This window comes from Perognathus longimembris, chromosome 5 (genome assembly GCF_023159225.1).
Source record: "Perognathus longimembris pacificus isolate PPM17 chromosome 5, ASM2315922v1, whole genome shotgun sequence".
Lineage (NCBI taxonomy): Eukaryota > Metazoa > Chordata > Mammalia > Rodentia > Heteromyidae > Perognathus > Perognathus longimembris.
Genome location: NC_063165.1, coordinates 46749552 through 46820935, shown reverse-complemented (window position 1 = coordinate 46820935; position 71384 = coordinate 46749552). Strand labels below are relative to the sequence as shown.

The 71384-nt window shown below is 43.8% G+C and overlaps 1 protein-coding gene across 1 annotated transcript; it reads left to right on the top strand.

Annotated features, from left to right (window-relative positions):
- The first annotated feature begins 16260 nt into the window (after positions 1-16260).
- On the top strand, positions 16261-65717 carry Fstl1 (follistatin like 1). Its single transcript, XM_048346713.1, has 11 exons — positions 16261-16387; positions 16540-16596; positions 45826-45930; positions 49354-49483; positions 50936-50968; positions 52759-52889; positions 55003-55121; positions 56442-56554; positions 56880-56990; positions 59429-59505; positions 62988-65717. Exons 1-11 carry the CDS (start codon positions 16385-16387, stop codon positions 63030-63032), a joined length of 924 nt encoding a protein of 307 aa, XP_048202670.1. The 5' UTR covers positions 16261-16384; the 3' UTR covers positions 63033-65717.
- The last annotated feature ends 5667 nt before the right edge of the window (positions 65718-71384 follow it).

Below are 71384 nucleotides of genomic sequence, written 5' to 3'. Positions count from 1 at the left end.
TAGAATCTACATTTAACAAGATCCCAAGTGAGTGCTATTCATGTTCAAGCATAAGGAATACTGCTGCTCAAAGTTCCCTTCCTGTGCAGAAAATCCCAGTTCTCTTCAAAATACAACACACAGCTTTTGCAAAGGCCACTCTTGGTACCCCTACATGGTGGAACCTATTCAAAATCCTGTTTAAACAGTGCCCTTCTGTTCCCAAATACTGCATATTGCATGACTATATTTAGTAGTCCTTCTCATAGGTAAGTCATTTTATTCTAAGCAACACACAGCCTGTCAGCTTCCAAGAACAAGGCTTTCTAAACAAAGTAGTATGTGGAAAAATCACTCCCGTCCACCCATGACCCCAGAGGCAGGGATGTGGTTAGCAGCAAAAACTTGGCTAAGACTTGCTTGGGAACATGGGGTCTCTAATGGGGGCACAGCCATTCACACCGAAGAGACAGAAGATGAGAGTTACAGAACAAAGGAAGTTGGGGAGAAAGCTAGTGAAACCACTTGAGATGGAGTGAAAGGTTGTAGTAGAGAGCTGGGAGCTGACTTGCTGGATTGCCAGTGGCCACTCAGTCTAGCCCTTGTCAATCAAGTTTCAGACTGAGTTGTGAGTCAACTTCATCTTTTCATCTCAACCGAATAAGAAAAATAAATTGATGAAGGAAATGGGGAAGAAACACCTGGTTCTATTTTGTCCTAAAAAAAAAAATCACATAAACCAGGTCTGGTGCCTCCTGCCTGTAGCCCCAGCTACTAAGGAGGCTGAGGTCTGCTAGAAAGGAAATAATATTTATTGAAATGAACTCCAAAAAATGGAAACAATATTTTTTTTCTTCATTGCTGTTTTTGCTTTCATTTCTTCTTGTCTTGTTTGTTCATTTATTTGTCTTTGGGAGATTAAGAGGGGGCATAGAGGGCTGGGGATATAGCCTAGTGGCAAGAGTGCCTGCCTCGGATACACGAGGCCCTAGGTTCGATTCCCCAGCACCACATATACAGAAAATGGCCAGAAGCGGCGCTGTGGCTCAAGTGGCAGAGTGCTAGCCTTGAGCGGGAAGAAGCCAGGGACAGTGCTCAGGCCCTGAGTCCAAGGCCCAGGACTGGCCAAAAAAAAAAAAAAAGAGGGGGCATAGAAATAGTGGGACAAGAGTAAACAAATGCAGCAGTGGTACTCACTGGACACTATGTTGAAATGAACTATACAACTTGTCGGTGGGGATGGGAGGGAAAAACTGGGAGGAATCCAGGGAAGGGGTGACATTGTACCAAAAGAAATGTACTCTAGTTGGGCACTGGTGGCTCACACCTGTAATCCTAGCTACTCAAGAGGCTGAGATCATGTTTGAAGCCTGGGCAGTAAAGTCTGTGAGACTCTTATCTCCAAGTAACCACCAGAAAACCAGAAGTGGAGCTATGGTTGGAAGTAGTAGAGCATTTCCCAGGAACAGTGCCCAAGCCTTGAATTCAAGCCCCATGGCCAACTAAAATGTTTTTTTAAAGTGTACTCTTTATCTGACAGTAACTCTTCTAAAATAATGCATGAAAAAGAAAAAGAACATCAGAAGAGGAGTTGTGAGATAGATAGATAGATAGATAGATAGATAGATAGATAGATAGTTTTGTGTGCCAGTACTGGGATTGAACTCAAGGCTAGGTCCTTATCCCTTAGCTTTCTTAATCAAGGCTGGTGCACAACCATTTGAGCCACACCTCCACTTCTAGCTTTTTTGCTGGTTAATTGGAGGTAAGAGTCTCATGGACTTTCCTGCCCCATCTGGCTTCAAACTGTGATCCTCAGATGTCAACCTCCTGCGTAGATGAGAGACACCCATGCCTGGCTCAAGAATTTCATTATAGAATCTCATGTAAAGAATTGCTATGTCCAGTTTAGAGAGACTAAAAGTTAAGGCTTTAGGAGATTAAGCCACTTGCGGAAGGACAGAGGCTTAGAAGCAGACTGACTAAAACTTAAACTCAATGTTCTCTTATTTCTATTAATCATATTGAAGATGACAGCTGAACTGTCTCCAGCCCCCAGTATTTCTATGCTAAAATCCTAAGCCCCTGTACTTTAGAATGTCACTTTATTTGTAGACAGGGTCTTTATGGAGGTAAACAAGTTCAAGTAAGATCTTTAGGGTGAGTGCTAATCAAATTTGGCTGGTGTCCTTAAGTAAAATGGAAATTTGCAGTTGAGACAGGTATAAAGGGAAGAGAGATGAAGACACACAGGAGAAAATGGCCATGTACAGGCCAAGGACAGAGCCCTGTGACATATCCTCCCTCTGAAGAAAGCAGTCATGTGGACACCTTCCATTCAGACTTCTAAACAATAAATTACTGTTGTTTAAGTTACCTAATTTATGATACTTGCTTATGGAAGTCTTAGGAAAGCTAGTGACTCAATGGTAAAGGTTTAATCAACAAGAAAAAAATTCCATACCACTTAAATTTTCAGGAAGATAAGGTAAGAACTTGGTTAAACTGGTGTTCGAGGACCATCCAGGGAAAGGCTAAGGACCGACATGAGTATTGCAGGAAGTAGATCCCATTCCCAGAGGTAGAGCAATAGACAGAAGAGGTGGGGACTAGGAGTTCAGAGGACAGTCCTTGCTGGGCAGGGTCCCAGCCTGGGACTGGCCTCTGATGGGGTACCATGAAGTTGACTCTGAAGTGTGAGAAACACAGAAATGAGAGCCTTCCATTCTCCCTGTCATGTATCCTATCATCAGTGTAGCAGGGTGCCAGCTAGCCAAAAAGAAATGTGGCTTGCTTATGTCTCTCTCTTTTTATGAAAGAGTCAATGATCTTCCTGTCAGGAGACCTCTTCAGTCTCATTGGCATCAGCTGATCCATGATCTTTAGGGAGTCCTCCCTTTTTGTTTCAGATAAAACTATTAAGAGAAAACAGAGCATCTCCAGAGGACTTCCTATATGCCCAATTGTGCCTGCCCACCCTTTTAACCTTTTGAACGTATGTTCCATAACCTTGAACTAAACTTAATAAAAACATGTCCACCAACTTTCCTCCTTGAACTCTGACTTTAAACTGAGCATGCCTAAGAATTCACTTCTTAACTGGGCATGCTCAGAAATATGCCTGCCTCTAATTCATACATGTTCTTGTGTGAATATGCATAGGCATCAAGAATAAAATCTTCATGTTCTTTGTGTTTGAGGAGGACATTGTTTTGGTAATAGCTCAGTGTTCTCCTTACCTGCTGCAGATAACAAATTTCCATTCTTATTTTTTGGCCATGCTTATTTTTGGCTTCATACTCACCAAGCTATGAACAGCCCCAGAATTGGGCAAAGCTTTCTTGCACCATCTGGTATACCACTACTTTAAAAAGTGTCCTAAAAGCCAGAAGTGGTGGCACATGCCTGTAATCCCATCTGTGAGAGGATTGAAGTTGGAAGCTAACCCCAGGTAAAATGAGACCTTATCCAAATAATAAATGAAAGCAAAAATGGCTCAAATGATAGAGTCGCTGTTTCTCAAGCACAAGGCCCTAAATTCAAACCCCAGTACCAATGACAATAAAGATGTCCTAAAATGCCACTTCCATCACATTCTTTTGCTCAGAAACTTTTAGTAACTCAGTTGTCTCTATATCCCATTTCTCTCAACTTCAGCCAGGCTCTTATTCTCTTCTTTTTCAAATTTCTTAATTGTTATTATAAAGGTGATATACGGGGGGTTACAGTTACATAAGTGAGTACCATTACTGAATTTGTTCACCTTTTGTCCCTTCATTTCTGTGCCTCCCCTTACGCTCCCAAAGCCATATAAATGAACAAACAGAACAGAAAGAAAACAAAAACGGCAAAAAATCCTTTTATTTCATTTCCTGGTGTTCATTTCAATAAATATTATTTTGTATGATCAGATGCACATAGGCATTGTGCCTTTCTGTACCTCTCCTAAGGGTATTGCCTTTGGTCTCACTGTGTGTGAATGCCTAGAGACTTGTATAATTTATTATGTCCTGGCGTATTTTAGATCTAGTTTCTATATATGAGAGAAACATGCACTGTTGTCTCTCTGAGCTTGGCTTACTTCACTTAACATGATTGTTCTAGATCTGTCCATTTCCCTGCAAATGACATAATACTATTATTTCTAATGGCTGTGTAGAATTAAATTGTATTTAGGCACCACAATTTTTTGATCCACTCATCTATTGCAAGGCATCTATCTATCTGGGCTGTTTCACAACTTGGCTATTGTGAATAGTGCAGCAATGAACATGGATGTGCAAGTGTCTTTCTGGTATCCTGGCTTGTGATGTCCTGGATAGATGCTCAGGAGTGGTATGGCTGGGTCTTAGGGAAGATCTATGCTTAGTATTTTAAGGAACCTCCAGACTGCTGACAGAGTGGTTATACTAGTTTGCATTCCCAACAACAGTGCAATAGAGTTCCTTTCCTCGCACCCCCCACCGCCATATCCTCACCAACATTTGTTGTGTTGAATTCACAATGTTGTAGGCCCTTATTCTTGATGAGCCATGATTTCACTGGTCTTTACTTAATACCTTTCTTATTGTCCAGATTCACTCACTCTCCTTAAGATCATCTCTTCAATCTCAGCAGCGGATATGATTCTTCCCCAAGAAAGTCTATCAGAGGGAACTTCTCAACCTCTCTCCCTCTTCCTCTAGATTTACCTATATGGTCTTAGCTTTCCTCCTTCCTGACCATCCCAAAGGAAGAGTTTTTAGTCTTCCTGTCCACGCTAACCCTTCCTCTGGGTATGCCTCAAACTTGATCCCATCTATCTCTTCCAATTCCCTGCTCTCTTCTCTCTATATTTTTAAAAATTGATTTATTTATTGTCAAAGTGATGTACAGAGGGGTTACAGTTTCATATGTAAGGCAGTGAGTACATTTCTTATCCAACTTGTTACATCCTCCCTCATTTTCCTCCCACCTTCCCCCCCACCTCTATATTTTTAATCTCACCTGCTGAGGGCCTTCTTTATTCCCACTTATGAATGTCTGCACATCTTACCCCAGACCACCTCCTTCTTCATCTTCTCATCCACATATTTCTTCACTTGGCCATTTCTTTTTCAGTCATTCTGCCACTTGATTTTCTATCCCAACCATCCAAATGCCTTCCTTGAGGCCAATAGTGATCAAGTGACTGAGTTGAGCGAGTGCTCTCCTAACTTTGATAGATCCCATGGTGGACTTTATGAAAGTGATTTTTTTATTTCCCACTTGGTTTTAATAGTTACACATTTATTATTCATTATGGGACACTTGGGAAAATACCCAAGGACAATAAAATAGTCTTTTTAAAAAGTCATAAACAGGGTCATGTATAAGAATCTTTGGAGCGGAAAACTAACACAGGAGAATGGAAGTTGAAAACAGCTAAGAAGTCACAAAAATGCTGACGCTGACATCTCAGCCACTGGCAATCTTTAGAGAAATGTCTAGAGAACACGATGTTCTGAATTCCTAATGCTTATCCCTGTAACCACCAAGACATTTGAATTTCATCACACAAACCTAAAGCTCTACTTTAAAAATACCATGCTCTCCCCACCCACCACCCACTAAACAAAGAAAACTCTGCACTGTATTCACCTTTTCTGGATAGTATCAGGCTATAATATTGTGTAGCGCAAATAACAACAGAACTGTATTTGCTACCTGCCTATCATATGCTAGGCCCATGGCAGACATTGAATATATGTAACCTGAATGTAAACCCACATAATCATACTGTTCATCTGTGTTTCAAAAATAAGCAAACTAATGCCCAGAGGAAAAAAGTTAAGGAATTTACAGCTTCAGCTCATCTTCAGTACAACTAGGCCTGGATTTGAACCTAAAGCCTATGTTTTCCTGCTGTAAGCTGCAAACTCAGGGAAAGAGCTCTGGCTTCCATCTGTAGCAACCCAGAGAGCTCACAAGTCACCAGTGAACTGCTCTGTGATGATATTGCACAACCTGGGATGACTCTTACCACAGAATGTAGATAGTGAGGAAGTTAGTTGGCTCTAGTGCATGGGTTTCAAAAGGATCTTAGCATTAGTTTACTAAAATTACTATAACAAGATAGCACAGAACAGATGACCTAAACAGCAGCAATTTGCTTTTTCACAATTCTGGAAGCTAGAAGTCCAATATGAGGGTGTGAGCAGATTTGCTTTCCGCTTAGGTCTGTCGCCAGGCTTGCAGATAGCCAGCCCTTCTCACTGTATCTGCACATATCCATGTTCTGTGGACAGACATAGATTGTTGGTGTCTGTGGATCTAAGCTTCCCCTTAGAAATGGTGCATCAGTTCAACTGGATTAAGATCCCTTACAGTTTTTTTTTTTTTTTTGGCCAGTCCTGGGCCTTGGACTCAGGGCCTGAGCACTGTCCCTGGCTTCTTCCCGCTCAAGGCTAGCACTCTGCCACTTGAGCCACAGCGCCGCTTCTGGCCGTTTTTCTGTATATGTGGTGCTGGGGAATCGAACCTAGGGCCTCGTGTATCCGAGGCAGGCACTCTTGCCACTAGGCTATATCCCCAGCCCCCCCCCCCCCCTTACAGTTTTACTTTGGCTCTGTCACCTCTTCAAAGGTATCATCTAGAAATACAGTCACATTGTGAGACACTGGGAATGCACTGGGAAGAGCACCATTCAGACCATTACAATCTTTGCAAGAAAGATGCAAACATCTTAGAAGTCCACAAGTTTTGGTTTTCAGTTATCAAGAGCTAATGTCCTGAAAGATTCAGGCTATACACTCTTGACTATTACCCTTATATCCTTTCATTAAATTATAAATTTCATATTTTCCAATTCAATTAGATTTGTGAATTCCCAATGAGCTCTAAGACACCATGATTGATTACAGACCTGGACCCAGAAACAAATGATGAATTTAAGCAATATTACATTTACATAAAAATCCCTAGGCAACACTGATACTTTAATTGTCTCTGATTTTCTGTTTCACTTCTGACCTCTCCATTGGTATCAGCTTAGCTGGAAGTTTTCTGTTTGTACCATACAGCCAGAATCATCTGGCCTTTACCAGTTCTATGCAGCCTAGAAATGGACAAATGAGGTGTTTGAATGTGTAAATAAAAATGAATAGGGTTTCAAAAGGTAGACAAATGCAGCACTGCTACTCAGTAGAAACTGTGTTGAAAATGAACTATACAACTTGTGGGTGGTTTGGGAGGGGGAAACTGGGAGAGAAACAGAGAGAGAGAGAGAGAGAGAGAGAGAGAGAGACAGACAGACAGACAGACAGAGACAGAGAGAGAGACAGAGAGGTTGACATTGTCCAAAAAGAAATGTACTCATAGCCGGATGCCAGTGGCCCACACCTATAATCTTAGCTACTCAGGAGGCTGAGATCTGAGGATTGAGGTTTAAAGCCAGACTGGGCAAGAGAGTCTATGAGACTCTTATCTGCAATAAACTACCAGAAAACCAGAGTGAAGCTATGGCTCAAGTGGTAAAGTGATAGCCTTGAGCTGAAGAGCTCAGGGACAGTGCCCAGGCCCAGAGTTCAAGCCCCACAACCGATTAAAAAAAGAGAGAGAGAGAGAGAGAGAAATGTAGTCATCTGACATAAAATGGTAACCCCTCTGTACATGATCTTTATAATAATAATAATAATAAATTCTTAATTTAAAAATGAAGAGGTTTTATTTAAAGTCTTAAGGGCTCAACTATGAGTGAACTTGTTGGTGTGTGGCATGTATGAAACCTGTCTTGGTGACTTGGAGATGTTAACCTTTCTTTTTTTTTTTTTTTTTTTTTTTGGCCAGTCCTGGGGCTTGGACTCAGGGCCTGAGCACTGTCCCTGGCTTCTTTTTTGCTCAAGGCTAGCACTCTACCACTTGAGCCACAGCACCACTTCTGGCCATTTTCTGTATATGTGGTGCTGGGGAATTGAACCCAGGGCCTCATGTACACGAGGCAAGTACTCTTGCCACTAGGCCATATCCCCAGCCCGACTTGGAGATGTTGTGGGCTACTTCCAAGCCCACAGCATCCAAGTTTGGGTGGTTAAGGATGCTCCATCCCAACCAAGTTTCAGGTAGGTGAAACGTTTCTATCCAGCAGAATCTCAGCAAGGGTAAATCTCCTACTTCTCCAGAGAGAAAACCTTGACATGAGCAAGGTAAATGCTGAGATGTGTGTAAATCTCCAAATTCAAGAAGAACTCATTGACATATGTTGGCGCTCCATATCGGTGGATGACAAATCTTTGGGTTCCACTGTTGTGGATCAAACTAAAAGTGGATCACAGATGTAGTTAGGCCTATCATTGATGCACCTATTCTGAACCAGTACAGACTTTCTCATCTTTACTCCTTCAACAGTTGACACGCCTTTTACCTTGTATCTGGTATTACAAGTAATCTAGAGATGATTCAAAGCATAAGAGAGGCAAATGTATAAGTTGCATGTAAATAGTATACCATTTGCTAGAAGGGACTTGAGTATCCACAGAGTTAGCATCCATGGATGTCTAGGGACACATCCCTCGTGGAGATTGAGGAACAACCACAGAGTGAGATAATGTAACTCATCGTGTTATATTAGCCTGCTGATCCCACCCTTGCTAATATTCTTACTAATATTCCACCATTGCCACATGGATCTAAACTTGAGCCTACTCTACCCTCAGAGCAGATTTGTAACACCAAAATGCAGTTAACAAACAAATAACCTCTATGAGGTTTCAAAATGACCTTTGCAAAAATAAATAAATAAATGAATCTTGAGATTCAAAAGCTTGGTCTTTTTAGATATTGAAAGCTAATACCGAAGAAGTTTATAAGGTTTAAACTTACCCTATACCAAATAATATGAAATTCTGAATCCTATGTTCCTAAAGGGGTTACATAAAAATATGTCTCCTCCCAATTTCTTTTTCTTTCTCCCTTTCTTTTTCTTTCTTTCTTTCTTTCTTTCTTTCTTTCTTTCTTTCTTTCTTTCTTTCTTTCTTTGTTTCTTTCTGTCTTTCTGTCTTCCTTTCTTTGTATCTTTATTGTAAAGGTGACAGGGTTTACAATTACATAAGTAAGATAATGAGTTCATTTCTTTTTAAACACTGTTACCCCACCATATTTTCTGCTGCTTAGCCCTCCCTTCTCCCCTCCCCAAAGTTGTATAGTTCATTTCCAACATAGTGTCGTCTTCTTCCTTTTTAAATGTATGTATTTGGGATTAAACTCAGTGCTTGGGTATTATCCCTTAGCCTTTTCATTCAAATTAACACTTTACCACCTGAGTCATAGCTCTACCTTTGGATGTTTGGTGGTTAATTGGAGATAAGATTCTCATGGACTTTGCTTTGCATTGAGTGTATATAATGCATTTTATTTGTTGATTCATCAGTGGATGGAGACCTAAGATGATTCTGTAGTTTCAACATTGTGAATAGTGTGGTATATACTATATATGTGTGCATGTATACTGGCATTTGAACTTAAAGCCTCATACTCGGTTTGCTTGCTCTGTTGACTCTCTACCACTTGAGACATGCTTCTAGCCCTGATTTTTAATGATGTTTTTGGAAATGTGAAGAAGTTGGATTTTGGAGAAATTATATTTTTTCGTTTTTTTCTCCCTCATGTCTTGTTTGTACCTGGTGATTTAACCTTTATATCCAGTGGAAGTTGGTTTTTTTTATAATGTTGAAAATGTTCAGATATACTCCAAGATTCAGTTTTATCTATAAATCTGAATTTACTGCAAGATAATGCTAATGTATGTTTTAAGAAATACAGTTTGCTTAAAGTTAGATGTGGTGGCACATGCCTGTAATCATAGCACTCAGGAGGCAGAGACAAGAGGATTTTGAATTCATAAACAGCTTGGACTACAGAGTAAGACTTTTTTTCATATGTGCAAGTAAACTTTATGCACAATATTCTTTGTTAGCTCCTCCCAATTTCTTGGTAATGCATGCTGTTTCTGTGTGGTCACTGTCAAGACAATAAGAAACTAAATTTTAAAAGCAAATGTGGCACACATTCATGTCTACACAGTAATGTGGTTGTACATATAGTAAGTGGGAAGAGTTCTGGGAAGGCTTGGAATTCTAGGACTACCAAAGAGGAAAGGAGAAATTTCCACTGACTCACTAGAGAAAACCCCACAAGCTGAGTCTAGGGAGGGAGGTAGATAGAAACACTCAGAAATATAATCTTTGAGATGGTTGAGAGTCCATTTCTGTGGAGGATTGAATGGTCTGGCCCCAGAGGGTGAGTGGACAGGGAGGCTAGAGGCTGCCTTAGTCCTGTGTACTCAGAAAGTCAACCCAGGAGCACCTCACATGGACAAAGAAGACCAGAGGCTGAGGGACACCAAGCAGCTAGCAAGATGTAGACCTCTGGTAGTCTGAAAGCTGTTGTCTTCACCAGGACTCTGTATTCTAAAATATAACCAGGCACTGAATGTTTCAAGAGCCTTCATTTCCACTTATTTCTGTGACAGGGAACTAAAATTTGAGCTCATTGTTTTTTGCCAGTCCTGGGGCTTGAACTCAGGGCCTAAGCACTGTCCCTGGGTTCTTTTTGCTCAAGGCTAGCACTCTACCATTTGAGCCACAGCGCCACTTCTGGCTTTTTTTTTTTTCTGTATATGTGGTGCTGAAAAATTGAACCCAGGGGGCTGGGGATATGGCCTAGTGGCAAGAGTGCTTGCCTTGTATACATGAGGCCCTGGGTTCAATTCCCCAGCACCACAAATACAGAAAACGGCCAGAAGTGGCACTGTGGCTCAAGTGGCAGAGTGCTAGCCTTGAGCAAGAAGAAGCCAGGGACAGTGCTCAGGCCCTGAGTCCAAGGCCCAGGACTGACCAAAAAAAAAAAAAAGAAAAAAAAAGAAATTGAACCCAGGGCTTCATACATGCAAGGCAAGCACTCTACCACTAGGCCAGATTCCCAGCCCTGAGCTCCTATCACCAGATGGTTTCAAATAACCCTTATCCTTTTCACTGCAGGAAGCTCCCAAGAGACAAGTTCTTACAGAATAGGTATTCCTGTGCCAGTTAGCACAATCTCGGAATGGTCCAAGGTGCTCAGCTGAAAGGTCACATGCCAGATAAAGGAAGGTTATCGTTTCCTACAAAGGCCATGGTGTTGGAACAAAACCTTTCCTTCTAATCACATCCTCTCCTCCTCCAACAGCATATCAAGGGCAGTCTCTGTGGGTGCTGAGTCAGCTGTCAGGAGTACAGAGTGCAGTATGTTTCCACTCACCCATGGAGGGTCCTCCCACAGCAAAGTCCTGGACTACAAAGTGTCCATCCAATACTCTTCTAATTAACCCTCATCCTGACAGAACCACAGAATGCAGCCTCTTGAGATGAACCTGACCTGTCCATTGATAAATATACTGTACGCAGGCCAGAGCTAAATATCACCTTCCAGAGAGCCCTGAAGCCTTTTTCACATCATTACTTGTGTCTGATCTGGGGTTTCCGAGGCTCAGGTCTGAAAGGGATCCTCCCAGTTTTCTCAACCCTTCTAGAGAGAAAGCCTTGCTTTAGATCCTCCTCTGTGCATCTGCCTGTGAGTCTGACAAGGAGGCCAGCACATTAGTCTGTTCTCTGACACTGACATTATCTCATAGGAGAGGAAATAGCCCCAACATATTAAGGGGTTCCAAGTGACATTCCTCATGATCCAATCACACAGATAATTTTAAAGCCTTTAAAAAAGATTATTTACGATTTTTCTATTTTATATAGGATAAGATGTGTTCCAGAACTCTCGTGGTGTAAAGTACTACTTCCTGTTACGTATCTCAACTATGCTCCTTTAAGTTTCCTTGCATGCTGCCCATTAGAACTATTCTCATTTCAGTTGCCAAGTCCCCTAGTAAAGACTTCCCTCTATATTAGTAGGCTACTTGGAAAAAGAAAATATATCCATGTGAGTGAAGGAAGTACGACCAGATAAACCAGAAAGCCTTTCATCAGTCCTCACCCTCGCCTTTCCAGAATGAAGTTCAGTGACTTCACAGGGACCTGTCTTCTCATTGTCTTCTCATTTGGCCTGCATGCTATCCTCCCACTTGCACATTATCTGTATGGTATTTATTCTTCCGAAACAGTGGACTGGTCCAATTTATCACCCTTCCCTCTAGGGGACTCTCACAACTGGCCAGACTCCTAGTCTTGTTCTCACTGTCCTTAGAAAGCTCTAATCAAAAAGTTGGTTGACAGTCGGTATCATCCAAACTTTCTCTGCAAACTCCATGTCTATCCTAAGACTTGCCTTCCCTCAAGGAGGAAGGAAGAAGGTGATTAAGTGACCAGCTCTTCCCTGCAAGGCCACTGCATCCCAAGTGAGATTGCCACTTAGACAACACTTCGCTGTGCCAATTCATTGCTGGAAGAACAAAACTTAAGGGCAGGGCATGGTGGTATATGCCTATAATCCCAGTTATTTGGGAATTATTGCAGGATGATTGTGGACCAGGTCAGGCTGGGTACAAATTCAAGACTCTATCTGAAGCACAAGTGGTTGGGCATGATTCAAGTTGTAGAGCTCTTGCCTGGCAAGTGCTAAGTTAAAAATCCTTCCCTTAAACTCACACACACACACACACACACACACACACACACACACACGACTTAAAAGCCTCTACATATTTGGCAAATAGAGTGAAATTTTCCAGAGTCCTAAATTGAGGTTTTTTGCTATGTGTTTAAACACCAACACCAGAGACAGAGAGAGAGAGAGAGAGAGAGAGAGAGAGAGAGAGAGAGAGAGAGAGAGAGAGCCAACATTTCTCTTTATGTTCTAGATATTTGATTCTAAAGGTCCACTAATTCTAAGTAGTGTGTGTGTGTGTGTGTGTGTGTATGCGTGTACACACATGTGCCAGTCCTGGAGCTTGAACTCAGAGCCTGGGCACTGTCCCTGAGCTTCTATTGCTCAAGGCTAGAACTCCATCACTTAAGCTCTACTGTTAGCTTTTTGGAATCCTATGACACTATAACCAATAATAATGAATGTGAATCGATGTTTTTATTATTGATTATTTTTATTCTAGGTGTGTGTGTGTGTGTGTGTGTGTGTGTGTTACTAAGAATTGCAGGAATTGAACCTAGAGCCCCAGAAAGCACATATTAGGTAGAAACTCTATCCCTGAATCTGTCATTTAAAATAGATTTAATGTGACTTTCAAATTTTTGATTGACTTGTTATCAGGTCTGGTTGTCCTTATTTTGGCTGTGTTAATGTGTTAGACAGCAAGCAAGCATTTTTTCAGAAGTGGGGGGAAAATGTCAGCTCTACCCATTCTTTACTAATAAGAAAAACTCTGCCCTCCATGTGTGGTTATTTCACTGCCATGCTTTTAATCAAGTTCAGCTAGAACTAGATAGTATCATACGCAAACCCAGTTAAGTGGGAACATTGCACACATCACAGTTTGCTAAAGGGAATTATCTGCTGTCAGTTCCTTGGTGTGGAAGGACACCACTCTCTCCTCCTGGTGTTGGGCAAGTGGTATTTAACTTCAGACTAACTTTGGACCAACCAAATATGGGCACCAGAGTCAGTCTCTGTGTTGACAAAGATGATTTCTATTTTTAGAAACTACATAAAAATAGAAGTTCTAATATACTTTCTCATGCCTTCTGGTGATTCCATAACCCTCTTTGGAAAGCACTGATTTCACACTGTAAGCTGTTGACTCTTTACAGTTAGGGGCCATCGTTTGGCTGTTCTGGGCTTCTGTTCCCTGATCTTTAGGATGGTCCCCAGGTGACTCCCCCCAGCCAATCCTTCCACCCTCCCTAGTGAGCAGTTTTGAGATGTCAATAGACTCAGTCTTGGCTGTAAAAAAGTATACCTTAGGACTATTATAGCAGCTCCAGAGAAAGAACACCTCCCTCACCCACATGAGACCATGTTATTGTCAGTTCTACACTCCAAAAGCATAGGCATAGGAGTTCCTAGGAGCCACCTCAAGGAACCTAGGAGTAGGAAGAGATGCTGGACAAAGAAGGGAAAGATGGCAAGAAACTGACCTTTGGTTACCTTGTTTGAATTTTCACATGAAGGCTTGCTAACACCTAGTGTTATTCCTGACTTCTCAGTGACACAGACCAAAAACTTCCTTTCACTTACACAACCATTTATTTAACATGGCTGCTCTGTCACTTGAAACGGAAACATCCCTCACTGAAATAGCCGTATACTTCCCTCATATTGTTTATATTTATTTTTGTTTCCTTTTATTTGTTGAATTGAGATCACTATGTGAACAATAGTTAAACATGTAAAAGTGTGTAATAAAGTGTCAAATTATAAGGCTATATAACCTTGGGAAAGTATCTAAATTTTTCTGAGCTTCAGTTTTCCTTTTTGAAAATGGAAGTCAAAAATGTATATTTCATGTTGTGACAATCTAATAAAATGAGATGTGGCACAAGGTACTTACCAGCTGCAATTAGGACTCAAAGCGGATCGATGAAATAATAATGGCTACCATTTATAGAGGCCGTGAATCTATCTCCCAGGACCTTCTTATAATGTATCTATTTAAATTTCACAATGCCTTGCAAAGGTGTTATCCCTCCCCTTTATTAGATGCAAAAACCTAGGTTCCAAGGTCTGAAATAAGTTGAGGAAGGCTAGCCACTAGCTAATAGCAGCAAGGGGACAGAAAACCAAGTTGGTTTGTCCTCAAACCTTCTACTTCTTACTATGCCAAGTTGCTGCCAAAAAAGGTACAATGGAATTCATCTTCAGTTCTGAAAACAAAACCATCAATAACACAAAGGAAGGAAGAAAGGTCAGCTTTGGAGGATGGGGTGTGTGTGCAGTGCCCTGCAAATGATACAAAGTGGTATGAGGCATTGGAGGACAAAAACAGGACTTTATACATCATGGCTCTCTTCTTCAATCCAGGCACAGTGGTTGGGACAAAGTAGACAGTAGAGCGACCTCTAGTAGGGGAACATCTATTTCCTACCTGTCCTGGCGCTCTAACAGGGCCACATGACTGAGCTGTGTAGCACTCCCCCACTGAAGTTTAGGGAACAGGCCTGTGCCCCAAGTATGTGTTTACACAAGCATGCTCTACATGGACTGGGCCATGTTCCTTTTTAGGGTGCAGTACTGGTAGGCCCATTACCCCTTGCAGCTCTAAATCTGTGGCCATCATTCCAATTTTCACCAGAGCCAAGCTGATGTGTGATGTGCTGCCCTCTCCATGGATTCTGATCATGCTTGGGGACCTTGCGTTATTTTGAGGCCCTCTAAAGCCTACTGTGAAGACTGTAGGCACTTGAACCTTAGTAAAGAGTGACTATGGCAAGTTGCAGGGACAATGACTAACCTGGTCTGATCAGGGGGAGTGTGGTGAAGTAGATGAAGGTAGTGGACAGAAAGGCCACAGGGGACAGACAGGGTGTGGACAGTGTAAGGCGATGGTCTGACTCATGTGAATGGGAGTGAAGAGGAGATCGCAAGAGCAGAACCTGGCTCTGAAAGGGAGATAGGTTTTACAGACAACCGTGCAAAGAGGTGGACGCTCACCCCCAGAGCTGGTGTAAAATGGACAGCCGTGGACATGTTAAATCCAAGGTGTCAAGTAGATTCATTTTCATATCAACAACAAGGCAGGTGAGGCCATATTAAGGAGTCCACACTGTCAAAGAGGTGATACACCTTCGGAGAAGTAGTTAATGATGGAAGCAGGAAATCCACCAGTGAACCCCAAGTGCCCCCTTGGCCAGCCCCTAGTCCCAGCCCCCACTCCCCTGCGCTTGAGCTGCAGGGGACCCTCCATATCCTGGATCCTCTGTCTTTCAGTAGTGGGGGCTGCTGAGGCTGTAGGCCACAGAGGTGCGGGAGGGGGGGGGCATGGCCAGTTTTCAAGGTTCCAATGCCAGCCTTGGTGGTGGACCCCGCGGTACGGCCCACCCGGCCACCGCCGCAGTCCGGGCCAGGCTGCCCGCAGGCCCGCTGCCCTGGGGGTGGAGTTTCCACTGCTTCTTGGGTTTGCCTTTGTTGCTGCGCCCCCGGGACGCTCCCCCTCCCTGCCCCCTTTAGCCTTCACTCCAGCGTCCCGCAGGCGTGAGGGGTGTTTGTCGGGCGGTGGTTTGGTCGGGAAGAGGGGCTTAGGCAGCTTCGGGGCGCACCGGGGCTCCCCGGAGCAAGGGGCCGGGAGGAACGGAGGGGGAGCCTGGAGCCGCGGGGGCCGCTGCTGCAGAAGGGGGAGGAGAATGGGGAGGAGCTGGGGGGCCGGCGGTCCGGGAAGGAGGGGTCTTAAGGGGCGGCGAGCCAGGGTCCGATTTCCTCCGAGGCTGGCGATCGGCGGGGCTCCCACCTTCGCCTACAGCTCTCGACGCGGCCCCCTCGTCCCGCGCCCTCCGGATTCCGGGACCCCACCATGGTGAGCGCGGGCTGCGCGGCGCGGCGCGGGGGCCGGAGCGCCCCGGGGTTAGGGGGTGTCGGGGCGGAGGGGACGAAGCCTGCGGGACCCGAAGAAGTTTCCCCGGGCCGGTGCGGGGCCGGCCTTCAGTCTCGCTCCCTTCTCTTCCGCAGATGTGGAAACGCTGGCTGGCGCTCGCGCTGGTGGCGGTCGCCTGGGTCCACGCGGAGGTAGGTGATGGTCTGGGGAGATCCGAGCGCGGGCCGAGGGGCACCGGGGGCCCTGGGTGTGTGTGTGGGGGGGGGGGGGAATCGGGGGCCGGGAAGTCGCGATCTGCACGCGGGGCTGCGGGGCGTGCGTCCTGGGGATGCGCTCTGGGGTGGGGCGGGGAGTTTGCACACGGCGTGAAGTGGGGCTTCGGGGCGCTCCAAGCAGCAAGGCAAGGCTACTTGGTAAACTTAAGTCACCAAACCTGGAGCGGTAGTTGAGGCCACCGTGGGGAGCCCCACTGGGCCTGCTATGGAGGGAGGGAAGGAGAGAGGGAGGGGAAAGAGGGGAAGGGGGCGACGAAAGCCGCACCCGAGTTCAAAAAGGCGCTTTGATTTGTTCGCCTCACTTCAGAGGAAATCCAGAATAGTTAGACTTTTCCTTTCCAAGTCTCTCCTGGGGAGAGGAGGCGCCGAGGGATTCTTTTGGGGCCAAATTAATTCTCCCTCTCTCCCTCTATCTTTTCCCCCTCCCCGTGTTTATTTGCATCTTTATAAAATGCCTTGGGATTTTCTGTCATTATCTGAGTCATATAACAGCCTTTTAAAGTCTGGTTTTTCTTTTAAATTTACGGTGTGCAAAGCGTGACAGATCTGCAGCGCTGCCCTTTTGGAGGCTCTGTGATTACAGTTAAGGCATTTCAGGGCTTTTTTTCTTTTTCGTTGTTTTTCTTTTCTGGTAATGTTTTCTTTTCAACTCCAGTGACCTTCCTGAGACACTACAAACAAACCCGCAAACCCATTGCTCACAAGCCCCTCCATTAACTCGAAGGTTTATGAACAGAAAATAAACAATTCTAAATTCCCTGGGCTCTAGTCTCCAGAAAAGTGAGGTCAGAAACGAAACATTTGATAATTATGGCAGGAAATGTGGAAGGAATTAAAAAAAGCATGAGGGAGAAGAAATGGAATGCACATTACAAAAGAAATCGCTCTCTGGTGGGTGGTTTATGGTCCCTCTCAGAGTTTTTCCTTACATTATAGTTCAGTCCCACCCTTAGCCTCCACAACTGGACTCTGCCCCAGAATTCATAAATGGTACCAAGTCTTTATGGTTAAACAACAACAATAAGACACACTGAACTGGAGTCTCTTTTTAACTCACTGCACTGTTGGTTGAGTGAAATAAAAATATAACTCATAATTACAACTCTGTTGTAATAAAGTTCCTTTCTGTGTGTGTGTGTGTACGCATGCATACATGCGCGTGTACCCGCACATGCCTATCCTGGGGCTTGAACTAGGGGCCTCATGCTTAGCTTTTTTGCTCAAGGCTGGTGGTGCTTTTCTGCTTGAGCCACACCTCCTCTTTTAAAACTTCCTTTTTAATGAAAAAGAACCTGAGTTTAAAAGGTTTGGATAACTTATAAAATGCCTTCCGCTGTTTATGATAGGAGCAGGATTTGAACCCAAGTCCCATAGTGGACCCTAGGCTTTTAATCACCCTTCCCCACACAGCCGAGAGCTAAGGCTTCACATTTACTAGGTTATTTTGTATTAGTAGACATTGGCCGTGTGTATTACCTGCGTCATTTCTTTGAATGTTCCCCAATCTCATAAGGTCAGTTTTGTTCTCCCCATTTTAAAGAGAAAAGAACAAATTTAAGGAAACTATATAACTTTGTCTAATGGCATACAACTGAGGAAGATAATAAACCAGCTTTCTATATCTTTGGAGTTCACCTTAAACCCCAGCCTGCTTCTCATCTGTTTTGTACATCAGAGTTTAAATTGAAGGACATAGCCCTCTTCATGGCAGACTGAGCCCTGGTTAAGGAGCCCTCCATCTCCTGCTGTGGCCCTCAAAAGGCAGCTGCAGTTCAGTGGTGGATGAGGCGAATCCCTGGTTAGTGTTATGGCATGCTTAAGAATTGCCAGCTAGTGTGTGAAATGACTTTCTGAACTGGAATGGAAATTTGAGGGGGAAGGGATGGGGCTGTTCACCACCAGGCTGTGTGGCCCAAAGCCTGGGATGTGTTCTAGACAAGCTGAATCACATACTTGCCTTCCATTGCCTGGGCCCTGCAGGGTAAAGCTTAGCCCAGGTAGGAAGTTCTCCCTGAGGCGATTTCATGCTGAGGGTGGGAGAGCATCCAGCACTTTCACAATTCCCAAGCAGGATGTACAGGGAAAGGGGCAAAGGGGAGAAGTGCTGAGACATGAAAACTGAGGAAGCTGCTGCAGAAAAAGAAGCTGCAGAGTCAGGGCATGCACACACTAAAGAGGAGAGACAGGAGCTAGTGTGTGTGTGTGTGTGTGTGTGTGTGTGTGTGTGTGTGTGTGCATTTAAATTAATTCATCCTTTATTGTCTGACCCTGTGGGTAACATTTGGCAACTTCTTAAGCCAGGTGTTAATGACACACCTTTCATTATAAATGAAAAGGCAAATTAACTGGCTTTGTAGGAGACTTGAGATTTGGATATATTTTAAGCGATGTATCTTGTAGTTAATGGTGGTGGTAGTAGACTTTTTTTTCTGGTTAACTCTAAAGATATTCAACAAACACTCAGATATGGTATTTATAATCGATTGGCATGAATAGAGCTAGAATTAGTGTAAATATTGTTGAGCTTTTTAAACAATGAAGTTTAGATGTTTTTAAACTGAAGTTGCTTGGTGCTTTTTGCTTCAATGTGAACACAAAGATTCAGTTTACATTTTCCAAAAATAGTGTAATCACCTTGCAAATTATGTTACTATTTGAGGAAGCCAAAGCCTATGAAATAAATGACCAGAATGAGAGCTTTAACAAGTGGCAAAATCCTTAGAAATGCCAAGTCTTCCTAAATCTCATTTGGTTACATTTGAGAAACTATTAACAGATCTCATTGTTTACATTGTTTTCATGTTTTCCAAGACCTTACTTGGCTCTTCCAAGTTGCTTGCGCTCATGGGCTGGTCCTGGGGCTTGAACTCAGGCTCACGGGCTGGTCCTGGGGCTTGAACTCAGGGCCTGAGCATTGTCCTTGAGCTTTTTTTTTCCCCCTCAAGGATACCACTCTACCACTTGAGCCACAGCTCCACTTCTGGCTTTTTGGTGGTTAATTGGAGATGAGTCTTAAGGACTTTCCTGCCCAGATTGGCTTTGAATTGTAATCTTCAGATCTCAACCTACTGAATTGCTACAATTACAGGTGTGAACCACCAGTGCCTGGCTCAGAGTTGCTTTTCAATTGTTTCCTTCCTTTTCTTTCCTCCCTCTCTCTTTCCCTCCCTTGTTCCCTAGTTCCCTCCTTTTCTCCTTATGGACCTATTCTCACTATGCATATTCATTCAGCCAGCCTCCATTTGAATTCTGCTCTATTACTTACCTATGCACACACCCATGTACTCCTTAGAGTTCTGCTTGCAAGAGGATGTTGAGTGGCTCTAGATATTTATATATTAGCATCTGGACATGGGAAGGGCAGCAACAAAGTAGGGCTTTTATCAACACAAGGACTGTTTTTCTCTCTCTCTCTCTCTCTTCACCAAGAGCTACTGTAGCCCTTTGAAAAACTGGTGGTGGAGGTCCATGTTGAGAATTTAACTTTCCTTCTTGAGTCTTGGTCAGTGGCTCTCTGGTCACTTTAACGTGACAGACTGGAGGGGATGCCATGGCCTAAATGCCTGCTTCGGGGGACAGCCTTGGCAAGTGCCCGAGTACTGATTTGCCCTTACTGGTTGTCTCCACTCTGATTCCCAGCATTTCCACATTGATGAACAAGGAGCAGACTTATAATCAGATCACTCATTCTAGTAAGGGATCCACACTTGACCTATGAACTTGTGAATGCATCACCTAAGTCCTAAGGGTCTAAGGTCCTAAGAGAATAGTAATAAAGGAGAAGCAGGAACGATTCAACAGATGGAACAGTTCTTTGTGGTAGGGATGTCGTATTAGCCAGTTACCCAGGCTTTGTCCCTCAGAGCCATCTACTTACTCCATTTTACACCAGATTGACCATTTGTAGTTAACCACTGGGGTTTCATTCACTGATTTCGGTGCTTCTTTACATTCGTGAGAATTGTTCTGAGTAGGCTCAGGTAGGCCTACAGTGTAACTGTATCCAAGGACTGTGCTTCAGAGCTGTAAGTGTGTAGTAGCCACTAAAAGGATCCTTTGTTTATCCTTTGGCAAGTAAACTACTTACTGTGATGGTAAAGCCCACTATAAGAATTTGGGAGATTAAAACATAGCAGAGACCCTGCTGAATAGCCTAAACAGATGGACAAGCACACCAAAGGCAACTGAGAAGCTCTTGGACAGTAGACACATCACAGTAAGGCTGGATTTGGGTGACAGAAAACAGGAATCAGTTAGGCTTTCTGGAGCAAATTAGGAAGAAGGTAGAGGAGGAAAATGATTAGGGTGGTGTGTGCTGTGGTGGATGTAACAACCTCAAAGGAAATGTCCTAAAGAAGAAAATTAAGCCAATCAGGCAGAATATCACAAGCTCCCACAGGAACAAAAAGTGAAGGATGAGCTAACTGTAAATACCAGTGACCACGCAGAAGAATCAAAAAGGTTATGCTTTCTTTTTCCTACTCCTCTTCACGTAACTTGGAAAGTCAGTAGAGCATTTCTAGCAGATGTGCATTTTATTAGCTCACTAATGCCAGATAGTAGTTGGGCGAGGTGGCGAAGTGCCTGTAGTCTCAGCTGTTTGGGGAACTGAGGTGGAAGGATCATTTGAACATATGTCTGGACAATATAATGAGATCCTGTCTCAAAATCACACCAGATATTATAGAATTAATAAACAAAAAACCTACATCTTAAATGAATTGACTTTGTAAGCCATATGATTAATGTCTCCCAAGGCCTCGTGTATATTTTTCTCCCAGGTGCTTAACTCTTGAGTCCTGTGTCTTTTACAGTGTCTTTTGTCCAAAAGTGAACCACTAATGGCATAGGACTTTCCATTGCCAAGCGGCCTACAATCCAGTGATAGGCCAGGTAATTTAACTAGCAGCAACTACAGCATGTGTTATAATGACATGGTGAACAGGTATCCTTACAGTTATCATTGTTACACTGACATAGAAACGTCTCTTGATTTTGAAATTTTTTATATTAGAAAAGCACACATCTTTAGTGTGTAGGTTGATGAATTTATATCTGGGTATTCCCAGATCATCACCACCCAGCCAAGACTGTTGATTCAGAAAAGACACTATTGTCTCAGTGTAAGATCTACAGAGAAAACCCTGAATGATAGGGCATTGGTCTTGTACATTTCACTCTTCCTTGCCCAGTGGTGACATCCTTTCATTAGCCCTGTCTCTTCATGTTTGATCTTACTAACATTTTGACAAGTTTTTAACCCATGCTATGGCAATGTGAGCCTTTAATAATTGATGAAAAGGTAAATTAACCCTTTCCAGGAGACTTGCAATGTGGATATTAATTTTTAAGCATGCTAACTTGTAGTTAACAGTGCTTACCTTTTCCTTCTTAGGCATTAATGGCCTACAGCAAACAAGACTCAGTGCAGTCTTTACTGATATGAATCCATTTTGGTAAGCTTTAGGTCAGCTTTAGGAGCTCTTCCTAGACTGTTTTTGTGAATGGGATTATAGGATTCTTACACTTATAGTGTAGTCTACACTGAGAAACTAAGTTAAGGAAAGAAAGTTAAAACATTGGAGCTGACCATTTTTCCCTGGGCATTATTACATTTGAGTAGAATCTACAAAAGATGCCCTTTATGTTATTTCTACCAGCTAAAAACTCAACCCTGACCAGATATCCAATAGAAAGGTTGAATACATCATAGTACAGACATATGTACCTCTCTACATTGAGTTTCTGAAACATTATCTGTGGGTAGTGGAATTGGGGATCATTTTATTGCTTGCTTAGTCTGTATTCTCTATATTCTGTGCTCTTTTCTATATCCCATAAGCATTCTGTTTTGTTTTATTTATAACAGGGTCTTTGTTTTCTATTCTTTTTTGGTAGGTCCTGGGGCTGAACTCAGGGCCTAGGTACTTTTGCTCAGGTACTTGAGCTTCTTTTGCTCAAGTTAGCGCTCTACCACTTCAGCCACAGCTCCATTTCTTGCTTCTTACTACTTAATTAGAGATAAGAGTCTCATGGACTTTCTTGGCCTGCTGACTTTAAACTGTGATCTTCAGATCTCAGCCTCCTGCATAGTTAGGGTTACAAGCATGAATCACCAGTGCCCAGAAAAGACAGCCTCTTTCTATGTTTCTCAGATGAAATTCATAATCCTCTTGCTTTTTGCCTCCTGAGGGCTGCTATTAAGGTATGCACCATGATGCCTGGTGTTTCTCCTATTCATCAGAAAACATGTTCATATTAACTTTTCCCTTTAAATAAGGTGATAAATTTCTCCTGAAAATAGGAAGAGTAACAGCAATCTTCATGATACCAGAGCATGGGAGGGAATGTGCAAAATGTAGGGTGTCCAGTGATATAGCTTTGCAAGAAGTATGAGGGGTCTGAGCTTCTCTAGCTCACAACTACTGATTTGTCCTCCTTCCAGAGAAGTGATCCAAGTAATCAAAGAAGTATGTGGTGGTGAGCATGGTGGCACACACCTGGAGTCTGAGGCTGTGGGATCATGAATTTGCGGCCAACTTTGGGCTACATAGTAAGACTGTCTCAATAAACTAAAGGCTGAAGATGTATCTTAGTGCAGAGTACTTGTCTACCATGTACAGGGGCCTTGAACTGAAAAAAAAAGTATGCAACGAGCTTATTAGAAACTGTAGGCAATAAAAATGAGAACTTTCCAACACTGAGATGAGCAGCTCAGGGAAGAGGACCCAAATGTGGCCTTTGTATCACCACTACTTCTCCCTTACTCATGACACAGACATTGCTGATCAACCATAGAATTCTTTCCTTTGGAGCTAGGAGGAAGATTTGAGAACTTAAGTGTTCTGTGTAGCCATTAGCAATATTAGAATCAGTATTCGAGATGAAAACAATTGGCCATGCATGCTGGAATAATCAGTCCAAGTTGACAAACACTGACAAATATTTAGCCCAAATTAGGATAATTAGAAGGTAGAGTTCAGGACTGTGAATCTAACAAAGGCAGCCTGGGGATAATAAGTGAGACAGCTGAGGTACCAAATGTCAGAGAAATCACATTTACCAGTTTCTGGCCCAAGCTCCTAATTTCTTTTGGATAAATCTGAACTTCTTCAAATAAGCCAATCCCTCTAATGTTGGCCATCAACAAAAATATGATAATGAGAATTTTCTTGGCTGTTCTGATGAAGTAAACAGTTGCTTTTGCTAAAACTCTAAAAGCTGCTGCTGTCATAGATAACAGCTTTGACATTAGCAGAGTCTGGAAATAACTTGCTAATAGAATGCTCTTTGGGTAGGTGAAGCACAGAATAGAGCCTGTAAATTTGCATTTTCTTCTATGGCTGGAAGAGTTCCATGTAATCTTTTCACAGGCTTTTTACATTCTCATTTGGAAGCCATCACCGTTAAACTATTCCCAGGATTAAGTCCTGGATTTATAACCCATAGTTAGTCCTTGAAAAATCCCAGACATTATCTGTAACCAAGCACCACTGTTGCCATATGAGATATGGCAAAGGCTGTACCATGTTGCAGGGCAAAGGGTGTGTGTGTGTGTGTGTGTGTGTGTGTGTGTGTGTGTGTGTGTGTGTGTGTCTGTCATGGGATACTGGCTTGAGTTAATGTTGGGAAAGTATCTTTCTACCTTTTGTTGATTTCCAGATTTAAATCCTATGTCTCAGACAAAATCTATTTTTCTCTGCTTACCTTTCAATGACAGTTAATAACGGTAATTTATTCTGTTCCAGAAGTGTTTAGCATTGTGCTCGTCACTTGGTACATGTGCTACCATCAGGAACAGTGATGGACTAATGAGCACCCTCATAGAGACCTCTGGGTTTTTGCTTGCTTGTTTGTTTCTTCAGAGCTGAGGACTGCAATCAGGACCTTGCACTTGTTGGCAAGTGCTTTTCCACTGAGCTCAAAAAAGCTCAGAGACTGAGCAAGGCCCTGAGTTCAAGTTGCAGTCCTCCAGCCTAGCTGTTGGAAATGGTTGTATAGTTTGTTGACTATACCATGGAGGGGGCACGTGAGGCTCACTCCATCCTTCACTGTGTTAGCAAGTTGCATGCATGTCCTGCCATAGGACTTTTCTGACACCCAGAGGAAAGGGCACTTACAGGAAAGGCACTTTTTTCCCCCCAACTGAACTGTAGAGCTTCCCAAACTCAAGATTACACAAGTCAGCTGGGGATTTAGCTCAGTGGAAGAGTGCCTGCCTGCCTGGCGAGCTCAAGGCCCCAAGTTCAGTCCTCAGCTCTGGAAAACAAACAAAAAGCACAAAAAAAGATTATACAAGTCATGTGATGCTCTTTGCACTGCCTGCCTATTCTGCATCTTACTTTGTTTTGTGTGTGTGTGTGTGTGTGTGTGTGTGTGTGTGTGTGTGTGTGTGTGTGTCTACCAGTCCTGGGGCTTGAACTCAGGGCCTGGGTGCTGTCCTTTAACTTTTTCACCCAGGGCTGAAACACAGCTCCATGTCCAGCTTTTTGGGTGGTTAATTGGCGATCAAAATCTCCTGCCCTTTACTGCCTGAAGATGGCTTCGAACCACAGTCCCCAGATCCCAACAGGCACTTGATTATATCTGTACATGTTATCAGTTGATTTGATGCTGTCTTGGGACATTGTCGGAAGCCAGTTCTTTGTTTTTGTGGCTGTCCCTCCTGAATAAACTGAAACATTGGAAATTTTAAAATCATGTTCTTTTGCCTCCATGGCGCATTCCTTTGGGCAACAACCCATCTCAGGCCAGTTTCAGGATGTGTAGTTTCCCCAGGAATTAATGGCATGTCCAGCCCTTGCCTGATTGGGATTAGCAGAACTTCTCTGGGAGCACAGCTGAATTCCAGTCCCTGGGAAGAAACGCCTTAGACTGAGTGAGCCCCCAACCTGGATCCTGTCAGAGCCTGTGTCATATGTTTGCATTAGCTGAACGAAAAGCGACAGGCTTTCCGGCCTGGCTCCCCTCCTCCCCTCTCACCCCTCTACTGGGAGAGGCCGGTAAAAGTCTAGACAGTGTCTACTTGGCTCTGTGCCTTTCCAGCACAGCCCACATAGTTCTGTGGCTCTGGCTGACTTTTGCTTGCCTCTCCTCATTCATTTCTCCAACTTTCTTAGCCTTAAAACTATCTAGGGGCTGGCATGAGCTGCTCACGTAGGAGACAGGTGAGTGAATTGATGAATCTGCAAAGGTCCAGCAGCCCTGAGAGACAGAGTTGAGAAAGTACAGAGATAGGGGCTGGCTGACGCCATTGCTAAGATTTGCATCCCTGAGAAGATCTGGCCCCAAATGAGCTTATGTGATTGGCCAGAGAAAGACTGGGGTGAATGACCCAGGGCAAATGCACAGGTGTGAATGAACATTATGTCATGTGGACTTGGACAGATGTCTGACCCTTCATCTCAGAGTAGAGTACGGGGGTGGGGGAGCCTAAAAATACAGATCTGAAAGTCTACTGGTGAAATTCTACTCTTCCGTGTGGATCCTGGAGCAGTCAGGGCCTTGCCCACTCCCTGAGCATTTTCGCTCAAAGCTGGTGTTCTACCACTTGAGCCACAGCTCCATCTCTGGCTTTTTGCTGTAAGAGTGTCCTAAGTTAGTTTGCCTGAGCTGGTTTTGAACTGTACACACACACACACACACACACACACACACACACACACACACACACACACACAGTTGGAACAACTAAATCTAGTGAAACCACTAGCCATCCTGACCACAGACTGCACACAGAGACATACTTGAGCCCCCGTTCCTGCGAGGGTCTCTGGGGAGGGCCTGGAACTTTCCGTAGCATCTTGGTGGCCAGCCCAGTTGACAAATGCTACATTGGCACAGAGGTAAATGTACATGTAATGTTAATTCCCATGTGCTCAGGGCTCTGACTCCACATCTCTAAGGCCCCCACCACCCTGACTCCTCTCTCATTCTGTAAGTATGTACAAGTATATACTACAATTAATTAGGAGCAGAGGGAGGATGAAGTCACTCTCAGAATCAGAGTACTTGGTTTATCCTTACAGTCTCAAAGATCTTGGGAGTGAGTCCCTTTGGGCTTGGCTACCTTCTCTGGTCGTTCTTTTCTTCTCTTTTTTCCTTTCTTACTCTGTGTGGCCTTGGCCTTGCCCACAGCAAATTTCTTGGTTAAGTGGTTATTTTAAGGCAAAGCTTTCACTTTATATGTTAATTTGTGTCTGCATTTGTTCAACAGAAGAGTCATTTTCTGCAGAGCTGGATAATGATCAAAGAAAACCCCCAGCATGAGGAACACCCACTTCAGTGTGGGTCCATTTTGCTTTTCTTAATTTCCTTTCTAGAGGATAAGCCCAGAAGGAGAGTGGGATGGGGAAGCATTTTGAGGAGAGGCCAGAACATTAGAGTCTCTGCTAAAGGTTGGGTGTAATAAATTCAATACTTGCTGCAGGCTTTCTTCCTTTCTTTATTCCCCTTCCCCTCCTTTTCTTTCTTGTGTCATTACTGGGGCTTAAGCTCATAGCCTTGCTCTCTTGCTTGCTTGGCATTTTCCACTCAAAGCTAGTAGTGCTCTATCACTTGAGCCACACCTCTACTCCTGGCTTTTGCTTGTTAAGTACAGATAAGAGTTGGATGGACTTTTCTGCCCAGGCAGGCTTCAAACCATGATCCTCAGAACTCAGTAATTCTACCGGAGTGGGTAGGATTGCAGGCATAAGCCACCAGCTACCTAGCCCAGACTTATTTCTTAATGACATTCCCTAGTTACTTGCGGGACATGTGGATTAAAGGACAAAGCAGTTTACTCATTGAGGTACAATCGGAAAAGAGTCTTCCTGCTTATTTCTACAAAAGGACAAGTACAATTTAATTTGAATAAGATACTGATAAAGTTGGGGAAGGGATTGCATGCCCCCTTGCATTTTTCTGATACCAAAATGCCAAGAAACCACAGTGATGATAAGAAATCCTTTAAAAGTAACGAGTGCTTGGGGATTCTTAACTGCCCCTCCCCCAAGACGCTCATTTTACAGCTTAGATAATTGCATTATCCCTCCTGGTCCCCTTATACCTCTGATCAAACTGACTGTTTTCAGTGATCCTCAAGGCTTCTGTTGTTCTACTCAATGGCAGTGCAGACTAGAGAGAATCTGGTTCCTCCCCAGTGGTTATGGTTCAGTTTTTTAAATTGAGTTATTTTCCCAGGTAATGTTATCACTTTGCCCAGTGTAAATGGTGCTATCATTTAATGACTGTAATTACTTGTGTTACAGTGGCCTGGGATATAAAAGGCCTCCTCATTCTCTGGTGATTTGCTTTTTGAGCTACAGGAAAAGTCTTTTTTCTGATTAAGCTGGGGGAAGAGGAAGAGAAAGAGATACTCTCTTAGGTCATTAAGTGCTATTTTAAGCCCCAGAAAGCCATTCTATTGGTTCAGATGTGACAAGAGCCCATTCAGAAAGTTAGGACATTCTCTTTGATAGAGAGACAGAAGTTGAGGGTTTCTAAGCATGAAATGTCCCCAAATGGTTCTTGTCTAGAAATAGAGAAAGCAAACTGAAAGTAGAAGAACAGTACTTTAGAAGCCTGGGAGAGGGGGGAGGTGGCGGTGCAGGAAGGAAATGCTCTCCATTACTATCAGTTGCAGTGGGTTAAACCAATTAAGATGAAGTGATAGAGGGAAGAGTTTCTGATTTTATCTGAATTGCCTCAGAAGGAAATACTGTGAAAGAACCACACTCTGCTGATTAGGTGTGATCGAAGGATCTCTGTTTTGCAAAGTGAATGTAGGATCTCACTAGGCAAACTCACCACAGAAATGATCGTGCAAAAGCTGTAAGTTAAAATTGCCTTGTATTTAACATGTAGCAAGGGAGATCATGTATATAAAGTACCTTGAACAAGGTAAGTGCTTAATTAATGGTAGTTACTCAGGTTGCTATTGCTTACATTCTAAAGGACAATACAACTGCAGAGGGAGACAGAGAGCACCTAGACTTAGGTTGTTGGGTGATATGAAGGTTTGGACTGGAAAAAGTGAGTTTTTGAGCTGCAGGACTTTTCAGAGCTTTTCAATATTCATATCTGCGTTGTTTATGAGTTTATAGGAGGCAAGTATTGAAATAAACTATGTTTTCCAAACACTTTACCATAGATCATTTCAAAATATATCAAGCCAGGCACTGGTGGAATACATCTTTAGTCCTTGCTACTGAGATCTGAGACTCTAGTTTAAAGCCATCCCTGGCATAAAATTCCATGAAACATCTATCTCCAATTGACCAGTAAAAGCCATAAGTGTGACTCAAGTGGTAAAGAGCCAACCTTGAGTGAAAAAAGCTAAGGGAGAGAGAAGGAAGGCCTGAGTTGAAGCCCTAGTGCTGGCATATGTGTGCATGTGCACACACACACACACACACACACACACACACACAATCATATTCAAGGCTAATGTTCATTGGCTAGTCTGAACAAACTTCCCCAAGCACAGTTTATTGACATCTCACACCAAGCCCCAGTGGCCTTGCTACGCTCCCTTCCTAAGTGAATTCCATTTCATTGGGAAAGTGTGGGAGTTACCTGGAGCCCAGGAGAATCTGAAGAAACTCCAATGTGGGCCTTCAGCATGCTTCTTCGTGTACTCACCTGTGTGGATTTGGGGCATAAAATCAAAGTTCCCAGGAATTTTTCTTAGTATTTCACGTTCCCTACTATCAGTCCACCAGCAAGCCTTGTGGGCTCTGTGTTCAGAACCTGTCACCTCGGTTGATCACACTCTCCATTGCTACCACTCCAGTCCCAGTCACCATGATGCTGGACTCTTGACCCAGCATCGAGCCTCTCCATCTCTCCTTTCCCCCTCTTACCTTCCTGTCGTGTTTCCATACATACTAGCCTTGGTAAATCACATAATCTTTGTGAAATGCATATCCGGTCGTGTTGCTTTCTGTGCAATACTTTCCAATGCTCCTTGTGTTCAGAATAAAACATCAGCCTGGCGTAATGCTACATGGCTGTAATCCCTGCACTTAGAGAGTTTAAGGCTGTTGGATCATGAGTTCAAGGCCAGCCTGGGGTACATAGAGAGGCCTTATTTAAATAAACAAACAAGGAACAAAAGAAAAGGAGAAAGTATATAAAGCACTGTACTCTAGTCCTTGCTTATTTCTCCCAGCTTTTCCCTTCCCCTTTTTCCTATCAGGCCCTGGGCCAGAGCCACACTGACCTTATTTCTATCTCAGAAACAGAAACCCCTCCCTACTTTCGAATCTTTGCACTTTTCTTCTCTGCATGAACTGCTCGCGGTTTAGCTGAGAAGCCTGCTCTAACCACTCCGTCCATCCATGCCCTCTCTACCACATTTCTGTCATTCAGATTGTGTTCTCCTCCAGATGTATTCTTTATGGCCCAACATAAACTTATTTTGTTTGCCTGGTCACCATTCTCCTTCTGGAATATGTTCTCCTTCAGGACAGGCCCTAGTCTGTCTCCTTCAACAATGGGTCTCCACTTCCTAGAACCATGCTCAGTATATTGTAGCAACTTAGTAAATATTTGTTGGATGAGCCCATGCAGTAACTGTGCAGATGTCTCCTGCATCATATGAGAAAGTGCACAATGTCATGCCCGTGGTCCTTGTGTCCTAGTCATTATCAGCTCTGTGCCAGCTCTGTGTATTATACACAGAAGATGGCCGACAGCCATGTGAGCGTCAGTGCTTTGTATCATTTTGGACATGTTAGCAATGCTGAGCTTTCTTAAATCAGATACTAGAATTCTAATTCTCTCTGGTCTAGATGAAGTTGAAATTTAAGCAGGGCCTAGCTGAATAGAAAATATTACTATTTTTTTTCCTTCCATGCTCAGTGATTCTGGGCACCATTCCCAGAGGAAGTTAATATCCTGAGAAATATAGAAGTATTAAATTCTGCTGGTGGTGATTCTTTTACCCAAAGCCCCAAGTCACATTGTTTTCTGACCTGGTCATTTTTTAAGACTTCTACTTTTTGGGATCCTGTTCTAGCTTTTTCTCCTGTGTCATTTGAACAATTGTGATGTCTCTAGTGTAAGTAAAACCAAGAGCAAAAAGGCATTACCTGTGGCTGAATTTGCACATTCAAATCTCAGAAAAGCCATTTATTCCAGGAAAAGCTCCATCACACGTACATGACATAGTGATTTGTCTGGGTGGGGTCTCAGGGAGCAGACTCCCCTCCTCCCCACCACAACCTGTCACTTAGGCTCTCCAAACTCTTACACATGGCCCGTTACCCCCATTTTTCATTGGGACGGTGGGGTTCCTTGGGGTAATCAAAAACAGTCAACTATGTGGCATTTCACCAATGTTCTAGTCACTTAAAAATGAAGGTAGCTGTTTTTAGAACTATCCTGTTACTATAGTACAAGGGAGCTTTTTTTTTTTCACTGAAAATGATGATTTATAACAACTAGCTAGTAGGATTTTGGCCAGTTTCTCTGTTGTCCTTTTGACTAGAAAAGAAAGTCTTTGGACATCGTTGGTTCAGTGTGAGAATCTCATGAGTCATGAGATTTCAGTCTCAGCAAAAATGGTCGGGGGGGGGGGCGGTGTGGAGGAGTGGGGAGGGGGCTGGGGCTGCACTAGAACAGAAGAGCTGGCAGTGCCTCATTGGTGGGCCTCTTGTCAGCTAAGATCTGATTGGTCAGTGAAGAACAGTTTTCCAGTTCCTTCCCTCCAGCTGTGACTTCCCCTCTGTTCTAAGAGAAGAATGCAGGGTAGGAATGTCTCAAGCAGAATAGAATGTGTATGTTTTCATTTACTTTAATCTCAAGACACTAAAAGAGCTCAGTGTGTATGTGTGTGTGTGTGTGTGTGTGTGTGTGTGTGTGTGTACATGAAGTAGTCAAACTAAGAAAATGAAAAAAAAAAAGTCTTGAAGATATCTCCACCTCATTGCCAAGGTTGTTCATGGATGTCTGTACCAAAAAAAAAAAAAAAAGAGAGAGAGAGAGAGAAAGAAAAAGAAAAGATTTTGTTAAAGAAGGCTCAAAATAGGTACCATAAGAACATATGTAGCATAATTGGCCTTCCATCCTTATTTCTGAGCTAAGTTGTACTATACCCTAAAGATAGGGAGTGGCAAATATTTCATTTTTCTTTTATTGGAGACCAGAAAGGTGACCTGACTTATCCACAGACTTTCAAAGCAAAGCCAGATTAATGCATTTGTGCCGGGGACTCCTGCCCACTTTCAAAGTCTAGGTATTCTTAACTTTAGTATCATTGCCCCAGATATAGATCTGCCCCCACACGCTCAGATTTCTGTCCACCTTAGTTATATGGACCACTTCTAATCCACATTACAGAAAGTATTGTTCTTTCTATCCAAACTCTCCTCTGACTCAGGAAACCAAGTACTGACAATTCACTGTTCAGAGCTGTGTTATTCAGTCTAGATCCCTCCGCCAGCCACAGGTTAAGCATTTCAAATATGGCAAGTCCAGTAACAAGTGCCCTACGTGCATAATACTACTAGACTGCAAAGTGAGTATAGAAAAAAATGTGTCAGCTCTCTCATTAATTACTAGATGGCATGAAATGGTAATATTTTGGTAATGCAGTGTGTCCAAAATAATTTTATAGGTTTCTTTTGATTTTTTTAAAATGTGCCTACTGTGGTATTGTGTTTTCATTGACTTGAGTTGCTCCAGATAGTTGTCACTTAACCATACATTGCTTGGTCACATACGGTCTTGCATTATCTCTCTTAGGCTGTGGTGCTCCTTGAAACTGCATGTACTTGTTCACTAAACCATAAGCTGAACTTCATTTTTCCCTGAGACCCCCAGCAAGTGGCCTATTTAAAAAAAAAAAATCTTAGCGTTTAATTGTCCTATCTTACCACTTTCTTAGAAATGGGTTTTAGCCATTTCTACTTGAGGCAATAAATGAGAAGGAGATATAGATTTATTTGTGCTCGGAGTGTTAGGTGTTTTTTTGCCCCTACATAAACTAAATGTATTGGCTCTAATTTATTTTAGAAAGTTCTAAATTTGTCCTAGAATGATTGACATTTCTTACTAGACTATTAAAATCCAAGAGGTCTGGGAGAGGGTGCTAGAACTTCTAGACACACAGGCCCAGCAGAGAGAGCAATGGTGTGCAGATTGATGCATACAGGTCAGAAGAAATGCCTTTCCACTACCCCATGAATCTTGAGGAATTTCCATATTCAGCAGAGATTAGCACGCCACTTTCCAGGACCCAAATGGATATAGGCACAGGTAAATTAGCATGGTATTCCAGTGACTTCTAACCTTAAACTAGCAGGGGAAGAAGAGAAGTAACTGTCTCGAAATACAATTAGGTTACTAAGACTTTCTGAGTCTGAAAATGCCCCATACGTTTCACCATGGGTGGCCCTTTCCCCTTTAAACATCCTACAAATTTGTAACCAAGCTTGTGGCTGAACCACATGCTCCTAATGCCTAGGCTAGCTAGCTCTGTTATGCCTAAAACACAGTCATTTCTACTGGCCTCCAGAGAGAGTCTAACCTTTCTCTTCATTTCCTGAGCACATGATCCCCCCACCCCCCTGAGCCACTGTTTTTGTTTCCTTGTTAAGGAATGTGCAAGAATACTCCCCTTGAAATGCCCCCCTCTTTGGGAACAGATTTATTAGGTCTCGCTGATGAGAATGATCTCATTTTATTGGTCACTTTATCACCATAAAGTGATTCACAGGGAGTCAACCTCTCTTGGGTGACATTGTGGGAAGTGAACAGAAGCAATGACTTGCCTGTCTGCCTGTACTCTCCAGCCTCAGGACCCTTGCAAATCTCTGACTGTGAGACAAGTGCATTAAGGCTACAAGAAGCAATCCATGTCTATCCAGTGTGGTAATTTCTTGTGTTTCTCATTGTTTCTAGTTTTAGGGGTTTCCATTTGGGTTTGGGGGTGCCCAAACACATGTCCAATTGAGATTCAGTCCCACGTTCCATTGATTGAGTTACTGGAGGCTTGTAGATATGAGGTTGAAACTTCCACTCTATAAAAAACAAAACAAAACAATTTTTTTCCATGAGAGCTTCACAAGGAAAGTGATTGATGACAGTTTGTGCCTCTTGTGTAGGTATATCCATCTGAAAGGTCCTCTTTTACTTTCGAATGCCCCAGTGTGGGTATGATGATGGTGAAGTTGCAGCTGCTGTTCACAGATTTCTGCTCATCCTGTGGTGTGGTGTTCATCCTCACAAAGGGGCTGGCTCCCGAGTGATATTCACATGAGGCTTCCGTCTCTCCTCCTGATCCTCAGGCCCATTTCCACAGCCATCTCTGCCTCCCACCCCCCACCCCAGGAACAGACACAGCACAGAGAATGACATCATCTAAGCAAACTTTCCTCCAAGAACACTGAATTCCTGTAGATGCTGTTGAAAGGAGCCCCTGATTTGCATTTGGGTTTGTTTCAGGTGCAGATCTAGGAAGGTAGGAATGGGGACAAGGAGGAACTAGACAGAGTGTCACAGAAGTCCCAGGGTGAAAAGTACTCACCACCTGTCCCTGGCAAATCCTTGGCAGACTGTACCTGGGACTCCCCGACTTCTCCCTCTTTTCTCCGGGCCAGCAGTTGCCATGGCAACACAGTGCCTGAGAACTTCTAATTACATCTGTCTGCTTCTCCTAGAACCCTACTGAGCCACACATATGGAGACTTCATTTAGCCTGGAGTTTTCTTGCTGGGTTTTAACCCCTTGTGCACCCTTGGGCTAGAGAATAATTGCCAGGATGCTGGAAACCTGACAGCTGCTTTGCAGCCTTTCAAAGATGCTCAGGGCTTTGTCTCTGTTTTAGAAGTGTATATTAGGCTGCTGTCCTATACTGTGTCTCTGCATCTATTTTGTTCCAAACATCCCTGACCTCCCTTGCCATCTCTCTACCCCAATGCCTGCCATTCTGTTCTTAATTGGGCATTATAGTTCTCTGAATGTACCCAGGCCCAGGGAAATATCCTCTCCTTGAGCACAGCTGAGACCTCACCGTTCCCTCACAAGTCATCCTGAGAGTACTCCAGCCCACAGCGGATCCATGAGCCTGAGGATAGTGCTTGGGGCCCCTGAACATTCTAGGAGTGGAGGAGGGGCAGGGCAAGGCAAGAAGCTTCTTTTTCTGGTCTTAAGAGACTGATCAAGCTGCTTCCTTCCATCTCTTAAGGACAGAGGGGCTAGACTCCTGAGAAGACTTCATACAAAATGGCTGCCTCATTGTCACGGTTCCTCTGGCTGCTTCTCATTTCTGCTTCTCCCATTCTTTTAAGGGCTGCTGTTTGGTTGTGTGACACCATTTTCTGAAGTCCCACCCAGTTTTTACTTTGTACTCTGAGGGACCTCACATCCCCACACCCCACATCGCCTCATCTTCCACCTCCTGCCCTCCCAGCAGATTCTCATTTTCTCAGTATGTCTAAGCCAGACATACATCAATCACAGGCCAAGAAAACTCAAGTCATTTCCATCTCCCATCATCTTCCTGTCCTCCTCTTGTCACACACACACACACACACACACACACACACACACACACACACACACACACACACCATTGTCTTTCTATGTGTCTAAGATGATCCTAAATAGAGAAATTCCAGGCAGAATGTCTGTGGTGTGGTAGTAAAGATTGGGGGTCTTCAAGTTCTTTCCACAGAAAGATTTATACCAGGAGGAAACTACCCCAGGAGAGGCGCTCAAACAGGCACCACCCACAACTCCCAGCACAATGTGGCTAAATCTACCTCTGTATGGTTTAATAGAAGTTGATTGAAAGACACGGGTCAAAAGAACTCTATCAAATAAACTGGGTTCTCTAGAAGATTATAGGTTAGTTGGAAAGATAGAATGTGCCCAGTCGATTGTTGCTTTTTTTTTTAAATAAATGATCAAAATGAGTTCATCCAAAGAGGACTGAAAGGTTACATCAGTAAGGAAGAATTCATACCAAGCACAAAGGAAAAGCTCCCTGAATGGAGTTGTATAAACCTGAGCTAAGCCTTGAAGGACAGGAGAAATTTGGGCAAGCCAGGTGATAAATCAGCCCCCCCCTGAGATGGTGACAGTATTTTTGGAGCTGGTCTTGTGGGACCTCATCTGCCCATCTGAAAGTTAAAGAACCCTCGAATAATGCCTCATAGCGCTGACATTTTCAAAGGGTAATGAGTTCTCATTTCAAAATGTAGAACCTCGGGAGCCCTGTATACCCTTTACTTTATTTCAGTCTGCTTGGACTGAAATCTGCATGGCTGCCCTGCTCTGTACCTTCCTCAGTTCTCCTCTGCCAGGAGTCTCAGAACAGAGAGTCACTGGACACGAGGCTAACGATCCATCCATCCTAAGGCCACATAAATCATGAAGTCACCTGAGAGACAGGAAAAGACTGAGAACCATGTGCTAAAGACCTTGTTCAATGCACCCAAGTAGATACTGGCACATAAGCAACTTGCTAGGTGACAGATTGTGCCTACGAACCACCTTGGAAAACAATGGCTTCACTTTGGGCCAGGCAGAGTTGTGTGCAAGTCTTGGCAATAGAAAGAAGCAGCAGATGGGAGGGGGGGCAGGGTATAACTGTTCCCTGTTCAGAGAAGGCGCCCCTGTTCTCTGCTACCTCCTTCCCTGATGGGTGTATGGTGGTCAAGAAGCACCCGGACCCTGCTTGAATTCACTAACACCCAGAGCAGAGGGGTGGACCAAACAAGAGGCCTCTAGGCTCTGTCCATCTGTCACCCACTTTTCACCAAATCAAGACAGCTGATCCTGCATTCCACTCTGAATTCTGAAGAATGACTCCTAATTGGTTCCGGGCTGGAGGAACGTGTGGGGAGGTGCAGGGGTGCTTCACTGGGGATGGAGTACTGAAAACAAGCAGGGGTGTTGGTCCAAATGTGGCAGACGCCATGGGGAACACTTGTAAAACTGGCTTTGGAGCCTTCTCCCTCTGAGTGGATGGCACTGGGATTTAGATGTGTGAGTTGAAGAAAGATGAGAGATCCCTCCTTGATCAACCATTTTCTCTAAACTACATGTGGAAATAATTAGAGCATGAATACAGAGTAAATGTGAGCTCCAGCAGCCCCAGACATACTTCAGTGAAAGATTGTTGGCAGGAATAGAAACTCTCCTGTGAATTTCCTTTAGCTGGTTTCTCTTTTTTTGTCCCTCTTTTTCACGCAAGGCAAACACAAGTTAAAAAAGAAAGAAAAACCTTGATTAATGACATTGTAGGGACGAGAGGGCTCCAAGCCAGCTCGCCAATCATGACAGGCCACTCAGTTTGGGTCCTATCCCTGTGTTCTGAGTGTCCTCTGCCATGATCCAAAAGGAAATAAAAAAGACAGTTCTCATGAAAATCCTTAGACTATGAGGACCAGTTTTAATTCCCCCTGCAAGACTTCCATTAAGAGTCTTTACATTTAAAAATATTTAATAAAAAATCTGTACATAGCCAAATGTTGGTGGCTCAAGCCTGTCATCTGAGCTATTCAAGATGCTGAAGTTCAAAGCCAGACAGGACAGAAAAATCTTCAAGATTCCATCTCCAATTAACAGGTAAAATGCTTGACTGGAGTTGTTGTGGCTCAAGTGGTAGAGTGCTAGCTGTGAGCAAAAAAAAAAAATGTCAAATGAGAATTCAAGCACTGGTGTCAGTACTCAAACATGCACATTCACACACACACACACACACACACACACACACACATCTACATAGTCTCTTAATAATGAGCATCCTTGGGAGACTAAAGTATTCAAAGCCACCTCAAATTTTGAGCTTTCTGGTTAGTAGAATTCTAGCAGTGGAAGGGACTTTAGGCATCATCTACAATTCCTATTTTTCTTGGATAGACAGGAAGAAACACGTCCAGTCCTTTCACAGGGCCTTACTGCCTCTGCCTGCACTGCCCAGTGAATGATTGGCTTAGACTTAGAGGTATAAGAGCTGCCTTTTCTTCCCTCCCTCTCCCTCCACCTCCCCCCCTCTCCCCATCCTCCTTTCTGCTCTCCCTCCCTGCCTTCCTTCCTTTTCCATCCCAGTGTCTGTCTGCCAAATCATTTCTCATGCTATGACAATCATCATCCATTCCTTGGAGCCCTCTTACACTAACTGCTCTTCCTCCCTGTTTTCTGAATGGTCCACCTTTGCTTCCTAGGCCTTTTCCTCTAGACTACTCATGCAGTTGCATAGGCTGTTGACTGCACACACTGATGAGGGAGCCTGAAACCTGATCCGCACTTTGCTCTCAAGCTCTACACACTGGCCTGGTGCTGCATGGGCCTGGAAGGTGTAGGGCCTTTTCTGATTTTCACAGAGACTTCTGTGGGCTGCTGGCAGTCTGTTGTCTTGCTCTCTCTGTGCTCTGACAACTCATGCTTTCCTTGCCCCCTCCCAGCTGTCCTCAGCCTTCCACCACGCCCTTTCCTGAGCTCATGTGTTCCTCATTCCCCATCTCTCACTCCTACACAGATGACATCCAGATGTGTGTCTTTAGCCCTTGTTTCCCACTGTCAGTGGGATGTCTTACATCCTCTTGGACTCATGTCTGTACCTGACTCATCACCTTCATCTACCCTGCCCTTGTCCCACCCCTTTCCAGAGGAGACTCCATGTGATGGCAATACCCCTGCAAATTCATCATCTTCTCAAAGCCAAATATCTATCTATCTATCTATCTATCTATCTATCTATCTATCTATCTATCTACCTACCTACCTACTTACCTATCTACCTACCTACCTATCTATCTTATCATCTATTGTGCTGATCCTGGGGCTTAAATTCAGGGCCTGGGCGCTGTCCCTGATCTATTTTGTTCAAGGCTAAGCTCTACCACTTGAGCCACAGCTCCACGTCTGGCTTTTGGTGGTTAATTGGAGGTAAGAGTTTCACAATTTTTTTGCCCTGGCTGGCTTCAAACTGCAGTCCTCAGATCTCAGCTTCTTGAGTAGCTAGGATTACAGGTATGTGCCGCTGGTACCCTGCTAAGATAAGATCTTGACAGTTACAAGACACCCCCCCACACACACACACTCCATCCAGTGTGTTGCCAGACCTTGTTACTCTACAGAAACCTCTGGAAGACTTCCTTCCGTGTCCATGCTTGCCCCTAGCCCAGAGCCCCTAGCTGTTTTCTGTGTGCTCTGTTTCTCCACAGTCACTTCAGCTATCCTTCAGATCCCACAGGATTTCCATCCCGAGCCTCCAGTCTACAGGGCAAGGCTGCTCCTATTTCCCCCATGCAGCTGTATCCTGGGAGTCACCCCACTCTTGCCTCTCTGGGCTGCACAGGGATGCATGCCAGCTTCTTGGCCCCAAGTGAGCCAGAGACCCTGCAAGGCAGAGGCCATATCCTCAGCCCCTTCTGGGTTTATACCATGGCACCCTGCCATACTGATCACAGACTGTTTTCATTTCTTTCTTTCTTGTCACTTTTTGTTTATTTTGCTCATTGCATAGGCTGGTCTTGAACTTCTAGACTCAAGTATTCCTCTCACCTCAGCCTCCCATATATTGGAATTACAGACATGCTAATGTGCCTAACTGTTTGAATTCTTGTTTGGTTGAAAGCCTTTGCTATGATACATGATCTCTCTATTATGTATTTTATATATGTATATATTTGGGGGCAGGATTCGATGTTGAACTTGGCTTCTCATGCCTGCTAGACAAGGACTGTACTATTTTTTGCTTTAGTTTGTTTTTCAGGCAGGTTCTCATCCTATTGCCTGGGTCAGGCCTCATACTGAGGTCCTCCTACCTCTGCTTCCCAATGAGCTAGGATTACAGGTATGGACCACCATGTGGTGTCCTTCAAGTATGTATTTTAATGAATTTGAATTATCTACCTTGGCCTACACAGAAGAGAAAGAACAATCTACAATTGTCTTGAAAGTGGACAAGTCTTAGACTGACACTGGAGAGTAGAAAGCAGACCCACTCGGCTAATGCAGGATGGGTGGATTCTGTGTGAAAGAGTTCCAGCAACATCTTCTGAAGCAACTGAAGAGTGAAATTGGGAAATTACAGAGCCTTCCAATGATACTGCTTAGGAGACTGACAGGATTTGGGGAACCCCCCAGGGACCGCAAGGACCTGAGACGGATGCATCTTGCTCTGGTGGGAGCTGAGGGGACTGAACATTGAGAGTTGCTCCAGTGTCATGGAGACACTACGGTGTTTCCTGGTGGAGACACGCCAGCTCCCCAGCCCTTTTACTTTCAAGGCCTCTTCTGGGACCTTTTCTCGTGTGTGTGTGTGTGTGTGTGTGTGTGTGTGTGTGTGTGTGTGTGTGTGTGTTTGTAGTTGAGTATTTTTTTTCTTACAAAAGGCCCCCAAATAGTTGAAGCTTCACAAAACCTGGATCTGGCCATGGTGCATTAGCCTGAGGATGTGGCCATGGTCCATTAGACTGGAGATAAGCGGTGCCTACTGCCAAGGCATCAGAACTGCTGGCAGAATCATCACCCCCTCCTTTGTCAGCCTGAATAGAGGACCCATCCATCCCCTCTTTTCAGATCCAAGAATCTGGGATTCAACAAGGTCACGTGGTGAGCCAACTCCATTTCAAGAGCCCAAAGGTCTCCCTTTTTTATTTTATTTATTTATTTGCACAGGGCCACTCCAGAAGACCTGCCCACCCTAAGCATCCTCCCAATCCTGCTCTCTTGGTTCTGTCAATTCCTATCTTCATGGTTTTCTGGGTATCCAAGGGCCCCTGATGTTCCTGTGAAGTCTCCAAGACTAATTCTGGCAAAGGAAGGAGAGTCTTGCTCACATCAACAAAGGCACTCAGTCACAGAATAGCGGGAAGAGGAGCCAAAACTCCACCATCATCAGAGGTGGGGAGGGGGGGAAAGGGAGGGAGAGAGAGAGCAAGAAAGGAGGGAAATGGAGGGTACAGAGCTGACCCAGTTCATTTCAGAAATGAGCTGACAGTTTTATGGCTTTGCTCATAAGCTTCTTTTCCTGCCAAAGTATATAATTCTTCCACAAATGGTTCAGAAGATTTTTTTTAACATTCAAAGTGTATTTTCTGCTTCAACTTAATACTGTTCAGCCAGGACATTGAGACACATGATCGTCTCTGCTGGTGGTTTTACAAATAACTTGCTTTTCCATTTTCTTCACAAATGATCTTTTTTCACTTGGCAAAAATAATTTCCGATTTCTAACCTTGAATTCTAACCTTGAACCTTGAGTTCAAGATGACATCTCTCCTGTCTTTGACTGTAAAGAGGCACAGTTGTTTAGTGGAATGAAGCTGGAGTTGACGCGGGAGCCCCAGAACCTGGGTCTAGCTCTGCCGCTGAGAAATCTTGCCTAGTCACATGGGCCTTGGAAGTTCTTAAATCTGGAGGGGCCTTAGAGGCAACACTGCCTGCTTAAATTAAAAAGGTTTCATTTGAGAGTTAAAACCATAGGAAAAATTATATCTCCATCAAAATTGCTAGAGACAACCTGTATGCCTTCAATAGCTAATACTCCCTCTGAGCGAGTTTTTATCTCCTAAAACTTAGAAATGTTTTTTGGTCAGTCTTTTTCCAAGTGGAGTTTACAGTGTGAAAATTAACCACCAGACCAAATCTGCAGAGCCTGGTTTGCAATACACACCATGAAAGCAACAAGGAAATGTCAGGAATGAAAGGATAAAGCTAAGAACTATCTGATGTTTTTCTGTGTAGAGGCAGCTATTTTGTTTGGCTTTGTTTTCTGGCGTTGTTGTTTGTTTGCTTGCTTGTTTGTTTTTTTCAGTATTGGGGTTTGAATTCAGAGTCTCAAACTGGCTCAGCTTGTTTGCTTGGCTGCTGCTCTACCATTTGAGCCATGTCTCCAGCCCTGCCTTTTGATGGTTATTTTGAAAACAGTCTCGTGGACTTTTCTGCCCTCCTCTTCTCTTCTCTCTCTTCCCACCCTACCCACTACCCATACCTCTCAGTCTCCCTTCTTCCTGGGCCCTCATCATCTTTATTCTGCAGCTCTGGCCCATGCAGAAGCATATCCTCACCATACTCCCCCCATCTCAGTGTTTTTCTCACTCAGAATCCATTGTTCAGCAGTAAGACTACCCACTACCCTAAGAAATGGTCTGGAGCCTGGGGCCATGCTCCCAGAGAAGCTGAGGCTTGGAGAAGGGCTTTCAATGGCGCAATATGCCACCCCTGGATAAAATTCCCTTTGTTGTTGACATTGATTTCTGCAGTTAAATGCCTGTAGATGGGAGTGTTGAGGGGGGCTTTGAGGGCAGCAGATCAATATTCCTTCTTCCCAGGTTGGCAGATCCTTGCTTCTGTGCTGGTGGGATGGTGGGGTGTCTGCCCTGCTCTCCTACCTTCTGTGCCATTTCTCCCTGGGAGGACAGAGCTGGGCAAAGCCACAGTAGCCAAAACTGCACTTCTGCATTGCGGCGCTGGGCTGTGTGAAACAAAGAGAGAGATTGCCACCTATTGACAGACGTGCCACCTGCAAAGAGAATGGTTGTATAACCAATGGCTCCGCCATCTCTGCTCTGCAAATAGGTCAGTGGGGGTCAGTAGGCCGGTTGCTTTCTCCATCCCATCAATCCTATTCACATCATTACTGTTTCAACCTAAAAACAGGAGTATGACCGCCCAAGGTGGCAATGAGAGCATCTAAAGGAAGAACTGAAAATAAATGACCGACTGCAGTGTCACAACAAATCTCTAAGGATCAATATTTCCATTTCCCATACAAGGAACCTGAGGTTTATAGCAAGCGCCTTGTCCATGACCCCAGCAAAGTAAGGAAAAGAGGTGGAGATGGGACGTGGGGAATTTAGATGTAAATGTCTATAGCACTCAGTGCTTTCTCCTGCTTATTATTCAATTCACATCCCTATTACAACCCTCAAGACATCTGGATATGAAAACAAATCAGATATAAAAGAACCATTTTCTTTTAGTGTAATATAGTCCTAGCTCTGCCTCTTTCATTCCAATCCATCATCTGTAAAGTTGGGATGATAATAGCACTGAATTTAGGGAGTTGCTGTAGCACTTAAATAACATGTTACTTAACAGGCCACTTAGCAGGAGGCCAGGTATTTATAAATCAGAACTTAGTTTTCTGTGGCCTGAAGATGTGGGTTTGAATCTGAGCTCTTCTTTTTTTATAGCTATTGGACCTGGGGCAAGTTACTTGACCCATCTGATCTTTGATTTTTTTTTTTCATCTACAAGAGGAAATTCTTGATAATATACAAGACCTTGCAGGATTATCCACAGAGTAAGATGAAATCATACATATGCAAATTTTAATTGCACTATTCAAATACTGGTTGTTAATCATTTAAGTGAAATCTGACCTTTTCCAAATGGATTTTTGAGAACTATTTCTGAAGAATGATGAAAGCTGAATTCAAACTATAGGAACCATATTTTGTTTGTTTAATTTTAATTATTTTAAAAGCATGTGCCCTAACAAAACAACATGAGGGAAAAGGAGTTTCTGTAGATGCCACGGGCTTCTGCCAGCAGCCCTATACAGAATTCCCATACATCATACTTCTCGCAGGCAGCTTACTTTCCAGTTAGAATAGATCTCCAAATACCTGGTCCGTTTCCTCTCAGTGCAGGGTAGGTATTTGATCCTATTGTATGTGAAGCTCAAACAAATAAAGGGACTAGGTAGGGGCCCAGGGCTAGCTGGGGAGGGTTGTGGGGTTTTGCTTGTGGAGCTGCCTGTTAGTGTATCCCTGTGAAAGGCCTTGGCTGAGCACTTTTTTTTTGGTGTGCATTGGTGAGTCTGAAGCTCCTGTAACACACCCACAAGGTTAGTGGCTAGCAGAAGGGAAGAGAGAAGGTTATTCTATCCCCAAATTTTTTACACTGCTCAATCACCTTTTATCCACCTTTCTACATTCCCAGGCACAGTTCCCACAAGAGGTTCTTGCCTGGAGACTGCTTGATTTTATCTGAGCTCCCCATTCAGGAAACAACAGCTCTCCAGTCACCCAGCCTTCTGGGAATTACTTCCTCTTTTCTTCCTGGCCTGCCAGCTTTATTGAATTCGCCTTAGCAACATCCAAAAAAGAATTGGTTTAGCAACAGCTTGAGAGCCAATGAAATGTGAGAATGCAAATAACTTCTAGACCAATAGGAACCCTCCGTGCCCAGCCAGCTGGTTTATGGGAGAAAAGAGTAACCTGGAGTTTGCTAAAGCATCCTCCAGGTGGCAGTAAACCAGCTGTATTGGACAGCTCTCCAGCTTCTCTTTTTTCTTTCTTAATTTCTTCCTTCCCTCCCTCCCTCCTTCCCTCCCTCCCTCCCTCCCTCCCTCCCTCCCTCCCTCCCTCCCCCTCCCTCCCTTCCTCCCTTCCTTTCTATTCTTTTTTATTTGGCCAGTCCTGGGCCTTGGACTCAGGGCCTGAGCACTGTCCCTGGCTTCCTTTTTGCTCACGTCTAGCACTCTGCCACTTGTGCCACAGCGCCACTTCTGGCCGGTTTTTGTATATGTGGTGCTGGGGAATCAGACCCAGGGCCTCATGTATATGAGGCAAGCTCTCTCGCCACTAGGCCATATCCCCAGCCCCTCCTTTCTATTCTTAACCAGGTATAAGAATTTTGCTCTCTGTACATCAGTTTGATAATAAAAATTTGAGGAAAAAAAAAGAATTTTACTGGGCTGGGGACATGGCCTAGTGGCAAGAGTGCTTGCCCCGTATACATGAGGCCCTGGGTTCGATTCCCCAGCTCCACATATATAGAAAATGGCCAGAAGTGGCGCAGTGACTCAAGTGGCAGAGTGCTAGCCTTGAGGAAAAAGAAGCCAGGGACAGTGCTCAGGCCCTGAGTCCAAGCCCCAGGACTGGCCAAAAAAAAAAAAAAAAAAAAAGAATTTTACTGTTAGAGACTTGTGAGTGTGTGTTCTCCGCTTGACATGGTAGGAGGGGACCTGGGGTATGAACTCTTGCCTCTGCCTCAGCCAATTTTGAGGCACTAGCATGGCTCTGCCATCTTTGTTGGGTTACCATGGCTAAAGCCAGCCTAGTGAGTTTAGGCCTAGAGGCCTTTAGTGGCTGACTTGCTTAGCTCATCCAGTGAAGGAGAGGGGCTTGGAGAAATCTCAACTCTCCTTCATTAATGTACCACCTATGGGGAGATTAGTGCCTGTGGGTACTTACACTTTCAGGTGGCACAGACTGAGATCATTGCCTTCCCTGTTAGTCCTGCTGCACGTGTGGGGAACAGGAGTCCTGACTGGCATGTGGCTTGAGGGTCATTCTTTGAGTGGTTTGACCCTCCTTATCTGAAGCTGGAGTACACATGGACGGCGGATGGATAGCTTGTTCATGTCTCTATGACTCAGCCAATCCTTCTTTTGCCCTTTGATGTTGCTTTGAATACTTAATGGTTTGTGTTTGGTTAGTGTTTCTTGCCAGTGTTTCAATGTCTACCTGGCTTGTTCTTCTTTTCCCTAAGGAATCACCTAAGACATGGAATTTTCAGAAAGTCTCATTTGATTTTGATTTTTTTTAAACTGTCTTTTTGCTTAGGAATCATGGAACTGTGCATGTGTGTGTGTGTGTGTGCGTGCGTGTGTGTGTGTGTGTGTCCATGCATGTGCGCCTACTAGGGCTTGAACTCAGGCTCTTGTCCTTTAACTTTTTGGCTCAAGGTTGACACTTGAGCCACAGCTCCACTTCCAGCCTTGGGGTGGATAACTAGAGATAACGATCTCACAGACTTTCTGCCTGGGATTGTTTTGAAGCATGCTCCTCAGATCTCAGCTTCCTGAATAGGAATACAAGCATGAGCCACCAGTGCCTGGTTTGTGGAGCTTCTTGAGGACAAGGATTATTCTTTGTATCTCCAGCGCTAAACCTAGTCATATACTATGTATGTGACAAATACTTTTTAAAAGAAAGTAAGTATGCGTGAAAGACATTATTGCTCTTGGAGACACAGTCTAGGGGACTCACAGGCCCCTGAACCTAGGTCAGAGCAGTGCCTGGGAGGATGGTGCTGGCAGTTCCAGGAAAACATTTGGCTAATGAACATCCTTCAGCCCCATGACCTGTGATTCCAGACCCAAGTCCAAGCCTGCAAGATCATCACTGCCACTGACTCATCATGTCAGCGCTTATCTGACTGACATGGTCTCCGGTATGATTTGTGTTTCAGGAAGAGCTGAGGAGCAAATCCAAGATTTGTGCCAATGTGTTTTGTGGAGCTGGCCGAGAATGTGCAGTCACCGAGAAGGGAGAGCCCACCTGCCTCTGTATTGAGGTAGGTCCTGGAGTCAGGAACCAGAGGGTGGCCAGGAACAGCCCCAGCTGTGTCATCGTCTGTATACAAACACTCCTCATCTGTCCTGGGGTCAAAAGTCACATCTTAGGTTCTTTTGGTTTTTCTTTTTTTTTATCTCCCTCTTTTTTTGTGTGTGTCAGTACTGAGGCTTGAACTCAGATCCTCCTGTTCCTATTTAGCTTTTTCACTCAGGGCTAGCCCTCTACCACTTGAGCTATACCTCCACTTCCAGGTTTTGCTGGTTAACTGGGGTCTCATGGAATTTTCTGTCCAGGTTGGCTTCCAACTGCAATCCTCAGATCTCAGCCTTCGGGATAGGATTGTAGGCATGAGCCATCAGCACCGCTATAGCTTTAGATGCTTGATTTTTAAAGCAGGATTTTTTTTCTTTTATTAACAAAATGATTATCTGGAGATACAGCTCAGTGATAAGCCCATGCTAACCCCCTGCTTAGTGTGCCCAAGACCTTGGATTTGATCTGTATGGGGGGGGGGGGCAGGAGGGAGTGTCGGAAGAGAAAATAAACCATATACGGAGTTTATTTTACTTTGTTTTTTAACAAACAAAAATATTAATAAGCGTATGGGTGTTTGGGAACTAGCTCAGTGAAAAAGAGCTAGCCTAATATGCTGACTTTGGTCTCCTGCAAAACAAAAATAAATAAAATCCAATAGTATATACATTTGTACAGACATAAAACAATCATTTTTCTCCTTAATCCCTCAATCCCATTGGTCTGTCAACAGCTTGGTCCATATAGTTCCAAGGGTTTTTTCCTATGCTAATATAAATACACAATTTCTTCCTGCTTTACATAGAAATGAGATTATAGTATTTATAGCTATAGGTAGATACAATTAGTTTTGTGTTCTCATCACCATATCAGAGAACCCAGTCCAGAGCCAGCCATAGATTTTGTAGGGCTGTCTATCTCCCGTGTAACCCCTTTTCGCTCTCACGCACAAGCTGCCCCACCTGCAGGCAGCAAGGCTGGAGCAAGGGTTACGAAGGCCTCGAACCCATGTACAAATACGAAAACGCCCTTCCTCCCCTTTGACTCACTAACAACAAAGGCACGAGACACTTTGGCTCCTTTGGGGAAAGCTCCTTGGATTTCCATTTAATAAAGGGAAGGGCAAATACATTTATAGCATTAGTGACGGTGGGAAGGGGAGGGACTTGGAGCGGCTAGCTAGGCACTAGCGATTGGCTAATGAGCTATCCATCCAGGAGTGACACCCTAGGACCTCCAAGGTTAACGTCAAGTCCCATAGGGTTCCCCCTCCCCCTGGGCGCGGCTGGCGCCATAGGGGCACACGTGCTTACAGAGGGAGGGCGGGGCTGGCTTAGCTCCCTCTTTGGGAGACCCGGGGAGAAGGTAGGAGTGACTAACAGCCAAGCAGCCCCAGGGCTAGAGAAGGGGCCTGCCTCTTAGGTATAGCCAGACCCCAACAGATTTTAACTCATTTTTTGAAGAGCTGCATAATAAAAAGAACTAGATTTTCCCAATCGCTTTTTCAGAGAGAGACATGAAAATGTCTAACTCCACCACCAACCACATGCTAGTGTAAATATCCTCTTTTGCTACTGTCTTAGATCTATAGATGGATAGGCATGAGGGCCTGCTAGGTCAAAGGCTATGCTTTGGGTTTTTTTTTCAATGGTGAATAGAAAGCGGGTTTTGCAATTTGGCTTTGAAATGATATTTCAAAAGCAAAGTGAGCCTTTAAGAAATAGACAGGACTTCAGTTTTTACCCCCTGACATAAATACCCCAGGCATGTGTTCCCTCCCATTTGTTAAACCAACAGAAAAACTCAGAAACACAGTTCTTTTGGCAAATAAACACACTCAGCTCAGTCCCCAGATTCAGGACTCAGATCCATTGCCTCAGAAGCAGGAGTATGCCAACCTGGAAACCTAAAAATCTGATTCTGTTGGAGATCGGTGGGCTTCAGAGGTGAGGTCCTCACTAGAAGTTTCCTGGCCCCCCTGTGGTGGCATAAATATGACTCAGGATTTGGAAACCTGATATCTAGTCACAGTTCAGCCACATACTTGTGATTTTCAGTAAACTGTTTCTTAAGAGATGCTACCAAAGTCAAGCCCACTTTTGGTTTTTTCAGCAACAAGTAAGCACCCCACAGTAAATACTGACTAAATGAACACACAAAGGTCATCTTTCTGGCCTGTCGTATCTTCATCTATAAATTGGAGGGGTTGGGCTATATCCAGGTCCACTGTTCTGTGTCTTTTTTTTTTTTAACCACATTTACTCTTTCCTATTTGGTCTCTTTCTGGGTATGAGTTCAACTTGCTTTCCCCTCCTCTCTTCCCCCTTTCAAAAGCCAAGAAGTCTAAAGAACTTGAGTTTGTCTGTAATCCTAGCACTTTTAATAGCCAAAGCTGAACCTGGTTGCCAAATGAACTTTACTCCACATTTCTTTCCATACTGATTTCTTGTAGTCCTTCAGCCCCACCCCAGCTTCACAGCAGGGATTGTGAAATTAGAAGGAACAAAGTGTTTCCCAAATCTACACAAAGTGAGAGGTCATTATAGGCCGAGAGCAAGAGAGAGACTCTATACACTCAGCTCTGGCTACTTTGAGTCATTAAATGTTGAAATTTTAAGGGATCTTAGACATTGGGAATCAAAAGGGATCAAAAGACATTGATTGATTTCGCCCAAAGTGACAAACTCCTGACTTCTAATTAAATGCTCATTCTGCTAATTCCACCAGTTGAGGGCACCAGCCCAGTCCATTTGTGCTGCCATAAAGAAATACCTGAGGGAGGCAGTTTATAAGTAATACAAATGTAGTTCTCACAGTCCTGGAGGCAGGGGAAGTGCAAGTTCAAGACACAGCAGGTTTGTTCTCTGGTGAGGGCCCAGTTTCTGCTTCCAAGGTGGCACCTTGAACACTGGATCCTCATACGATCAAAGACAGAAGGTTAAGAGACCAAACAAATGCCATGTGAAATCTCTTCTAAAAAGGCCTCAATTCCATTCCTTCATAAGGTACCACCTTCTAAAAGCCTTCCATCTTATTACTGGTGCATCAGAAGATTAAGTTCCAACATGAATTCTGGAGGAGGCATAAAAGTTTAGATCTGAGCAGGGTATTTCCTTGCAGAATAGAGAGCCATGAACCATGGTAGATAGAGAGGGACATGGAAACTGTAAGACCAAGCAGTGGGCCAGACCTGAGGTTCCCTGGGTCCTTGTGCTTTCTAGATTCTATCTTTAGTGGTGAAGAGGTGTGTGTGTGTGTTTGTTTGTTTGTGGTTCTGTGTGTTTGCACATGCGTACATGTGTACACACATGTGTGGCTGCACACACAGAATGCAGGTGCACATTGGCATTCAGGTCGGCACAAACATCCTCCCTTGGCTTTGTTTCAGCAATGCAAACCTCACAAGAGGCCCGTGTGTGGCAGTAATGGCAAGACCTACCTCAACCATTGTGAGCTGCATCGAGATGCCTGCCTCACTGGATCCAAAATCCAGGTTGATTATGATGGACACTGCAAAGGTAAGAGTGCTGTCAGCCCCCAGCTCCAGCCCTGGGGAGACATCCTGGTTCACCCTGTGACCTTAACCACAGCCCCCTCACAGAACCGTGGACACCACCCAATTGCTAGCAGATGCACTCTCCTGACATTCATGAGCCTGCTGTCTTGGCACTGTATTTAGCCCAGGCCTCTGCCCTGAATTTTCTGCATCAGACTCCCAGTGGTTTTCCAGTATTTTCTGTAGCTGGACAGTAGATAAGGCACCTTCATAAAAAAATCAACAATGTGGGGCTGGGGATATGGCCTAGTGGCAAGAGTGCTTGCCTCGTATACATGAGGCCCTGGGTTCAATTCCCCAGCACCACATATGCAGAAAATGGCCAGAAGTGGCGCTGTGGCTCAAGTGACAGAGTGCTAGCCTTGAGCAAGAAGAAGCCAGGGACAGTGCTCAGGCCCTGAGACCAAGCCCCAGGACTGCCAACAAACAAACAAACAAAAAAAATCAACAATGTGAAGAGAGTGCTTAAATGAATTCTAGAGCTTTTTAGAAAGTAGACAATTTTCTTCTCTTCTCCCATGCTTTTAAAACATTTGGGAACCCCTTAGTCCAGTAGTGTTATTTCCTTGGTTTGCACTCACTGCTATTGTAGGAAGAGAGGAAAAGTCCCGAGTTTGAGCTAGCTAGACCCTAGCTCCCTGCCAAGCCAGTACTTCTCTGCCTCTCTGAGCCTTGACCTTTCGTGAAGCTGTTTCCCAGGAGTAGAGCTTCCCTCCATTCCCTGTCCAGAATGATTCTCCAGGAGAAACCTCAGAAACCCAGGAAGCCCTCACTCTACCCAACAGGAAGAGGTGTCAGTTCAGAGGGGCCACTCAAGGGACCCCAAAAATGTCAGACAAAGCAGGAAAGAGAAGATTTCTCACCCTTGAGCCCTAGGAGAAGGAAAAGAGATAAGGATTTATTATTGATACAAAAATGATTTTTAAAATGTTTAAAAGCAGGCTGGGAATGTGGCTTAGTGGTAGAGTGCTTGGCTAGCATGCATGAAGCCCTGGGTTCGATTCCTCAGTACCACACAAACAGAAAAAGCCAGAAGTGGCGATGTGGCTCAAATGGTAAAGTGCTAGTCTTGAGCAAAAAGAAGCTCAGGGACAGTGCTCAGTCCCTGAGTTCAAGCCCCAGACTGGCAGAAAAAAAAGTGTAAAAGCAGCTTCCTCTGTGTGAGGCAGTTTTAATACTAGAAATAACCAAAAAAAATCTTTAGTTTGGGCTTTGTGTTGTTATTAGGTTTGGGTTTGGTTTGGGTATTTGGAGGGTTTTTGTTTGTTTTAGACAGACTTGCTATATGTAGCCCAGGCTGGCCTTGAGCTTGAGATCCTCCTGCCTCAGCTTCTTGAGTGCTGGGATTACAAGAACAGGCCACTATACCTGGCTCTTCACTTTGAATTACCTGTTTTCTCCTTTTATCTTGCAGAGAAGAAATCCGTGAGTCCATCTGCCAGCCCAAGTGAGTGCCTGTTTGTGTGGGGATTTTTTTTTTCATTTTTCTTTAATATTCATGTAGCATAGGGTGGAAATCTTGTCTTCTGTAATCCTACCAAACTCACAAAATCTATGGGACCACTGCCTGACCTAGAACTCGTCCTTTCTCACTCAGCACAGCTGAGCAAAAGTACAAAAGTATATTTTATTTTTGTTCACAAAAGCATCTGGTTGGGTGTTAGTGTCGCTCTTCTCTATTTTTGCTGAAGAATGGCTGCATTGGAAGGACATGGAAAGCACCTGAGTCCTTCCTTCAGCCCCTGGAGGCATGTTCATGTCACAGGCCCTCAGCCTCAGGAGACACAGCTCTTTTGTTGTTGATCCAGTACTGGGGCTTTAACTCCGGGCCTGGATGTTGTCCTTTCACTTTGTCTCAAGGCTAGCATTCTATTACTTGAGCTATAGCTCCACTTCTGGCTTTTTGCTGGTTAATTGGAGTTAAGAATCTCACAGACTTTCCTGTTCAGGCTGGCTTTGAACCACGATCCTCAGATCTCTGCTTCCTGAGTAGCTACGATTATAGGATTGAGCCACCAGTGCCTAGCAACACAGTTCTTTTTTGAAAGTGGGTAATTGGAAATGCCAGCAAGATAGGACCAGTGGATTTTGTATTCATATGAATTTAAATCTCATCATCATTTGTTGCAGACTCCTTAAACATATACTTGTCTTGGTTCTTCACAGTCAGCTAGTGGATCTGACTACAGTCACCTTATAGAGGAGGAACTAGATGCTCTAAGAGCTGAGGCAGCCTAAATCATACAGTTTGGGAGGGCAGAGGGGAAGAGAATACCCATATGTGCATTCCCCTGGCTCAGTGCCCTTTTTATATCCCAACATATTTTTGTCTTCTAGAAGTTTCCTCTTGTCAGTGCTTTCTCTGCTTCTCCACCTGTTTGTGTCCGAGTAACTTGCAAACAGCTGACTTTAGTTAGAGCAGGGCTGCCACATTGGCCGCTCCTCAGCTTTGTTTTCTCTTGCTTTCAATCGAGACAGTGCAGGAGGCATGAAGCTTGACATGGAAGCTAGTTTCAATTTTTAAAAAGTTTTGAAAATTCCAGTGGCATTCAGAATTGTAACACAAGCTCAGTCCTATAATCCTAGCTATTCAGAAGGCCAAGATCTGAGAATCACAGTCCAAAGCCAGCCCACATGGAAAAGTCTGTGAGACTCTTATCTCCAATTAACCACTAAAAAGCCAGAATTAGAAGCATGGATCAAGTAGTAGAGTGCTTAGCCTTGAGAGAAAAAGATAAGCGAGTACATAAGGCTCTAAAATCAAGGTTCACAACTAGCGCATACACACACATACACAAACACACATGGCTCACAACTGGCATACACACAGACATGCATGCACATACACACATACCGAAATAAAAAAGAAACTATATTTATCTGTGTGTTGATCTCAATTCATCTTGGAGCCAGTGATTGCTAGTCTTTTTCCCTCAGCTTCCCAAAGTTAATGAAGATATCCTTAATTTCCTGTTCCATTTTGTCCTCTACTTAAGCAACAAAAGCTCTCTGTTTCAACCTCCTCAGTCTTTCTAATTGACTTAGAGAGGTGAGCTTGACTCCCAAGCTCGATGTATCACACTTGTGCCCCTGGCTCTGATGCTTCCCTCTTGCCTGGTGCTGGGAGGTTGGACAAGATGATACATGCAGAGCTGTGGCTCTTAAGCCCCAGGGAGGGGGTTCTGGGGATACTGAGGTGCTCTTCCCAACCACCCAGCTGACACCCCTTCCCTACAGTTGTTTGCTATCAGGCCAACCGTGACGAACTTCGGCATCGCATCATCCAGTGGCTAGAAGCAGAGATCATTCCAGATGGCTGGTTCTCTAAAGGCAGCAACTACAGTGAGATCCTGGACAAGTACTTTAAGGTAATCAGAGCTGGATTCCCACCACTGAGTCCCAGAGAAAGGGAGCTTTCTGGAAGAGTGCATAGCCCCAGAGGGGCCCCACAGGGCATCATTTCACCCTGTTACAGCTTGGTCACCTGTGTCCAGCCATCAACCTGTAGAATCCAGCACCCCTGCTGCTAACTCTGAGCAGCTAATATACAGAGGTCTTCCTCAGCAAGACAGTCAGTGAGAAACAGCCAGGTTCTCTCCCTTGAGAGATACTGGTATGACATTTGTGGGGTTGTCCAAAGGCTATCTAACCTCACCCACCATTTCAGCCTCTTTCCTACCCAGTATGACATCACTCTGAGTCACTTAATTTGACCACCTATGGACTAACATTTCATAGGTCCAGACAGCACTGTCACTCACTACATTTAGTGGAAGAGACACCATTCAACTAGGGCAGGAGAGAAGCTGCTTTAATGGGGAACAGGAGGGAGGGGACAGTATTTGGAAACAATGTGGCCCCAGGTCATGCAGCTCCTTCAGAGAGCTCGAGTTGTTAGAAGCATGTAAGGGTCTTCTTCCAACTGACAAGAACACACACACACACACACACACACAGAGCCAGAGACCCCATACAGCACACACAGTTGCACGTCCCACAGAAATACCTTCTGTGTAGACACACATTCAGGTGCCCATAGCTCCTTCCACAAGGCAGTGCCAGAGCCTCCGGCACCGGAGACACATATCACTAAGTTGATGGCTCAGCCAGTGACACTTGCTCCCAGGGCCTGCTGTCCCAGGGCCTAGCCAATCAGGACTCGGGGGCAGCTCCAGGCACCCGAGGGACTTGTTGGCAGTTCTGAGGTATGCCTAGATGCCCCAGTATGCCCCATACTAATATGTTCTGGCATTGAACTGGCATTTCACCTTCTAGCTGCCATTATATTATGGACCCCAGAAATGGAGAAATCTTGGCTATGTTAAAATGGATGCTTGATTACTTAAGGCTTCTCAGGTGTGAACTGGTTTAGCTAGAAGTTCCCTCTCCTGTGACAGAGATTTCATCTATGTGAATTCCCTGCATCTGTTTGTTTTATTTCGTTTTGTTTTTGGTAGTACCAAAATTTGAACTCCAGGCCTTATACTTGCTAGGAAGGTAGTTTAGCAATTGAACCACACTCTAACCCTTTTATGTTTTAGTAGCTTAGGAGTGGCTTCAGACCACAATCTTCTTCTCTATACCTCCTATGTAGCTGCTATTATAGATATATACCACCACATCCAGTTTATTGGTTGAGATGAGATTTTATTAACCCTTTTCCTAGACTGGCTTTGGCCTACACTCCCTTCTAATCTCTGCCTTTTGAGTAGCTTGGATTAAAGGTATGTACAACTCCACCTACCCCCATATTCCCAGCTTTTGAGATCACACTGAATGAGAAATCTGGGTCCTTCTCACCCTGCTTTGTGTCTTAAACCACTCCAATATGACAGAAGCTTCACGGCAAGGGTAGTCCCTATGCTACAGAAAAACACATCACTTTGTTGAGCAGGAGAGTTGGACAAGAGCAAAAATGTAAATAAAGAAAATGGTTTTTCCAAAGCCAAGTAAGTAGTATTTGCAAGGCCTGTTGTGAGCAGTGAGTGCGATTATAGCATGGAGCTGGGGGACCAAGACACTCTTACCATGGGGCCTCTTGGGACCTAGCAACCATTCGCAGCAGCCCTTTGGTGGCACCTGCCTAGGGCATTTCTGTCACCTGCTATAAGATTGATTCCCAAGTTCCTGAGCCATCTTTCCCCCTGTCACATCTGCCCACTGTACCACTGTGTAGACTCCCAGCACAAAAACCACACAGCCACTGGGGAAAGTAACTTTCCTCTAGTGCATTCTCCCAACCAAGAAAGCTTGCTCCTGGTGACAAACAGCACAACTCTCTTCCTAGACTCCGGCAATACCTCTGGACACCAGGGTTTCAGAAAAAGAGAAATCCAACTGTTTCTAAACCATTGAATTGTTCCAGGGCAGGGCTGAAGTGTGTTAAGAACAAGACAAGCTCAGAAGGTCAGGCTAAAAGGGGCTGGGATGGAACTGGGATTCTACAAACTTTCCTGATGCATCTTTTCATGCCCTTTCTAGAACTTTGATAATGGTGACTCTCGCCTGGACTCCAGCGAATTTCTGAAATTTGTGGAGCAGAACGAAACTGCCATCAATATCACCACCTATGCTGACCAAGATAGCAACAAGCTGCTCAGGTGAGGGCTGGGCTTCGTAGGGGTTCCCAGGGGAAGGAGCTTTGGGGGAGGCTGGGATTGGAGCCCCTTCTCCTTTTGCTAAAGAGCCACCAGTGCCCATATGAAGTACAAAGAAAAGTAGGAATTCTGTTTTGTTCTGTTCATGTTATAAACTGAAACATCAAACAGCACTGATATCTGACCAAATAGTGGCTGTATTCAGCCAGAACACAATATGAAATATCAGTATCTTAAATGATGAAGGTCTCATCCCAGCAAAGTTGTTTCTGAGAGCAAAGAGTAATATTGCATTGGTTAATTTTCTGAAAAAAATTGCACTAATGTCATACTCATTATAGGTCTAAAATCACTGCAGTACTGATTTTGAAGTTAATCAGTTAATAGATCACTCTATTTGTTAGAAATATATGTCCTTCTCCTTTTCTTCTGTTATCCAAGAATAAATATGGTGGAAAAAAAATGTACTACTAAGAAGCTTCTGTGTGATTTCAGTAAATATCAATAAGAATTAAAAATCGGACAGGCACTCCTTGTTTAAAAAGAACTTGTTTAAAAAGCACTGCTCTGGAAGGGGTTTTCATAACAACAGGCCATGACCTAGGGTCTGCCAATCCTTCCTATTTTGGTAACCTGAAATTAGATAATGCTTTGCAGTTTCAATACAGTATTTGGCCCTCATGACATCCCAGGAAATGAAAAATTTCTGCCCTGTCTTTACATGAGAGAGAATGGGCTTTGAAATGTTAAATAAGTACCTCAAAATCATTTAGCAGTAAGTGATTGAGCCATGACTCAAATCGCAGCCAACAGGGTGGTAAAGGAGCTAAGGTTCAAAACACTTTTCTGAAAATGTTTCTTTCCAGAGTGTTGATAATGATGATTGTGTATTCTTTCAGATTCTATATTCTTTTCTTATGTCATCTATCATATCTCTTCTATTTTGAGTTTTCTGATTTGATTGACTTGAGAGTCATATTATAAAGAAACGCAGTTGCTGGTGGAAGATATAAAGGTAGTAAAAACATCTGTCAATCAAGGTGGACAAGACTATTCATCCAACTTTAGACGTCTTGTGGGGAATGTTTAAACAGCTTGAGTAATCTGACATCCAGTTTAATAAAGTGAAGTCGGATGTTTACAAGAGACAGGATGAAGACTGGTTGTGACTGGCCAGTGTGGAGAACAGGTTTTTCAATGAAGCCTTCATCTTTTTGGCGCCCCACCCCCAAGATCTCCAGGTGTACAAGAAGCTGATGGGCTTGCTTTCTTGGGAGGGAAGCTGAGGGCTTGCTGACTACTCTAATCGGTGCTTTGTTTCAGAGGACTCTGTGTCGATGCTCTCATTGAACTGTCTGATGAAAATGCTGACTGGAAACTCAGCTTCCAAGAGTTCCTCAAGTGCCTTAACCCATCTTTCAACCCTCCTGAGAAGAGTAAGCCTAACCTACAACTTGAGAGTTGCTGGGAATAGAGATCTTTGGAGGCCAAGATAGAAAGGATTGTCAAACTCTCTAGAACTAGCACACACACAAAAAATCTTCTTCCACAATTCTATGATAGCCTCAGCCTATCATTTCCATGGTGAGGGTAAGATCTTAATTTGTTTATGTTGCTGGAGACATTTGCTCAGACATGGTACCTCTGAGGAACAGGCAGACCTTATGAGGGAAAATGGGTAGGTGTGCAGACTGTAGCAAAGACACCCTACCCTGTTTCACCCTCACCACGAAACCGCTGTCCCTATTTCTGGTCCAACAGAGTGCGCCCTGGAGGATGAAACATACGCAGATGGAGCTGAGACCGAGGTGGATTGTAACCGCTGTGTCTGTGCGTGTGGAAACTGGGTCTGCACTGCCATGACCTGTGACGGTGAGCTGGGCATCAGACAGGAAGAGAGAGAGAGCTGTGTGGGGGAATGGAATGGGAGAAGATTAGGGATGATGAGGAAGGGAGGGTATCTGGGAGCAACCCTAAAAAAAAAAAAAAAAAAAGAGATCATTGAAAGATGGCATGGTAGTCAAATCCAGATGTCAGAGAGAGCTTGGGCTGCAAGGTATGTTGGAATCACTAGGGTTCTTTTGGAGCCTAGGCTACAGTGATGCCAGAGATCAATAGGAAAATACATCAAAGCCACGTTCAAACAAAGAGCCAACAACTATTCAGACTGGAGGCAAGACAGAGAAGGGTGTTGAAGCCTGGTCTGGCATGGGAAGTCACATTAGTTAAGCTTGGAATCAGACCCCAAAATTATGCCAAGTGAGGTAAAGTTATATGTTAAGATGTTAACTGGGCATGGAAAAGTAGTCTGGTACTTGGAATTATGTTCAGGAAGCTCTGATAGGACAGTGACTAGAAAGTGGAGGTCAGTGCACCCGAAGAGGTTCTAACGAGCTCAAGAGCGCCAGCAGTATAAATGGCAGCCAGTACTTTGTGAAGAATCAACCCCAACCATGGGACCAAGTTTCAGTATGGAAGAGCAAAGAAGCTCATTTAACTCTAAGAATGGGTAGAAAAGCAGGAAAATTAGATTAGAAATTTGTAGTCATTACTAGAAGTAATGACCAAGCTGGCCTGCTGGGTGCTGCTAGCTCATGCCAGAGGCTGAGATCTAAAGATCACAGTTCAAAGCCAGCCCACACAGGAAAGTCCTTGAGACTCTAATCTCTAGTAACCACTAAAAAGCCAGAAGTGGAGCTATGACTCAAGTGGTAGAGCACCAATCATTAGCAAAAAAAAGCTAAGACATACAAAAACAAGGAAGCTGGGCTAGCCAGACCCACACACATTGTAGCTACAGAAGCCAGTGGCCCAGCTAGCCTTCCCTAGGAATCTTCTTTGTGTCTTCTTTAAATTCCTTTCCATACACCTAACTGCTCCAGCTCTGGCTTTGTTTAGGTAGCCTTCTGTCTCTAAAATGTGTAGGGGTCAGTGTGCAGCTGATTTATAGAACTAGAACAAGTGATCATCTAGACAGTAAGTTGCACTGCATATATTAAACAATTTCAATTATCACCTCCATAAGACATTGCCCATTTCCACAGTCACATAGCTTTGGACTGTGGGTCCTCCCTTCCAGACAAGCTCAAGTCCCACATTCATAGCGCTCTGTGGGATGGCTACAAAGAGCAATGCAGAGGGTGGCATTCCACAGGCCTCGGCACATCTTGGTACATCGGGCATCAATGTAAGAGGAGATTGTAGAGGCGTTTTTCACGCTACTGTCTGAAAGTGAACATTCCAGCCTTAGATCACAAATCCCCAAGGGACAGACAAGTAGAACATGGAGACAGTGCAGACAGAAGACAACAAGGTGAAGAGAAATTGCTCTAAGGGCTAGGTTGATGCCGTGGTCCAATGTGTTCTAATGATTAACTTGTGTCTGATAAACAAGATTCCTGGGCACTGTCCCAAATCTACTGAAATGGAATGTGCAAAAAGAACAGCCTGAGTGGCTGGGAATATGGCCTAGTGGCAAGAGTGCTTGCCTCATATACATGAGGCCCTGGGTTCGATTCCTCAGCACCACATATACAGAAAATGGCCAGAAGTGGCGCTGTGGCTCAAGTGGCAGAGTGCTAGCCTTGAACAAAAAGAAGCCAGGGACAGTGCTCAGGCCCTGAGTTCACGGCCTAGGACTGGCCAAAAAAATAAAAAAGAACAGCCTGAGAACCTGTGTAGTTCTTGTTGCTAATACTGTGGAAGTCTGGGAAACATTAGGGATGCAGTAATTATCAACCCTAACCATATAGAATCACCTAAAGAAGCCTTTAAGAACAAACCACAACTGGTTTCCAGGCCCCACTTCATATGAATAAAGTCAGAATACCTGAAAGTAAAAGCTAGGCAAATTTATATTTGTATTTGTTCATTTATTGTTTAGCTGTGCCAAAGACTGAATGCTGACACATGTTAGGCAAGTACTCTCCCACGGAGAAATATATATTTAAATATATTTTGGGACATGGTGGGGGCAGGGTTGTGAATGATTAAAAATCACCACCCCTGAGGAATTTCCTGAACCAGCATCCAGATTCTCAGCATAGCTTGGTCTGCAGGGCCAGCCTGTAGCATGGATGTGCTGAGCCTACTTAAGCATACATAATTACCTGGAGAATAAGCTTGAAGGAGACGCTAGGAACCAATGCCAGAGTGTGACTGGGTAGATCTTCACACAGAAAGAAATGGGAGTGATTCACCACTCCTTCCACAAATTAAATGAGAGATGAATTGACAACCTATGAGGTTGATCATGGTGGATCCTTTACCACTACCACTCTGAGCTTTGGTTTTTTTTTTCTTTCCTGCAGGAAAAAATCAGAAGGGAGCCCAGACTCAGGCAGAAGAGGGGATGACCAGATACGTACAGGAGCACCAAAAACACCAGGTGAGTGGAAGCCACTGGGCTGACTGAGGTGTTCCTCAGACATCAGGACCTACACCACTCAGACATTGCCTAGTGCCCCCGAGACACACTTTGATTAAAACACAATAGGTACTTTCTTTTTTTTATTGACCACATTGGGTCATTTATTTTTTATTTTTTTGGCCAGTCCTGGGCCTTGGACTCAGGGCCTGAGCACTGTCCCTGGCTTCTTCCCGCTCAAGGCTAGCACTCTGCCACTTGAGCCACAGCGCCACTTCTGGCCGTTTTCTGTATATGTGGTGCTGGGGAATCGAACCTAGGGCCTCGTGTATCCGAGGCAGGCACTCTTGCCACTAGGCTATATCCCCAGCCCCAAAGGTCATTTATTTTTAAATACATCAAAGACAAAAAAATTAATATCATTTTATTGCATTCATTTTGCATATCTAATTTTTAACCCACCACATTTCCAAAGCAAGGTAACATTTTTTCATGGTAAAATTAAAGCCCATGATGTACATACTTCCTGGATGGATCTTCACACAACCTAGCAGGCCCCAGCATTTGCAGGTTCCAATTTGATGAGTGGCTGGCTGCCTAAATTCAAATCAGCCACTATTAGAATTTCCTACTGTGACCAGTGCCTATATCCAAAGATCATGTACTCCATAAAAGGAAAAGCTACAATGTCCTTATCCTTATACCCTCACACTCAGCCTAGCACCTGGTATTTTATCATTATGATCACTCATTGAATAGAAATCTCATGTTGGAAGTTTTAGTAGATGCAGAAGCTTCTAATCTTTTGCTTTTCCCAATTTTACCGGCCTTACATGCTCAATGAGTTCAACCTCATACAAGGGAAAACTAAAAACAACTTCTTAGAATTCTTTTCATTGGGGTAGAGAAGTCACAATTATTCGAATCACTCCCCCACAGTTGCAGATAGTAGGAGTGATTTAACATGTTTAAGTTTCTCTGACTTGCAGGAGTTCCCTCATGAGACAGGGACTCAATAAAGGGAGTTTAATGGGATACAGGAAAGAAGAAACGAAGAGCGTGCATTCATTAGCTACCATAGAAACAGGGGACTTAGTCCTGTTGAGAAACTCTTGAGGACAGATTTCCTGGGCCCAAGGTGGGAGAGAGCAGAGAAATCTCTATAAAATCTCCCAGCAACCATGATCTGCCACCAAGAAATGACCCTGCCAGTGCTGTCCCCCAGCATGTGTGGCCAATGGCAAAGTTAGCTCCAAAATCAGGCCTTAAGCAGAGAGAGGGTGCTCGCAGTAAGAAGCCATGCCAGCGTTCACCAAAACACAGTGGCTGGGGATGAAACATCATGTCTGATGCATCTAACCACTGTTGTCACGAGTTTCCTATTTTATTTTTTGCAACTTGAAATATGATTCGTATGTCATAAAATTCACCCTTTTAAAGTATGCGATTTAGTGGCTTTACTATTTCCCTAAGATTGTAAACCATCCCCACTATCTTAATTCTAGAACATTTGTGGCATTCCAGAAAGAATCTCCATGCCAATTAGAAGTCACTCCCCATTCTTCTTATCCCTCTGTCCTAGCAAATGACTAATGGACCTCCTAGCACAATGGCCCTGCCTTTTCTAGAAATATCCTATAAATTAAATCATACTTGACTCTCTGACTTGTTGCACTTAGCGTAATGTTCCTGCTACCAGAATGAATTAATACTTCATTCTTCCTTATAGCTGAATAACATTTCATTTATGGGACAGTTTGGGTATCCATTTCCTGAGTATATATGTTGTTTCGATTTTTTGGCTCCGATAAAAAGGCTGGCAGGAACATGATTGTAAAAGGTTTGGTGTGGACATTTATTTGCAATTCCCTTACCTACCTAGGAGTGGAATTGCCGAGTCCTGCGTTTAACTTTTGAGGAACTGCTGAATAATTTTCCTGAATGGCACACCATGGCATAGTCTCATCAACAGCATTCCAGTGTCTTCCCATTCTTGCCAATACTTGTGATATTTATTTTATCTTATTACTTTATTCTTGTGCCAGTATTGAGGCTTGAATTCAGGGCCTTGTGCTCTCTCTTAGCTTTTTCACCCAAGGTTGGCCCTCTACCTCCTGAGCCACACACCTCCACTTCTGGCTTTTGGCTGTTAAATTGGAGATAAGAGTCACCGTTTTCTGCTTAGGCTGGTTTTGGACTTTGATCCTCAGATCTCAGGCTGATGATTAGCTAGGATTACAGGTATAAGCCACCAGTACCCCGCTATGATGACTACTTTAAAAAAACATCTCATGTTGGCTGGGAATATGGCCTAGTGGCAAGAGTGCTTGCCTCCTACACATGAAGCTCTCTGTTCCATTCCCCAGCACCACATATATGGAAAACGGCCAGAAGGGGCGCTGTGGCTCAGGTGGCAGAGTGCTAGCCTTGAGCAGGAAGAAGCCAGGGACAGTGCTCAGGCACTGAGTCCAAGGCCCAGGACTGGCCCAAAAAAAACACATCTCATTGGGCTTTATTTGCATGTTATTTACATGACTAATGATGCTGACCAGCTTCTTGTGTACTTATTGGCCATTTGTAAGTCTTCTTTGGAAGAGTGTGTCTAACACTGTTATAAGAGCTAGCACTGTATCACCCTCATATTGTAGTTAAAGACAGATATAGAAAAGTCTCTGGAACCTGTTTCTCTTTTCTCTTTTTCTGAGCTTTCTAATACTGAGTTTGAATTCAGGCCTTGAATTTTAGCCCTTGTACTTGCTAGGCAGGCACTCATATCTCTTGAGTCATACTTCCTACCCTGTTGCTTTCAAGTATTTTTCAAATAAGGTCTCACATTTATGCTTGGGCCAACTTGGACTTAGATCCAGCCCTAGCTCTTTATGTGTTGAGGAAGTCTTGAACCAATCTCTCTGCCTCTCAAGTAGCCAGTACTACAGCAGTGAGCCTTTCTGCCTGGCTTTCAAACTTGTTGCCAGAATATCTTTTTTTTTTTTCCCCGCCAGTTCTGGGCCTTGAACTCAGGGCCTGAGCACTGTCCCTGGCTTCTTTTTTGCTCAAGGCTAGCACTCTACCACTTGAGCCACAGCACCACTTCTGGCCATTTTCTATATATGTGGTGCTGAGGAATCAAACCCAGGCCTTCATGTATAGGAGGCAAGCACTCTTGCCACTAGGCCATATTCCCAGGCCCTAGACATCTTTTGCATGATACCACTACACCAGCGGCGCTGTTTCCAGACATCTTTTAACATTTTCCTTTAGTGCTTTTTATTTAGACTCAAAATGGAGATAATTTCCATCCCACTAGTTTTAAAAGAGTTCAGATGGGGTCAGCTGATAATTCAGTAAACAGCTCCAACCTGGCCTTGTCATGAACAAGACATGTCCTTGAGTCATTCAGCTTCCTAGGGTGAGCCTAACAAGCAAACAGAACCGAGCATTCAGTATGAACCTGTGTCTGTGTTATATACCTGTTGGTGATCTCTTTCTTTTGCATTTCAAAGGAAACAGCTGAAAAGACCAAGAGGATGAGCACCAAAGAGACCTAAGAAAAGGCATATGGGCGCAGCATCTGGAGCCCGGCGCCTTCTCTTGCACAGTGCCGAGTCCAGTCCTCACCAGTGTCTGCCACAATCACATCACCAGTATTTGCTTCCATAGCAATGAATTTCCTCGTTTTATTTGTTTTGCCATAAAGGAAATGGGGTGGGGGGTGGTTGGTTTGGAAAGGAAGGGCCAGAGCCTTGTTTCTGGGAATGATTTAAGAGAAACTAAGCAATGTCCCGGGGCTGGAGGTCAGTAAGGAAACACATGGGGTGGGGAGAGGAGCAGACTCAGATCTGAAGGCTGGCAGCTGTGAGCAGGCTGCAGGAAGAACATCCCAGGTCCAAGAGGACTGGTGGGCTGTCCTATAGAATGGCAGGAAGCTTGGTGGCCAAACACATGTTAGCACCTGCCATCACTGCTGTTCCCATGACAGACATCTAGTGTCTCTGCTTCTCCCATCCTCCCAACTCCAGCCTCTAGATACCCAGCCCTCCTGCTAGTTACCATATCTCTCAGACTTGGATGGAGTTTGGGGGGGGACCTGTGCCCCAATGATGCAAACATGTACTCCCTCTGAGCCACTAAGAGACCTAACCAAATATTTCAAATACTCTTTACCAAAGGTGCTATTTCTCTGTAAAACACTTCTTTTTTTTTTTTTTCCAGTTTGGCAAGCTGACTTCATACTTCAAGTATCACTATATTGTTGTTTGCTAATATTTTATTTTCTTGACTAGATATTAAGCTTTTGTAATTATTTTTTCAGTAGTCATTATCATTTCAGAGGTAGAAGGCATTTGGCGTTGTAACTGGTGCAAGGACCCGTATAACCCAGATGCCTCCACCCTGTCACATACTAGATTGAGTGTATCCCAGAGTTGGCACATTTGCCTGGCTTCCAGCAGGTCAATTGTGTGCCAAGAGGGACGGGGCGGGGTGGGGGTGCCTCAGAGGGAGGCCAGGGGAAGAAGAAACATCACATAAGGCTTTCAAGATTCAAAAGTTTGCTTATTTGTTGTTATTGTTGTTTTCATTTATTATGAGAATTTCAGGTCAGTCAACATGCCAAAAGATAGAAGAGGCTTAAGAGCTCCTGGCCTATTAACATGCTTATGGATCTACCACTAAGTAGCCCAGTGACTTTGACCCTGTCTTCTCCTAGTTCTGGGACTCAGTTTCCTCAGTAAGCTAGTAAGAATGCAGTCATCTTCCGATGTGATAAATGATAAATATTGTCGTTCTAGTCATTGGTCCAGAGGGAGATAGATCCCTGTGATTTTTTTTTCCTGCGCCTTCTCAGGATGAATGAAACCACGAAGAACCAGCCAGTCAAAGGCAAGGTGACCAAGTTTGACTTGGTGTGAATGACCCTTGCAGGTTGTGTGGGGAGGTTAGGCTTTTCTGGGAAGAGTAGGAAGAACGCCCCCCAACGTGTCTTCAAACTGCATCTCTCAGTAAAAGCTCTGTAGAGATGAGGACAAAAGGACATTTCGGATAACAGGAGTGAGAAGTGGAAATTGAATCTAAACCTTCTTGGGGAGAAATTGTTTTTTTGCAGTCAGCCCTGTGGCTTTTAACCTCTTAATTTTAAAGCCCCTTCATGACCATGTTTCATAGGCATTTGGCATCACACAAATAGAAACATTTTGAAGATTTTTCTGCAGAACACTTGCAAACATCAGATGACAGAGCCTCAGAGGAAAATTATTTAGGTGATACTTCACAAGCAACTGTGAGAAAATGTTGGGGGGGGGGTAGAATTCCTTCTAAATAGTTTTTCTTGTTCCCATTTGAAAAGAGAACATTCCGCTTCATTTAGAATTTGGAGCTTTTATGAATATCTCATTTAAAAACTCTGAACACCACTTGTGCAGTGGGAATGCTGATCCCTGTCCAAGTGCCTTGGAGAACCCACAGAAGCATGCCTTAATCAAAAGAAGTTTTGCCAGTTCTTGGACCTGGTGGGAAAAGGCAGGAATACTAGTCTGTTGAAGGCAAAAAGCCATTGTCTCCTCACCAGTCCCATTTAGAACAGTCACTACCCCCACCTTTCCACCTTAAATTGCCAAGAGCAAAACTCCATTTCCTCTAGTGTAGCTGCTTCCCTGTAAATAGAGCAGCTGTCATCTGCTCCGTAGGGTCATGTAATGTGAGGACCATTCATGGAAAGCTGCTAATAAATAGCCTTAGTTTGAGGAATCTTGCATAGAGCTTTGCATGATGCCAACAAACAGAATTAAATCAGGTTTACTTCCTTTTGCCCTCTAAGAACATGTAAGGCTTAGACTGCAAGTTTCCTGGGCTTTCTCTATATACATGTAAGGCTTAGACTGCAAGTTTCCTGGGCTTTCTCTATATGTGTGGGTTTATAAACACTACACTATCTGTGAAGATCCAGCATCCATGGAAAACCTTTCCACAAGCCATGACTCTAGATTCCACCACTGTGTTTGGAAAACAGGGCTCCTCCACCGGCTAATAAGCCCATGTGAACCAATCTGAATGTCTTTTCCTTTATACCTATGATTTAAATAGGCAAACTTCAGGAAACAATTTGAGCAGGTTTCTATTGCCTGTGTGTTTGTGAACATGTATTTGTATTTAGTATGCTTCCACATTGCATTTAACTTGTTTTTGTAATTCCTGATTTTTTGTTACTATTGATAAATAAAGAAAATAAAATCATACTTTCATTGTTTTCCTCCCTCCCCCAATGAAAGCCAAATAAAATTGTGAACACATTTAACCATTTATAGCATAAAAATGAATTTGAGTTTCAGGAGCCTTAAAGTGGGCTAAAGAGTTTCTCCTAAAGAAATCTTGGAGCCAGGTGCTGGTGGCACATGCCGAGACTGGGTTATTTATAAACAACTTACCACTCACAGCTTGGAGTCTGGGAAGTCCAAAACCAAGGCAACAACAGAGTTAGTGTCTTCTGAGGGCCTGCTCTCTGCTTCAAAGATGGCATCTTCTTGCTATATACTCAAATGGCAAAAGTGATGGACAAGCGCCACTGGACCTTTTAAGAGGCACTATTTCCACTCATGATGGTAGGGCGCTTAGAACCTAGTCATCTTTCAAAGGCCCCACCTCCTAAGACTGTTGGCTGCATTTGGGTATTAGGTTTCAAACTGACTTGTGGGATATGTTGGGAAGAGGTGAAGTTAAACACAGAAGGAAATACAGTGGAAAACAGGGCTACAGGCTTCACACAACTGGTAGAAGCACCAATCTAGAGAGTGTATAATGTTTGAGTTGAAATCCTAGAAAAATGAATGGATAAAATGTAGACAAATAAGGCTTAATTTTGTTGTTGTTGTTTCTGGTGCTAGTCCTGGAGCTTGAACTCAAGGCTTGGGTGCTGTCTCTGAACATCTTTGCTTAAAGATTGTGCTCTAGCTCTTGAACCACAACTCCATTTCCTAGTTTGGGTGTTTAATCAGAAATAAGAGTCTCACAGACTTCCCTGACTGGACTGGCTTCGAAACAAGATACTCAGATCTCAGCCTTCTGAGTAGCTAGGATTACAGGCCTGAGCCACCTGTACCTGGTGACTTAAACTTTTTAAATTTCAGTCATACACATAGAAATCTTGATTCACTTTGGTTGGATGTGGGGAATTATCCCAAATCTTAAAAGCCCTCCATTTGCTTGGGTCTTCCAAGCTTCACCTGTGAATAATGTATGTTCTATATTTCCTTCTTAGAAATTTAAATGGTATTTAAAGGTCTTTGCTAGGCGCCAGTGGCTCACGCCTATAATCCTAGTCAGTCAAGAGGCTGAGATCGGAAGACCAGTTTGAAGTAGTCTAGGCAGAAAAGTCCATGATACTCTTACCTCCAATTAACCACCAAAAAGCTAGAAATAGAGCTGTGGTTCAAGTGGAGAGTGTTAGCCTTGAGTACAAAAGCTCAAGTAGCCAGGCCCTGAGTTCAAATCCTAGGACCAGCACACACAAAAAAATCGAAGGTCTTCCACACAACCCTCAGTTTTGCTCATTGTGTACTTTGATCTTGATAAAATCTATCTATGGGCAATTGAATGCACCAAAGTGTCATGATGATTCCAAAGGAGTTTCGGGAATGACTGGCACAGGTGCACATGGACAAACACCTCCTATCCACTCCAGTACTTTTCAAAAAGATCTTTATCTCATTCAGAGCAAAAGCCAAAGTGGTTCCTTTATGGTCTTATCCCACCTGTGTGCACCTTCACATTGGCCATGCCAAACACTCCTGCATTGGTTTTCCACTATATAGACATCACCTATGTGACTCCTTCAGCTCCAAGTCTTCCCAACCTTCTCAGTGAGGCCTGACTTGGCACTACTCATTACAATATACATTACTGAATTGGACCCACTTTTGGGGGTCCTCGTCAGGGGGTCCTGTGGGAAAGGAACTATGATTACAAATTTAATTAAATCCAGTCCCTTTTCTCAGGGAAACAGGTCATGTGATTAGATAAGAGATAGCACACATTGTTATAAAAACACAGTCAGTACTATGAAGTCACATAAGAATTTTCTAAATTAAAATCTGAGGCTGGACATAGCTTCACCCCTGAAATCCCAGTACACAAAAGCAGAGATAGGAAGATCTCATGTCTGAGGCCAGTCTGGGGTACATAGTAAAATACTCTCAAAGACTAAATCTGAACAAATAGCATTTACCCAAAGTCAATTCAGAAGTAGACATATAAAGATTCAGGCCAGTTCAGACCTGAGTCTGAATCTCACTTTGTTACTTAGTTACTATTATATCCTACTGGACAAATTAGATTCTCTTCTGTAATTATGTTTCCTCATCTGTAAAATGGAGATGGGCAATTGCATTTCATAGGGTTGTTGTGAGAGTTAAATGAAATTAAAAAAATAGAAAAAATGTATAATGCCTGACATAAAATGCAAAGTGTTAACCTTTGTTTTGGTAGTAGAGGCTATGCCTTCGTACAGAATGAAGATAACAATAATACCTCCCAACACTGCTATATCATTAAATGATATAAACATATAAAGGTGCTGTCTATATTGACTGCTGAAGAACAAGTCATTGTTGGCCTTGTTACATAGATTAATGATGTTACACATGATATTTGTACAGATTGTATCTGAGGACAATGAGAGATAATGCAAGTTTAATGGCAGGAAAAAGGCACAATCAGATTCAGTTAAGAAAAGCTTTATATCAAGTGCAACACAGGAAGGGGCAAGTCCCCACAGAAAGTCAGGAGACTATTTCAGGAATCAGGAGATGACTTGAGGTGATTTGATCATGGCCTTGGGGTTAACAGAGGTTAAGGAAGTGGTCATAACAAGAGCTGACTCTTGACTAGTTGTAGGAACAAACACAAAGTTGTGACTTAGAAAACCTGGTAGATAGCAGTGCTGTCTTCTGAGATTGAGAAGAGAATGAGAGAAGCTACTTTGCGGGGCCGGGGTTGGTGCGGGGGTGGGGGGGGGAGAAGTGGAAGACAGTAATTTCAGCTTTACATAGGCTGAACATGAGTGACCTTGAGATCATCAAATGAAGGTATCTTGTGAGCAGTTAGGAACATTCCAAAAGAGATCTGGGGTGAGAGGCCTAACCTGAGGACTAGACAGGAGGATACAACGTTCCTATGTAGGTATGAGATAGCCTAGAAAGGATGCAACAAATGAAAAAAAATATGTAGTTATGACATGTGGGCCTAACAGAAAAAGACACCTATCTCTCCCTCTTTAAGACAGGGTCTCAGTATATGTCCTGATTGCCATTGAAATCACAGATCTCCTGCCTCAGCCTTCTAAGGGCTGGGAAGGAAATCCTTTTGAGAAACTCTGGATGTGTTGTGCTTTTTTTTTTTCCTGCATCCTCGTCAACAAAAAGTATACACAGAAAAGCAACACAGTGGGTCAGATTTGCCTATGAGAGCGTTGCATGTGGAGACAAAATCACACTAGGTCCTATTGGGAAGTCAAAACTGACAAGGTTGGGCTGGGGATATAGCCTAGTGGCAAGAGTGCCTGCCTCGGATACACGAGGCCCTAGGTTCGATTCCCCAGCACCACATATACAGAAAACGGCCAGAAGCGGCGCTGTGGCTCAAGTGGCAGAGTGCTAGCCTTGAGCGGGAAGAAGCCAGGGATAGTGCTCAGGCCCTGAGTCCAAGGCCCAGGACTGGCCAAAAAAAAAAAAAAAAAAAAAAAAAAAAACTGACAAGGAACCAGCCTCCACCTATGGAATGGAGACACAGATCACAACTTTGCTTAAAAAAAAAAAAAAAAGCAAACAGGCTAGGAGGAAGGAAGAGGAAATGTACCCTGATGGTTATTCCTGGAATGCCTAAGTTGATAAGAAACTTGGCAATGGTGAAGACCTGTGAAAAGAACACATTGCGAGAGGGAAGAAGAGAAAGAGAAGGAAAAAAAAAGAAAGAAGGGAGAGAAAGGAGGGAGAAAAAAGGGAGGAAGGAAGGAAAGAGAAAAGAAGAAAGGAGAGAGAAAAGAGGAAGGAAGAGAGAGGAAAGACAGAAGAAGGAAGGAAGGAAGGAAGGAAGGAAGGAAGGAAGGAAGGAAGGAAGGAAGGAAGGAAGGAAGGAAGGAAGGGAGGGAGGGAGGGAGGGATTATGAATGAAATAACAAAAAATATTTAAGCCAAGCAATGTATATGAAATTGTCAAGAGAAATATGTTTGAAAAGAAACTTTTGCCCATAAAAGAAAAGACTATGCCCACCTAATGATTAGATGAGTTTTAAATACCTGATAGGAGATTTGATCATTTTTCAAGGAACTAGGACAACTCAAAACAAAATCTGTTTGCTTCAAAATTCTGTCCTCATAGTCAGTCAAAGCTGGTAGCCACTGGATGCTGGTGGTTATCATCTATAATCCTAGCCACTCAGGAAGCTGAATTCTGAGAATCATGATTCAAAGCCAGCCCAGTAAAAAAGGTCCATGGGACTTTTATTTCCAATAAACTACAAAAAAAAAAACACCCAAAAACAAAAACTGAGAAGTGGAGCTGTGGCTCAAGTGCTAGAGCACTACCCTTGAGCAGGGACAGCACTCAGGCCCTGAGATCAGAGGGAAAAAAGAAAGAAAGAAAAACTTGGTAGCCAATCATTTCTTATTATGTTTGTATAGTTGTTGCCTTTCATAAATGGCAGTCTTTTTTAATTCAACATTTCAATATCATCCTACATGACCTAAGTCAGGACCTTGTTCTTATCTGTGAGTGACACTATATTGAGAGACTATACAATGAACCATACTTCCTAGTTTTAAATCCTGGCTCTGCTCCTATCTGTTGTTCTTCTGGAAGTTACTTAGCCTCTCTGTATCTTCATTTCCATTTTTAAATGGCACAATAATAGTACTTACCACATCATCCTTTTCTCTCTTTCTTTGAGGATTAAATGGGCTAATGTATGTTCATTTTAAATCATTTGTGGCTCGTAGAAAGTGCTATGTAAGGGTTGTGGGTGTGGCTCAGGTAGTAGAGCACCTGTCCAACAAGCACAAGGCACTGAGTTCAAACCCCAGGGCCATGATAAGAAAGTGCTATATATCAATACTTTTTTTTTTTTTTTTGCCAGTCCTTCGCCTTGGACTCAGGGCCTGAGCACTGTCCCTGGCTTCTTTTTGCTCAAGGCTAGCACTCTACCTCTTGAGCCACAGCACCACATCTGGCCGTTTTTTATATATGTGGTGCTGGGGAATCAAACCCAGGGCTTCATGTATATGAGGCAAGCACTCTTGCCACTAGGCCATATTCCCAGCCCCAAAAGTGCTATATATCAAGTAGCATTATTTTCTCCCATTTATAATCTCACAATGACCCTGTGAAAAAGATCGGGCACAGAAGAAGAGGGATGAAGGGTGAATAGATGCAGCAGTGGTACTCACTGGACACTATGTTGAAAGTGAACTATATAACTTGTGGATGAGAATGGGAGGGAAAAACTGTGAGAGAATGACGGAAGGGGTGACACTATCTAAAAAGAAATGTACTCTTGCTGGGAGCCGGTAGCCCATACCTATAATCCTAGCTACTCAGGAGGCTGAGATCTGAGCATCGTGGTTCAAAGACAGTTGGGGCAAGAAAGTCCATGGGACCCCTATCTCCAATTAAGCACAAGAAATCAGGAAGTAGAGTTGTGGCTCAAAGTGGTATAGTGCTAGCCTTGAGCAAAGGAGCTCAGGGACAATACACAGCCCTTGAGGAAAAAAGAAATTTACTCTTTGCCTGACTTATGTAACTGTAACCCCTCTGTACATCACCTTTATAATAATAATAACTTATTTAAAAAAAAGAATAAAGTCTGGGAACATGGCTGAGTGGTAGAGTGCTTGCCTAGTATGTATGAAGCCCTG

What these genes read in the sequence shown, in the direction of transcription:
- Fstl1 (XM_048346713.1), top strand. An exon ending in GAGTCCATCTGCCAGCCCAA is followed by an intron (nt 50,969 to 52,758) that starts GTGAGTGCCTGT and finishes CCTTCCCTACAG; the next exon opens with TTGTTTGCTATCAGGCCAAC. An exon ending in TTTCAACCCTCCTGAGAAGA is followed by an intron (nt 56,555 to 56,879) that starts GTAAGCCTAACC and finishes CTGGTCCAACAG; the next exon opens with AGTGCGCCCTGGAGGATGAA.